Below are 72,089 nucleotides of genomic sequence, written 5' to 3' on the forward strand. Positions count from 1 at the left end.
TTTGGCAGCGATGACTGGGGCGATGGAGGGTGCAAGCTGCAGTGGCCTCCTGGCCAGAGCCCTGGCACTTCATATTTTACAAATTAAGCACTGTTGAGGGGCGATATCTTTTACCTATTGGCTATATTGTAAAATTGTTTGAAACAAAAAAAACAGGGCACATGTTCCATTAAGGTCTTCTTTCAACACAATACTTTTATTTTTACAATATATTCCAAGGCTGATTCTTTATGAATACTTTTTTTCAGCTCTTCCATTGGGACACTCCCTTTCATAGGTGTTACAACTGCCGTATTCCAATCTATATACCCAATTAACATCCCATTAAGAGCCGGAGATCTATGCTTTCCCACCCCAATAACCCTTCAAAAGCTCAGATTTATGAGAACTGGCTTTATTAGTTTTTCTTACCAAATTCAGTAAACGTTTCTGGAATCTTTCCTCCTCGCCCACTTTAAAATTGAAATACTCTTGCACCCAAAAAGCAATATTTTCTAAGCACTATGGAGAAATGGGAAGTGAGTGTTTGGTATCAAGTATTTAGCTGAAGAAGGTAACTATTATTTCCGATGTATTGGCATAAATATTGCTAATGATTTTCTTCTTCTATATCTTTTCAACAGTTGCATCGACTGTACACATTCCACCTGTGAGTGTCCAAAGCCTGTGGCGTCAATAAAGACAATCTTTCAAAATAGTCCAGAATGTCCTTTTTTACAGAAAATCTTTTTTATTATTATATAAAGTCAAATATTATCAAAAATAAATTAAGCCAACTAACAAATACATATAATTAATTAGGCTAAGGATTAGCCCCAACTTTTGGAATACATTACATTACAATGACATCTTAAATGTGCAGGGTGGTAGCAGAAGAATAAAAAGAGAGAAAGAAAGAAAAAAGAAAGCATGAAGAAAGGAAAAAAAAGAAGAGAAAGGAAAAAGAAATAAAAGTGCGTAGCCAGCTGGGTGCTTAACAGCGTATTTGATCAGCAATGACAGTAAAACAGATATCAGAACACAATCCAAGACTTTATCATAGTCTCAGACAGACCCACGATGCTTAGCCAATAATTTAAGCAGATTGGTTTGCAGTAATGGGGTTGATATTGATATTTGGATCCCAACTGCATCTAGCCCACATGCGATCACCTTTTTTGAGAGATTGAGACCCCCTTGATTTAGCCAGCGCCAGTTCCAACTCACATATTTGCCTCATAATTGCCGACCACTTAGCTATCTTAGGAGCCAATGGAGAGATTCAAGCTCTGGCAATGCAGAGCCTGGCCGACACAATGATTAGAGATAGCATTTGTTTTAACCTGAGATCAGCTTCCACTCTATAGCTTAGCATAATCTCCTTATAAGTGAACTGTGTGTTGTGGCCAATGCACAATCTAGAAAGCTGGGTCACACCTGCCCAGAACTCCCACAGGTTAGGCAGCGAACACATGTAAAATATCTGCCGCCATAGAACCACAACTGGGGCACTTGGCCTTATCCTCCCTGCAGTTGCCTGCTCACCTTGTAATTCTATCAGGAGTGTAGTATAACATGCATATAGTTTTGAATTGTTGCAATTTTAAATTAATGGCCAGAATGTCCATGTAAACTAGTAATGGGAGCTAAAGGCCAAATTGGGAATTGCAGGGAATACAGCAAAACTACATTCCAGGTCCCCCTCGCTCCCAGGCTTTTCACAAGCATAAACTTGACGAAATGTCTGGGAGAGGATCCAACCAAAAATAGGGAATTGCCAGTGTGATGAGATGCAGAAACAATGACTCCAGTGGCAATGCCCCATTTATTCGGGTACAGTGAAAGTCTAACTTGGAACTCCATAGTATTCCCTCTTCCCTGAATTATGGATTGAGCCCCCTAATGGCAATTCCAGGAATTGGAATATCACATTGGTATTCCCAACTGTCTTATAATGAGGTCCTAGACATTCAGTGGAAATGGGGTTCTGATTAAACAGGCTATTTCCATTTATGGAATAAAATATGATTGTTCCTGTTACCACAAATGAGATGCTTTCACACTTCTGTACACCTTGCAGAGGTCATTACTGGATGCACTGAACCCTTCTAAATGAGCAGACATTCTTGACGGTGAGTTCTTTTTAGCAGAATATCAAATTAATACATTTACATCTTTTGTAGCGTTCATCTAAAAACTCCACAATCTCTGCTTGTGATCAGAGTAGAAAAGCAAAGAGGAATGTGGTTGGTGGGTATGTGTTTTAGTGTAATGGAAATATGTCCGGATTGTAATATCTAAGTAGGGTAACAATGCTTTTATTTCTTGAAGCACTCATTTTCTTCTCTCGGATTCTACATTTGCAATCAATATCCTTTTTGCCTACATTATCTGGAATATTGAGTTGGGAATATATTGGAAACATAATAGCATTACCGAAATATGGGGGTTCAAAATAACAAGGGAATGCCTTGAAAATATATATGACGTACTTGCAGTTGCCGGTGGGTAGTTATAGTTAGAACCTAATTGCCATAAGAAAAGTTTTTGGGGGCTTGCCTATATCTTTGAAGCAGTTTAACAAATCATCACAACATTTTCCAACAAAAAGTGTGCCCCTTTGTGTTATTTTGCATGGGAAGTTTGAGGGTGATCCGTCAATCAGGGGCCAAGAAAAAGGGGCGTCAAAAAAAGTGTGTTTCCCATATTAATTCCCACAGGGATTTTGAACAAGTTTACAGACCGAACCACTGGAGGGAATTACACCAAATTCTGCAGAAAGCTAGATCTTGATCCAGAAAAAGTGCTTTTTGCTATTTTGTGTAAATCCAGATTTGTATATCTAGGGACACGACCCTTTCACGAATCCTCTTGGTCTCGTGTAGAGATCTGATTGGCTGCCAACACTTCAACCAGGAAGTGTTGGCAGCCATCCTGGGACTCCCCACAGCTGAGTCCCAAAGAAAAATGAAAAAGAAAAAGAGAAAGGGGCAGGCTAGGAATTTCCTGATAGCATAGGCCCGCTGCCGGGGTCCCCGAGAGACCCCACCGTGGCCAAAAAGCACTTTGTTTTAATTTTCACCATGAATATTGTGACGGATTCGTGAATTAGCTGCAACATTTTTTACAAAAACAAGCTCTTCTCTCACACTTATTTACAGAATAGCCCCAGGGTGGGCCAGGTCCTGGGGCATGTAGAATACAAAACAAAAGGAGGGGGCACAGGCCTTCCTCCTAAGGCTCTTTTGAGCACCAGGGATGGCCACCTCCCTGGGGCTTTTTTACATATATTATAAGAGGGCCATGCTGAGCCCCCTCTATGGGCTCATTTGAGCTTCGGGGACAACTACCTCCATGGGGCTTGAAATCTAATAGGGAGGGGGCTGCGTGGACCCCCTCCACTGTCTCTTTAGAGCCCCAGGGACCACCACCTCCCTGGGGCTTAAATCATGAAGGCCCTTCCCTTATGTCCACCATCTATAAATGCATCTCCTGGCGCACTACTCATTGGGTGATGAAGTCCCCTTTGATTCTGAGGGTTCTTGGGGGCCAAGAACCCCTCCTGTTACCACCAGTATGTCTCACTCATCGGGATTGCTGAGAGCTTGTGGGATGCTACACCCCCTTTGTCCACCACTCTGCAAATGCACCTCCTGGTACACTAATGATTGGGGGATGAAGTCCCCTTGGATGTTGAAGGTCCTTGAGGGCCAATAATCCCTCCTGTTACCACCAGTAAGTCTCACATAGCGGGATTGCTGAGACCTCATCGGAGGCCCTGCCCCCTTTCTCCACTCACTGTATGGGTCCATACAGACACTCACACTCCCACTCTCAGACCCATACAGCCACAAACCCTTTCATACACCTACAGAGCTACTCACACACCCACTCACAGACCCTTACAGATACTCACCCACCCACTCACACACCCACATAAGCACTCACCCACCCAGTCATAGACCCATACATCCAGTCACACACCTACTCACCAACCTATGCAGCCACTCACTCACCCACTCTGAAAGGTTACAGGTTACAGTTAGGAAATAACATGTAAAAACCTTCAAAATTCACAAAAAACTAAGATTACAGGGACTTATGAGACAGAGAATAGAATTTATAAAACCTTAGAAATTCACTGAAAGATTTACAGGGAAGTTGTAGCTAGACTCAGATTTCACTCATACAAAACCATTGAAATTCAGCAGTTATAGTTACCTAAGCTAACTATAGCTTACGCCCCCACAATGCACTGCTTATAACTTCACATATTACATCACTCATGACCTGGTCAGTGACATCTCTGATGATATCACTGATGACATCATCCTTTGAGACAGCTAGATATTTATAGGGGAGGGGCGCACACAGCTCCACTTCCCAAGCCACTAACGGGCCCCATGGACCCTATCACCCAGGGCTGATTTTAAACAAAATGTAAGGAGGGTACACAACACCACTCCCAAACCCTGGTAAGACCACAGGACCCCATATTCGGGTCCAGCTCAATCACTGTGTCCCAGGAAGCCCACCCCCAGGACACAGTAGTTTCCTTGCCCGCAAGCGCATTAGCTGAGAAATGTGTCTGCTCCTACCTGGTGGGAGCTTTCAAAATGGTCCAGTTGATTGTATGCAGACTTCTGTTGCACTGCCCGCACTCTTCACTAGTATAGGAAAGGGCGACCACTAGGCCTTTTTTTTTACTGTTGTTGGAGGCTGTACAGAGTCCAGCAGCCCCCCGGCAACATTGAAAAATATAGTAAGTCTCCTGGGTCATTAATTGCATGACCCCAGGAAATCTTTCCATATTTATTAAACCATTCCTAGCAAGAGTTCAATGCCCTTTAGCTGGAATGCAAGGCCCTCTTGTGGTTGTTTTTGCGATTGCATGTTCTGGACCGAAAAAGAAAGATTCAGAGAAATGTTAATAAAAAACAATTAGCATCTGACCATTTATTTTCACATTTTTCTACCCACAAAATGAAATATTACAAACTATGTAATAAGAAAGAGTCACAGACATGTTTTATTAAACCTTCATTAAACATTTTTATAATAATCAGTATTAATAAATATTGATTTGTATGAATTATTGAAATGTACATTTGATTTTTAATATTAGTGATTTTGTAGAAAGATGATAGCTCTGCTTTATATATATTGATATGCTCAACCCTTGACAAAGCCAATAGGCTCACTTTTTATATTTTGGGGTTGAAATCTCTTTGTCAAAGTTAGTAAGTCTGCATGAGTGCGGCCAGGTCCTGTGGGACCAACTTCAAACTGCGCATGCAAGAAGGCTTTGTCTGGCATACGTTGGCTGCTCGCAGTCCAGGCCCTGTGGCCAACACCACGCCGCATATGGGGGTTTTGATGCTCACAGGGCTGGCTTTCTGTGCATGGCCTTTGGCGTGGCAATTCTGGTTGGACTTTTCCTATTTGAGCAGGGTCAAGTCTGATTTGCATATAGCTGTGTCCAAAATGAAGTGGCGTGGTGTGCAAAATAATGGATTGAGATGCAGCCCGAGTGATTACCAGTAGCTGAGATTAATTTAAGCATTCTATCCATCACTATTTTGATTAATTATTGTGTCGCCCCAAGCAGGAAGGGTATGTCCAGATGTGGGACCCATGCACACTTTGTCACTGAAACCAAGTTGTACCCATAACTAGGGTAAAACCGGTCCTGGTTGCTTGTGTTCTGGTTCAGGGAGGGCCTGGCTTGGCAGTTCAGTCTGGGCATTTCTTATTGGAGCATGGTCAAGACTGATTTCCATATAGCTTTGTCCAAACTAAGGTGTTATGGGGTGCAAAATAACAATGGATTGGGATGAGGCCTAAGTGATTACCAGTGAATGAGAATAATACAAGCAGTCCATTCATCACTGTTTTGTATACTTACTTTGGCTATGCAGGGCATGGGGTAGCTTGCATGTGAGGGTAGCCTGCAGGGTTGGCTTTATGTATGGTAATGAAATATTACTACATGTTAAGAAAAATAGAAATTTGCAGAAAGAAAAACAAAGGTTAAAATTACCTTATAGTTTGGTGACATTTTCAGTGACAACATAATGTTTTAAACTTGAAAATCCACTGAAATTCACCAGTTATAGTTTTTCAAGTAGATATAACTTGTGCCCAAAGGTAACTATAACTTGAGCCCTCACCATACACAGCTAATTACCCCACTCATGACTTGTTCTGTAACCTTATTGATAACAACATGTCAACATCATTGATGACAAGACTGTGTATGGTGGGGCGTGAGTCACTTTAACCTTTTTTTCTGTCAGTGAATATAAATACACACACATGTTATCATCTAGGTACATATATGCACAGCACAGTAAACCTATACTTACCTATAAATTTACCTTCTTGACATTGTTGCTCTCAATATTTTGGCAACAACATTATGTTATCACAATGTTCGCTAGTCAATATGTAGTGCCTCTTCCTGCATATCATAGTAGAAAGACCTTTCACCTCTCCCCCTGCAGTCTCATTCCGTACACTTTAACACTCAACAGGGTCCGCTTTCCTACAAGTTCCAACCAGTCTTCCATAAAATGCATCACCATAATTGAAAGTTCCTTTTTTCGCTATAGAAGGATGCCTTATTTTTCTTGTATTATTGGCCGTTCTTTCAAACTAACATCTGCACATCTTATCAAGCTCCTACTCTGTCTTCTAACAAAAGGATAGTCATTCTAATGATGTTACTTTCTTTGCTTACAGTGGATGTGCCAGGCCTCATCTCAACGGTCAAAGATCTAGTCGCTCACCCATAATTATTCCAGGCTATCAATCATCACTTTACTCAGTCCAGCAACCATACCTCACTCAATATTATTTAGAGCAAAGATACTCAAATGTGAAAGAATAATTGACAATTAGATCAAATTGTTTATGAAGAGGATGTTGCATCAAGATTTGTGCCTACCAGACTAATACCCAGTGGCCTATACCATTTTCATTAACATCCATGCCTATCTTGCAGCAACCTCAGTTAGGGATGATACCTGCCTTAAGTATATGGTGGTACCGAAGACCAGTGAAAAGTCACCAGATTGTCACTGAAGTCCTTAACTCACCTCTCTTACTGCAGTCAGCCTCGCACACAAAGACACAAGGACTCTGGGTACTAATCACACCCTATAGATGTCTTTTCAGATAGGAGACATGCTTACGTGCATGTTGCCACGCCAGACTAACCATCTACTTTGGGTCTGGCTTCCCAGCCCTTGATATCATCTGCCATCTTTTTGCTACCCATTGCATCCGCTCCATGGTCATTTCCTCGCAAGCCCATGGCAGTCAATATGACCCCCAGGCATCCATGTCCTTGTTCTCTTAACAGCAAATCATAATTAAAGTCCAGAATGTATAGCCGGTTCTGTTTCCACCAGACCTTGCATCCTTCATCCCCATGTCAGAGAGAGTGTAATCTGTCAATGGCTCCACTAGCCTTCTTAAACCATGCTATCTTTACCACCACCTCTCATCACTGTCTGCTCTGTTTGCCAATGCCATAGCTCACTGTTGTCCTCTCTATTACATTGCTGCCTCCAAAACACAAATCTTAATCAATGCCATCCTCCTTTTGTACATCATTAGGAAGCTATAGGAACTCCTCGTTATATGCCCGACTAGTCTGGAGAGATCACCCCTTATTTCACCTGTTTCACTTGTGCTGACTTCATATTGTCACCACCTCTCTCTCCATTGCACCCCACCAATTACAGAACACCCACCACAATGAAAGACATTGCCCTAGCATCTGACAGCACCATGCCTCTCCTTGTGCCCTCTTCCTTCATCTTAGCTGCTGCCTCCCCATGGACAATTGTCACCCGACACAGCTTCAAATATATAACCAAATAAATAAGTGGCAAATCACCCCCTGCTTGCCTAGAGAAGGAGTGTGGCATCCCGTTAGGATCCTCTGTCCTGGGAACAAGAGGTAGAAACTTGTTTTGCTTTGAATTCAGGTCAGAGTCTTGTTTGCAACCATTCACCATCTTGTTTCTCAAAGTAACTTGAACATACTTTAAAGGATGTATGGGATAAACACAAATAGCAAGTGCCAACTCATTTGGCCATCTCTAGATGCCTATTACAACGATGAAGAATACATTTCAACCTAGATGAGGAATGCATTATGGGTAGTAATTCTCTAATCAGTTTAGACCATTTGTGACTTTCAGTGGTAGCGGCCAAACATATGTAATCACTCATGCCAGAGCACTGAGTCGCTGAATCAAATTTTCCCTGTGAGAGACGTTTTTTAGATTCCTGAGGAATAAAGTGGAATTGATATCATCCAAAGTTAAATTTATGGAGTAGCTCACTTGGCCACACAGGGAGGACCAAAAGTCAATAGATGAGATTAGATATAAGTTTATTTCAGATTCAAAGCCAGACTGATGTATACAAGACTCAGGAATAAATTGTAAAAATACAAGATCACTACTGGTAATCAAAATCGTCTAACAATGTTCAGCCTCGGCAACATAAACTTACAAGAAATTCAGTTATAGCAATGCAGAAAATAAGAAACATAATCAGATGGTCTCTATATGATTTGTGGTCCACTATCCTATGCATTAGTAAATCCAAATTTGCTAAACTGAGAGGCATCATTAGGCAAAACTCTAATCAGATCCAATAAAGCAGGAAAGCTGTCAGGGAAGACCTGGCTTGGTAGTTTGAGCTGGACTGTTCCCATGAGGCACAGGGTCAAGACTGATTTGCATATAGCTGGGTTGGAACTGAGGTGGCGAAGTGAGCTAAAGAATGATGATGGATTCAACCCAGATCTGTGTTTGCTTTGTTTTCCCTAAGTTGGCAGGGTATGCCCAGACATGGGTCCCTTGCTCACTTTGCCACTGGACTCAAGCTAGCCTGGCTGATGAAGGGTGTTACCCAGAAACCGGTCCCAGGATGCTTGTTTCCGGCTCAGGGAAGACCTGGCTTGACAGTTCGGGCTGAGCTGTTCCCATGAGGCACAGGGTCAAGGCTGATTTGCATATAGCTTGCATCATGTGTTCCGATACTTTCCCACCTTCCCAGCATAGGGCTTGGCAATTGGATTTGGTACTCCCGTCTTATGGCCTTAACATCAACATGTCCTTCGATTTCTCTCATCTCCAGATATCATATCAGTGAATATCCTCCCTTCTGTTCTGTACCGCCTCTCGTCCTTCCCAAAAGTTAATCTCCTGAGCCTCCCTATCTCTTACTCACAATGTACCTTTCTTTTACTATGCAATCATACCAACGAACCTGCAGAGGAAAGAAAAAAAACATTGCATCCTAGCAACTTCAATGTTGAAGGTTAATCATTAGAATCCAAATGCTTAGGGTCTTTGGTCAAGGTAACTACGAAAAACATTTTGATTCACATTTAAATGCACGGTTATGGATACATGTACGGTTATAAAATAAATGCAGGATACTATTAAACTAATCCGTGATTATATAAGAGTTAGCAATATTATTCACATCCCACAAATGCAGATATATATCAGAACTGCATTTGGATTACATTATAATGAAAACATTAGCATGCATCCTCATATAAATGCCAAAATTATACAGCAAATGCACCTTCAGTAAATCGGCCTAGTGCACCACTTTATGTTATTGACATTAGAACACGCAAATACAAGGTACCACGTGACCGTAAATATGGCCTTGTCAAAACGTGAAAGGGCGGAGCCAAAGTTACGTTGCTCCACTCACTTCCTTCAAAAGCACCTATTTACCTTCTTTTACCCGGAACGGAAGTCCATATAGAATCGTTGTTTGAGGATTTAAGCAATTCTGTTCCAAGTCATGTTCTAAACGTTAAAAGACTTGCTTTAAGCTCCATACGATGGACTGATATTACCAGGCAAATTAAGAAAACAAAGAATGCCTCATATTCATTGTTAATTAAAACATATTCACAATGAACTGCTATAAGGTAGCTCACTAGATAAGTGCCTTACTGAAAATAATCGTATGATCACCAATTAGTTTTCGTGTACCCCGAACACTAAATTTAAAGAAGTAGCACCATAGGTCCTATAGCATGAAATATTGTCAGACCTAATTATGCCATCAACAGTGAGGTTTTTCTCCCTTATTCCCTGTTACAGCCAACTGTGCATTGGTCCATGGAAGTGTTTAAATCACCATGCCAGTGGTCCATAATAGTCGCCACTGCCACTGTGATGCCTACGTCCACATACTCTGCTCCAACTTCCTTGTCTCTTTTGGATGACTCCAGGAGGGTCGCAGGTCAAATCATCTCTCCAGTTCTCTTAGTTGCAGTACCCGAACCAAATTGTTTCCCATTCCTGAGAGGAGTCCTACCTCGTCAATATGACATTACAAATCATCCCCAGCTGAATGTAACACTACTTTACTACTGTGAACAACTTTATAAATCCTAGATCACTTGGGCAAACTCAGAGCAGCTTTATCACCCACCAGATTTCACCATGTTCCTTGGACGGATAGTCCCAATGAATCATCTATGCTCCACTTGCATGAATGAAACATGTTGTGTGAGAACACACCAAAGCGCTTCTCAATAATGTAGTCAGAAATCATTGTATCCAAGGTGCTCTAAAATATGTAACATCAAACTAAAGAGTCTAGCAGAAGTTCAGGTGTATACACAGGCTTAAAAAAGTGCAGTAGAAAATGTAGTGTATATTCTCCACACACAAAACCAAAGCACAGCAACACAGACTATTGACTGGCCTAAGTATTTAAAATTCTTTTAAAATGCCCACTTGTTCATTGGAACCAGGTTACTAATGCAGCGAATATCTACAGTTAAGATCTGCACAAGAGGTTTGTTGAAGATCCAGGAAAGCAATTTAAATTAAAGAGCCTTTGCAGATGTATCCGGGAAACCCTAGGGTAGCTGTGTGCCCTATAAAATTAAAATAACAATAACTATAGCCCATAACCTCAGAAGGCCAAAGAGAGCATCAAAGCAACATTATCACAAACAACAACATTCCACCAGCCGTTCTCTAATGTAAGAAATTGGGTTGTTAGTTGACTTGGGTGTGAGCCCAGGTCAAGTAACAACCACAATCCCTGGCTGGGTGAACCACTAAAAGCGCTGAATTAAATTGTGCTTAGCCCTGGGAACCTTGGCACAAAAAGCAGTCAGGCTTAACTTAGAGGCAATGTCTAAAGTGTTTATGCAGCACACAAAAAGTAATAGAGTCAAAACACAGCACGAGAAAAATACCACACCAATTTACAAAAATAGACAACATTTTAATGAATGATTTAACACTAAATCGACAAGAATTCAATCAGTAGAACGGAGTTATGAATTTTAAAACTTTTTAATGAAATGATCAAAATAAAAAAATATGGCAGACGGCAATGGAGCATGGGTCGGATACAAGAAGTGGATTGGGCCCGGGCAGCGCTTACCTTCGGACTAAGAAGAAGGTTCAAGAAAAAATGTTCTGAGAAGGTAAAGTTCAGCGGGGCAAAGCTGCAGGCAGTGTCCAAGGAAGGATCGTCATTGTCGGGGAGCCTCTGGATGAAGTTGGGGTGAAGATTTCTACGTTCGGGCTTAGTCACTTTTGTGGAAGTCAAAATCTCCAGAGATACAAGGCTAGTGTCAAGTTAGGCTCCGCAGAATTCAGATGTCGCGAGCAATGGTCCACCTCCTGATATCACCAACACCCCAATGATATAGACAGGGTGTTGAGGGATCAGGCGAGGGAAGGGAAAGGAACAGCTTGGGAATAAAGGACCTGTAACAACAAAAGGAAAAAATGTAAAGAGAGCATTCGAATAGACTACTCTCATTAATTCTCACTAAGTCTATGCTATACCTTTTCCTGGCATACGTTGTCTCCTTTTCTGAGCACACAATCCTGAGTCGTGCGTTGTCCACACCAAGCCTCTAGAACATAGAACTTATAAAAATTAACATTCAGACTACACCAGCATTCATCTGTACAATTACCATCCTGTCGATCCGCATACATACCAATGCACCAGGGATAATCAACACTACCAGGTTTCTAAGGTATGTAGTTGCTGAACTGGTAATCAGACTATGTGTACTGCGCTTCCCCTTTTTCCCTTAAAGTAAATTAAAAACAAATTCCAGAAAAGAAACAAAACAAGTTCCTTAGGCTAGAACACAGTGATGAGAGCGACTGCCACACACCAATTGCCTTGCCTATTATTTGTCACTAATTAGATTACTCCTTTAAACGCGTGGTTCCTTCACCACTGCATTCCGCAATGGATTCTCTGTTCCGAAGTTAAATAACTTCGCAATTGAAAAAACGATCAATCCAAACTCTGAAATCGGTAATGCGCGGTTCCAACACTTACACCGCTGCATTCCGCTCAGTCGGTTCTCAAGATAAGGCTTGTTAACTCCATGAGCGGGAACTGGTCAAAACAAACTCTGAAACGGCAATGCGCGGTTCCACTACTTAGACCGCTGCATTCCGCTCAGTGTTAGCAGAAGGATCACAGAGCCCGACACAGGCTCTTGTCACAAGATTCCGCCGAAATTAGCCTCGAGTATCTGGACCAGCCAGCCCGTCAGCAAGTTACTCACGGTTGCTCCTAAATCCCAGAACAGGTCCAGAGGCAATGCGGAACGGCTCCTCTTCAGCCGCGGGAAGATCTCTCACTCAGCCGAGTAAGAGCGGCACCTCTGAACAGAATTACGCACAAGTGATCATCGCAACGGCATCTGAAGTACTTCCTCCCATCAAGGCATCATGGGAGTTGTGGTCCACAGTTCAAGGTAGGCGCCGCTACAGTCAAAATCTGACAGCTAGAGGCTGTAGCCAAAAACAGTTCCAGAAGATCAAATACCCCTTTGGTGAAGGACCGCTGAACTGGATTTACAGCTGCGGAGAAGAAAGTAGCGGAAACATTTGCAAATTCAGGCCGCCTGGTGAGGAACCTTTGGCGGATCAAACAGCACATTGGTCCTGGTCTTTCCTCCATTCTCAGAGCAGCTTTTAGCCAAAAATGTCCAAAGTCCTAAATTTTGGATTTTGCCTATCTGGGCACCTTTAGCACCACAACCAAGCATCCTGGACTGGTGGGACACCAATTGGAGGTTCAGGACTCACTCAGGCTGTGGGTTCAAGATGGTGGTACTGGTGCAGTTCGGGTTATTCAATTACCCCCTGCTTCCACGGACAGAATGATTTCTCAATCACACGCACATACACATATCACACGCTGGTCTTAACACCAACATTCATTCTCTCAAACTATCCGAGCCTAGGCTTACCACTGTTTTTCTTCCAGGATTGTACTGCTGACATATCAGGCATCTTTGACAGAGACTTTCTGCTACCAACCTGAATTTCGCATTGTACCAGGTCTGCTTAAAGGCCCTTATCATGGCATCCCTCCCTAGGTGCCCTTGGCCATGGTACATCCATGCCATGGTTGACATCATGCTATCAGGCATAGCTGGTCTTCCATCCCTATAGACCCACACATGGTCTTTCTCCCTTGGGGCACAACCTGGTTTTACCCACTGTTTCATTTCTTCATCTCCTGCTGCATCCTGCAATTGCCTCACCTCTTCCCATGTTCCCACAACATTAGTGAACATTAAGGAGCAAGAAAACATTTCCTTTTCTTTACCCCTATTGATGGAGTACTGGTTTCTGGCACAGTACTGAGCCATGTCATTTGCGTATCTGTTCCCAGTAGTGATGTAATCACTACCTTAAATATGAGCAGCACATTTTACAACAGCCAGCTCTTTAGGCAACTGTATTGCTTCAAGCAATTTTCCAACCACTTCTGCATTCTTTATAGGAGTTCCACTAGAGGTCAGGAAACCTCTTTGTAGCCAAAGTTGGCCAAAGTCGTGGACAACTCCAAAGCCATACTGGCTGTCAGTTATCACAGTCACTCTCACATTCCTCCCAATTTTGCAGGCCTTTGTCAGTGCCACTAGTTCTGCTACTTGAGCGGATTTAACTCCTTTCAAGTGTGATGCTTCCACGACTGCTGCAACTGTGCATATTGCATATGCTGCACTCAACAATCCTTCATCCGTTCTCAAACAAGATCCATCCACAAACATCACATAATCACTTTCTGGCAATGGTAAATCTTTTATGTCTGGTCTGGGTTTTGTGCAGTAATCAAGCACATCCAAGCAATCATGATCAACATCATCTCTTACCTCCACTCTCTCCGCATCTGGCAATAGTGTGGCTGGATTCACATTCACACACCTCTCCAGACTTACATTGGTTGCACCTAGAATGACCTTTTCATACTTAGTCAGCCGACTATGTGACATGAACTGTGTTCGGCTACTTGTCAAAAGGACCGCCACATCATGAGGTACAAACACTCTTACTGGATATCCCATCACAATTCCCTCACTTTGCTCTAGACTTCGAAATGTTGCAGCTACTGCTTTCAGACATCCTGGCAGACCCACCGCTACTGGATCTAGCATTGATGAGAAATATGCAACTGGTCTCCTCAGTGTTGGACTTAGCCCTTTTCCCTGAATTTTTTTCGTTTTTTAATGCATGTTAGATCAAATAACCAGTGTTTAGGTGCAGGTGTTCCCTTCTCCCAAGATGGCTGCCACAGGCCCCTGCTACTGCAGAGTGGTCTTTCTAGTAGCACCCTAGCTGCCAGGAGCTGGCTGGAACCCCACAACAATGTTGCGACACCAGCCTTTTTTGTCCCATAGGTAGAATGGGGAAGCTCCTGGAATGTGCTGGAACCTTCTAGAAGGGAGGTGTGTTTTTACTTTTGCCGCCTTGGATAGAGGTCACCTGACCTAGGGCTACTTAACAGAGGGAGGGAACATTTTCTAATCAGTTGGTCAGTTGGGGTAAAGCAGAGCTGGAGAATCCACGCAGGAGTTTTAGGCGGTAGGGCCTAGCCAGGGACTAATGCCTCTGAGAGTGACAGGATTTAGGTGCTGCCACTTAAGTGAGTGAGGGATCCTGTAAAGCCCACTGATCTTGCCCAGCAGTAGGAGGACCCAGGGAACCTCTGCCCAGCCTGACTAAGAAGGAACTAGTCACCAACTCAATCCCTACCCCCCAGGAACAGAACCCCCCCAAGGGCGCCAGAGACATCTGCGCCATAACGACTGAATGCTGAAACTTCATGCCAAAACTGAATGCTGAAACTTCATGCCAAAACTGAATGCTGAAACTTCATGCCAAAACTGAATGCTGAAACTTCATGCCAAAACTGAATGCTGAAACGGCGTGCCAAAATGGATTGCCGGACTGCTGGGGACCAACCAGGTACTAGCGCCGAGACCCCTGCGCTCCCCGACCTGGCCTGTGATCCCCTGCGTCAGTCCCCCATCGAGCGCCGAGCTCGCAGTCCTCCCGCTTAATTTGCCAACCCCCCCCCCCCCCCTGGCGCGGGGACCTGAAGCGTGCTCACCGCCGCGGCCCTGAGGCCTGAAGTGTGCCCCATCATCGAGTCGGGGCCCGCGGAGAAGCCCGGGGCCCCGTCGCTGCCGTCGCAGCTGCTGTCAAAGGCATACGAGGTTGTGACCTGTCCCCCGCCGCTGCGCGCATAGATTGCAGGGCCCGGAGCTGTGCTGGACGCCGCTGCAGAGAGGACCCCCCCTGGACACCGAGATCGAGGTAACCCCCGGGGGCTGGGAGGTAGCGTGGCCGTGTGGAGGCCTGGGACTCACCCCCCTGCTCCCCGGGAGGCTTGGGGAGGATCCGGTGCGCCCCCTGACGATCGGGAGCGGCACCGCACTCGGAGACTCTGATTCCCCTCCGTGGGATCGCCCCTTTTCTTGAGACTGCCGTGTGTCCGAAGTGTTCAATGCTTTATGCATCCGAGTAGCGTGTTATCCTCAAGGTCTGCTCAGAAGTGTTCAATGCTTTATGTATCCGAGTAGCGCTTTATCCTCAAGTTCTGCTCAGAAGTGCTCAATGCTTTATGTGTCCGAGTAGCGCTTTATCCTCAAGTTCTGCTCAGGAGTGTTCAATGCTTTATGTATACGAGTAACGCTTTATCCTCAAGTTCTGCTCAGGAGTGTTCAACGCTTTATGTATCCGAGTAGCGCTTTATCCTCAAGTTCTGCTCAGAAGTGCTCAATGCTTTATGTATCCGAGTAGCGTTTTATCCTCAAGTTCTGCTCAGAAGTGCTCAATGCGTTATGTGTCCGAGTAGCGCTTTATCCTCAAGTTCTGCTCAGGAGTGTTCAATGCTTTATGTATACGAGTAACGCTTTATCCTCAAGATCTGCTCAGAAGTGTTCCATGCTTTATGTATACGAGTAACGCTTTATCCTCAAGTTCTGCTCAGAAGTGTTCCATGCTTTATGTATACGAGTAACGCTTTATCCTTAAGTTCTGCTCAGAAGTGTTCAATGTTCTAGGTGCACGAGTAGCGCTTTATCCTCACGCTCCGCTCCGAAGCACTAGGGAGGCCCGGGGTAGAGTTAGGCGGGCCAGGCCTGCCTTGAAGAGCGGGTCCCAGCCCAATTTCGAAGCGCTAGTTACCGCGCCCATTATCGCGCTAGATACCGCGCGTGGGGCCACAGCAGAGTGAGACGTTAGTGGTGGGAGGGGCGCAGCGCTGGTTAACCGCTGTGTCTACCGCTTCCCCCCAGATTCGCCAGGTATTGCCCCTGGAGCCATGAAGCAGCGCTCTGGAATCTGACGCTGAGGTATACGGGTGTGGCCTACTGCATTATGAAGAAGTAATGGTGAATCTAAAGCTAAGGTATTCAGGTACTGCCTATGTGACCGTAATGAAATGCTGGTGATGCAAATGCTAATGTGTTCAAGTGAGGCCCATTGCCATCTCAGGAACTGTGCTTGCCTATTTGATTAGATAAAGCTGATTAATTTGAATTGATCTTACTGTGTGGCGTCCCTTATTGTGTACGCTTCCTGCTTCAGGGGATGAGTGTGTTGTATGGTCGCTTTACACATAAGCCTTTGGGTGCCCAGCCGCTCGAGTCACGTTACCCCCTTAGGGCTTGGTGACCCAGGTCTTACACTCAGTCTTCCATGTTTTTGTAGTAACACTGAGAGTGCGCATCCGTTTCTCTCACTGCAGTACAATTCAAACTCTTTCCATAGTCTGGCATACCCAGAGCTGGAGCTTCACAAAGTTTTTCCTTTGATTGTCTGAATGCTGCCAATTCTTCTTTGTTCAATTCAAGAGGATCCTTAACCTCGCTTTTCGTCAATTTTACCAAAGGTTTAGCAATCAAGGAAAAGTTACTTATCCACTGGCGACAGTAGCCAACCATCCCTAGAAACATTCTCACTTCTCTCTGAGTCATTGGGGCTCTCATTCCTCTGATAATTCTGATTCTGTCTATTGTCACTTTTCTCAGCCCTTTTTCAATGTCATGTCCTAGGTATTGTACTTCCTTTTTGCAAAATTGCAATTTTGTCGGAGATACCTTTAGTCCTCCATCTGCCAAATGATTTAGCAAAGCTATGGTATCTGTTTCACAGGCTTCACGCGTTTTCGATGCCACCAGTAAATCATCGATATATTGGACCAAAACTGAATTTTCAGGCATCGTAATACTTTCCAGAGATTTCTTTAGCAACTGATTAAATATTGAGGGGCTCTCTGTGTACCCCTGTGGGATTCGGCACCATGCCAAAATACGCTCTCCAAACCGAAATGCAAATATCGGCTGGCTGTCATGATGCAACGGAATGGAAAAGAAAGCATGACACAAATCAATTACGGTGTACCATTCTGCATCATGGGGAATCTGGTACAAAATCACTGATGGATTTGGTACAATGGGACAGCATGACACAACAATTTTGTTAATTTTTCTCAAATCCTGCACTATTCTGAACTTTCCATTAGGCTTCTTCAGTCCCATTATAGGTGAATTACATGGACTGCTCATGATTTCCCTCAACACTCCTTGTTGAATCATTTCCTCAATCAAAGGTATTTCAGGTGTCAGTCTGTATTGTGGAATGTTTGGATAAACTACTCCTTCTTTTAATGTAATTTTTACTGGATCTACATTTCTCATAAGGCCTACATCTTCTCCAGTAAAATCCCAGACTCCTGCTTTCACAGACTGCTTCAATTCTTTGGGTAACTCATCAGGGTTGAATACTGCATAAGTTCCTATAACTTCATGCTCTTGATTAGCTATTGCCATTTTATACAGTACATCCTCATCTGGTGTCTCAAAGGCTATTCCATCTGGGGTACAGAATATAGTGCAATTCATCTTGCACAACAAATCTCTCCCTAACAAATTTACAGGACTGGTATCACACTCCACAAATGGGTGCATGTCTGTGAATTTCCCTATCTTAACCTTTACCGGTTCAGTAAGGTAGGTCCTAATCTGGGTGTTTGACACACCAACTACTTGGATTGTTTCATCCGAGAGAGGAAGATTCTTTACATCTGCTGACCTGACAGTTGATCGTGTAGCTCCAGTGTCTACTAGGAAAGTAATGTTTTCATCATTAATTTTCCCATCTACAAATGGTCCTGTATGATCTATTTCTAGAGTTGCACCAAGCACGCACTCTTTTTCCTCCCTTCGGCACCGTCAATAATTCTCCTCTGAATCACTCTCTTCATTTCGCAGCCAATATTGTGAAACAGTGCTTGCGCATTGCGGTTTGTTTACCTGTTCTTCATCGTAGAATCCCACTTCTTTATTGTATTTTTGGGTATTTCTGCTTTGCGGTAGTGGCGGCTTGGGCACCTGATTCTGTGGATTAACAGCCTTCTGCTGTTGCTGCGGCGGCCACCCACCTCACACTGCACCTGTGGATTCAATGATGGATTTTCATTATTAGTACTTGGTGGATATTTACACTCGGATTTCCAATGCCCTAACCTACCGCAATTGTGGCATGGGAACTTCTTTTTGGCTTCTTCTATATTACCCTTCCCCTTGCCTGGGCCAAATCTCGGTTTGTTTCCTGGGTTATTGGCTTGTTCGACCAACTGAGCTTCCTGTCTCTGTGCGACTTTCACTTGAGCCCACATTGCCTTTTCTTTTAGTTTTCGCTGCTTTGCCTCGATCTCATCACTAAAGTATTTGGCATGTCTCAAGATCTCATCTATTTTCTTACTCTGCCAGTCTACCGTATGCTGCTTTATCATTTCACTAATTTCGGGGCGTAAACCATACACAAATCTGTATACGAATTGATTTAGATCCTTTTCTCCCAGATTTTCATCTCCGCTAAACTTCTTGAAAGCTAATATTAGCCTTTCATAGTAAGCATGAACTGATTCTTTCACTTCCTGATGCGTTCGATCTATTTTAACCCAGTCTGTTTCTTTGGGAGGCACTTTGTTTTTCAAAAATACCATAACCTGTTCGTATTTCTTCATAACCTCGGGGTCTGGTGCTCCTGTTTTTGGGTCTCTCGGGTATTCTTTAGTTGGCCAATCTATGACTATCTTGCATTCTGCCCATAAGTCTGCTGGCACTATTATATCAAATAGGCTATTTAGATCGATCCACAGTACTTTTGACAGCTTAACAAATCTGTCCACCTGTCTGTACCACTCGACGGGCTTTTCCCGTAATCGAGGGAAGTCATTTGTAAATTACAAAATGTCCTGTCTTGTCCACGGGACATGCACATATCCCCCTCCTGGAATCTCTCTCATGGGAAACTCTGTCACTACCTTTTCCTTTTCTCTCACAGGAAATGCTGGGAAAGTTCTGTCTGAGGTATCATCCCGCTTCCTATACCACCTGCTTTTCCATTTGTCCACATCTCCCCATTTCCTTAACACTGTGATTATATCCTTAACCTGGCCTATTCGTCCTACAGGGTTCAGATTTTCAATATCCTTTTCCGTGAAATCCACTCGGTAAGGCTTTTGTAAAGCTTTTACCTTATCCATGTCAATTCCCATTTCACTTGCTATTTCTTCTAGCCTGTCATGTAAATTCTTTGCTCTCCAAGTGACACTCTTGCACAAAAACAACAGTTCTTCATCCTGGTAATTTTTCAGCTTTTCCATGGGGATTGTCCCTACTATTAATTCCTCTAACACCATACGTAATTTTGCCACATCAATAGTTTGGGGTTCTTTCTCTTTTCCCTGCAGACTCTTCAACCATTCACTCAATTCATCTGCAGTTATACCCACTGATTTTTCCACGTTGCCTGGTTCTGTCATTTTTTGTGGTTCTAATATTGATCCTCCTACTATTCTGTCTCTTTCTACAAAATCAGGACTATTAAACGGGTTATTTGACATATTTAATCCACCTTCACTCATGGTGTGTCTCCAAAGATTCTCCCTCGCTTTCATTTGGGGCTGTTCCGCTTGTCTACTGCTTACATACGGAACTGTTAGACCATGCTCACTTTCTTTCTGCTTCTCAAAAATGGGCATTACTGGACCTATGGTTACAGGGACTGTAACTGCTTCTAGATTCTTTGTCAGTTCTCTTATTTTCTCTGTCAATTCTAACGTGGTTTTTGCAAATTCTTTTGAATTTTCACTTTCAGCCTTGTTTTCCATCTCTCTTTCCCTAAGGGAGTTTCCCCTCTTCAGCTCTGGTGTCGTAACCTCTGTCTTAATAATTCATAGGGTTTCCCTTACTGGAGTATCTGGGGTTGATATTTCTGATTCTTTTCGGTACGGAGGTGGGTTTTTGTAAAACATATCATCGAGGACATCGTCCTCCGATTCATTTGCTCCATACCTTCTAGTTTCTACATTGTTTTTCTTTTCTACACATTTCCTTCCTTCATTTTCTCCTGCAGCTCTAAAGGGAAACAGTCCTTCAGTCATACTAGCGTCTCGCCACCTTCTCATTCGATCACAATGAGTTTCGCGATCATTTGGCCGTCCAAACATGTACCTGTACCTACTCCCATTTCTATGTTTTTCTCGCTCATGCATCTCATTTTCCCATTCAGTCAATGCCTCGAATTGTGTAGGTCTCGGACGGGGGTCTAATCCCATCATCCTTTCACGTAGGTTCCTCAAAATTGCCAAATTTAATGAACCATGTTCCGGAAATGCTAAAACTCCGTCATCCCTTGTGTATTTTACCCAATTGTCTAACCAAATGCAAGTATGGTACCCATATTTCGCAACCATAGAGGATGCGGGTGTCTTTGTGGGAGGAATTAACTGTCCTTCCCTCGTCACAATCTCTTTGTCTTTCATGAACCACCCCTTGATTTTACTAAATAGGGATTTCTTCTTCTTTTCGGCTGAATGATAATACATCTTCCTCTCTTTCGTGAACCCCTAGGGTTTTCGTCAACTATACGGTCTTTAGTCCAATAGCAGCGCAACTCTCACTTACGCACCAATCCTGGAGCGTCTACGTCACTGTTACAATCCACAAATCCCAGCGCGACTCACACTAACGCACCAATCCTGGAGCGTCTACGTCACCCTGTACTCCTTCCAATCCTTGCGCGGAACACACTAACGCACCAATCAGGGTGTTTCTGCTGTTTTGACCCACTGTCCAATGCCAGCGCAGTCTTTCTGACGTTGGCAGTCGCTGCAACAGCTCCTGCTCCTGTCTCCTGTCTCCAGTCTACCCCTCCTTTACAAGACTACTCGGTAGACTTTGTTTCAATTTTACGATACTGTTAGTCACAACATACAAACATCTCCATTGTCTGCTTCGCTAACCACAGAATAGCAATAGACCTTTCTCACGAGAATTCTGCCTTTCCCGAGAGCAGTGCTTACCTCTGCCCTACTACAGAATCATTACTTCCGTTGATAAAGTAGCACATCCCTCTACTTCACCCTTCTATCAAGCATTAATTAACTGTTTTCTCCGGAATTAAGACACATAGTTGGAGATGCAATGCTCCTGAGAAATAAACCCAGAGTTCCGCAATTAACCTGAATGCTATTTCATTCACACACTTCCACACAAGAAAATGTAGCTCATTCACACAAAATCCTGTCTTTCCCGAGAACAGCGAACAGTCTGTCCTACTACAGAATTAAAACATACGTTAACAAAGCAGCGCTTACCTCTGCTTTGTCCTTCACCCAAGCTCAGAGAACACCTGCTACCTTTTCAGTGATAAGCGTTATCGGTATGCAAATTAGTTTCCTGGTACTTAAAGACCAAAATTTCACAGGTACCCTTCGCTATCATACGCACTTCTCTCACATAGAAAATGTCTCTAATGGCAACACACGACGATGTCACCGAATCGAACCCAGACAATGCGACGCGCAACTTCAATTGTCACACGTTTTTCCCCATGTACCTACGGGCAACCACAATCCCGTCTTTCCCGAGAGCAGCGCTTACCTCTGCCCTACTACGGAACTGTCACCGACTTCTTACATCCCAGAAGCCATACAGACTACATAAAACTCAATACAACTTCAACATATAGTGTTAGTATACATATCAATACCAATCAATAATCAATAAGCTATGTACAGGCAAAATCATCAAACCAAACAATAAAAACCATCATCTTGCTACCAGAAATACTGGTGCAGTTCGGGTTAATCAATTACCCCCTGCTTCCACGGACAGAATGATTTCTCAATCACACTCACATACACACATCACACGCTGGTGGGGCCAAAAACACCAACATTGATTCTCTCAAACTATCCGTGCCTACAAAGGGACATCAATCCCGAACCACAACTATTCTTTTTGATAGAGGAAAACCACTTCTTCTGTATATCCCTAACACTTCCTCCATCAAGAGGTCGACTGAATCATTTAGTTGTTTATTAGTTCAATGACACTTTAACTCTCAACTAATCAATAGACATTTCAATGAAATAATCACCCGACACATTAATTCAAATAATGTTTTTTTCTTTATTTAAATTATATGCAGGTTAAATCCTAATAATGCAATATCATCTTTCGTCATATTTACCTATTCTGGCTAATTGTCGTTTCCCAAGTCAGAACCGGTCCTCAGTAAATTCATCAGAGTTCTTGGTCTATCCTGTAGAGTCACCGTCCTCTCCGTCAGCATAACATCAGGATACTGGAAATGACGTTCAAGAAGTGGCGTTTTTCCCTCTCTAGTCTACTAATATTTATACTAAAATTTACATATTATCTGTTACATTTCACATTTTCTCGTCCGATGATTGGTTGAAATCAAATATATCTCAGTAGTACATTAGGAAACATTTTCAAAATCTCTCATGGGGAAAAAGTCTCCAAGCATATGTATGGGAACGAATGTTCGTGGTCCTAAATGTAACAGTTCGTTGAAACAGGTTGGGTTCGATAGTTCATTTTCCTTCTTTTGCAACATTTGCTTCACGTTCAGGGGCATTGGCACCTCGCCCAGAGTCGTCTTCCTGGGCATGGTCTGACAGGTCACACAAAGGACACAAATGAAGTCAGTGCAGGCGCCTTTCTCCATTGTTCATATGGTGAAGTAATGTACTTTAGTTAGGCTTCAGTCGGCGGCCATCTTTTGGTAGGCCAGAATTGTCAACTTAAGCAAAGAAAACACAAAATCGTAATTAATACATGGAAATGATTATAACAGTGTTATTCCCTTGCTAATACCCTTATGTGTGTGCATTTATCTAGCCATATGCGTCATTCAAAGCAGTTAATGCTGGTTTATTTAAGCGCAAAACACAATAACATTACTCAAGCAACATTTGTGGTTTTAATATGCATACAGACTTAGTTCACTTATTATTTTAGCCATGCAAATGCTTTCCCACGTGTATTCTCCTTGTTAATAAGGTTGGTTTAGTACTTCACATCACACTATTAATTTATTATAATTAGTTCATTAGGTATTTTAATATAAACATATAGAAATGGATTGGGTATATAAAAAAAACATTTTACCCGCTCCATCAGTACTATTTTATGTCCCTGTGGCACTGAACAGGAGGCCTGCAAATTAGCCCTTGGAGTGACTCTGGTAGTCCTGGCTTCAGGTAAAGATGAAGGCGCTCAAACAGCAGAGCTGGCCTCTGAGGGTTCAAGGCAGGCTCCAGGCAGCAAATCAGTCCTTCAAGGTGCAGCAAAACAGTATTTTGGAGTACACAGCAGGCCAAAGAAGCAGGCAATCCTCTGAGAGTGTTTCCGCAGGTACAGAAAGTGAACTGAAGAGTGCGTCTGAGGGCCCTATTATTATTCCTGGTGCCTCCTTTGAAGCTTCAAGCTGGCTGCAGAGACAATATGTGAGTGACAAGTCCTTTATGTGAAGGCAGAGCACTGCCTATTCAGTTGCCTAGTCAGTTGCACGTGGGGCTGTGCCCAGCTCCACCCCCACCCTGCTAGTGGATGGCTCATTTAGGCACACCTAATCCCTCTATTGTGTGACTGTTTGGGAGGAATTCACAAAGTCTAACTGTCAGTTACAGCCAGTCATGTGACCTATGACAGGCTGCAGGTGTTATGGCTGTGGTGGGAGTTACGCAGAGGGAGGCTTGAAGGCACACTCTTCCCTTCCTTTTCTATCTCTGTGTGTCTGGGAAGCATGTGAGTAACGGACTACACCTCCCAGCATCCACTGGGGCTCTTCCGGAATACAGCAGGAGCGGTCAGCTGATGCCCTGAGGACTGATATAGTCCGGCTGGCCTGCTGCTCCTTGCTAGTCATTTCTGCTCATGTCGTATTCCCGCAACCTGCCTTTTTGGTTCACGGACTTGGATTCCGCTATTGCTGAAGCGGTTTATCGGTGTTGCATTGTCCGGCGCCTCGTCTTCGTGGCTTTCTATGCCGCGTTTCCTGAAAGGAGGCACTTGCCTCGTCTTCGCAGCTTTCCCTGCAGCGTTTCCTGCCTGGATGCACTTGCCCCGACTTCGCTGCTTTTCCTGCCGTGTGTCCGGAAAGGAGGCACTCCACTGTGTGCTCATTTCTATCCTTTTTATGCAATCACGGACACTGCAGGGTGACACGAGATACCTTGGTGGCCTCCTCTTCCCTATCAAAGGACCAGATCCATTCATCCTCCCACCAGCAAGTTCTCTTTATTATTTTATCCAATTTCCCTTTTCACCGGCAAACTCCTCATGGTGCAGTGATTTCATGCTGCTGTTCCTTAAGTGATGGTGCGGAAGGGAACTGAGAAAACTATCTGCTCTCCGTCATCCCCACTGGGCGTTCACAGCAGGTCAGTGGCTTTTCTGTCTTAGTATCCGACAGCAGGCACCAATAGGCTAAGGGCATGAAAATGCCCACCTCCTAAAAAGTGGCATTTTCAAAATATGAATTTAAAATCCAACTTTACCATTAAATTGCATTTTTCAATACAATTTCATAGATACCAAACATGAATTGCTTACCTATTCCCAATCAAACGTTGGCACTTACTAATGTAATAAGGCAACCCGATGTTATAATATGAGACAGATAGGGCTCACTAATTTGCCCATAAATTGAATGTAATCCAGAGCCCAGTAGTAATACCAACTTTCATAGAACTGTCACATTGTCTTTCATAGTAGCGTGCTCAGAAAACTGGTAGTAATGTTGATTTCTCTTGGTGAGTATAGTCGCCGTGCAACCCCAATCCATCATTCTAAAAGTAATTCTGGAGGACAATAGCAGAGAATCAAAGAGGACCACATGCCCAGCCCGTCAGCAACCAATCATCACTAGCATCAGTTACGTCAATTGCTCTAAAACCTAGCTCGTGTGTATCTTGATGGCTATTTTGGGGTAAAATATCTCCTGATTTGTATAATCCCCTAAGATTAATATATTGGCTTTTTCATCCAAAAACCCATTAAGAGTTATGAATTTTAAATTGGAAAATGCCACCCTGCATCTACTCAAAATATAAAAACATCTACCTACCCTAAACCCACCTCAAAATCAACACCATGAGGCCCCAGCAAGGTGTCCCTAAAAGTCTATTTTATATATAAATTATAACTTGTTTGCTACACTTTTTGTGGCACTTTCAAAGAAACTTCTAATAGTTTTTGCCCAAAGTCTTCCATATACTATGTATAAAATTCAGCAATGATGCCATCTGGGCACATTCAAGTTTTATTGTTTTTTTTTAAAGAGTATTCATATATTAATGTAACAGTTACAAGAACCTACAACTACAAGTGCATAAAGTGCATAAGTGCTTTTGGGCATGTATAAATATTTACCTGCACGCACTCAACATGGCTCCAGTGCAAGAGCCCCGAATAATAATTTTTTTATTTTTTTTGCAGATTTATATAGCCCGAACTTGACCCGAAGGTATTGGAGCGCTTTACACGAGCACCGTATTTACATTACACATTTAGGCATGGGGAGATTAAGTGATTTGCCCAGAATCACAGGATGTGGACGCGACCCCGAGGCTCGAACCCTGGTTTCCAGCACCAAAGTTGGCAGTCTAGCCGATGGACCACATCCCCTCCCAATTACCACTCACCTCCCCGCAATTCACATATTTAAGGACGGCTGATTTTGCAAAGTGTGACAGACCATACATCCGACAAAGGTAGGATGCATGAGGCTACAGTAAGCTTTTCTACAAAGCTGCAGCTCTGTCACTCAAGACCCAGAGTCATAGACACTGGTTTTGGGGTATCTATCTAGGCCCCAGGGGAGATACATATGCAAGTGGGCCCAGATATACCTGTATCTCAAATGGACAGGCATCTGCTGCTAGTACACCTCCAGTCAGTGGAGTAGCTAGGGGGGGTGTCGGTGAACGCTAGGAAAGTTTTCTTTTTTTAAATTCTCCCTCATCATCTGTCACCTCCCCACTCGTCATCCGTCGCCAGCACCCCCCAAACCTCCCCCCACCACCCCTGCTCCAGCCATCACTGGGCGCAAATTCAGTGATCGCCCCGGGCGACATTAGGTCTAGCTACGCCACTGTCTACAGTTTCTCATTACAGTAATAGATATCAGGGAGTGCGTCTTTAGTCTTAGGAGGGGGAACTTTCCCCAGTGGACAGCAATTCTTCCTTTGGCCAACAGTAGCGAGAGGGCAGTAAATTTCCTAATGAACAGTGGGACATTGCGTAAATACCCCAGTAGTGTTTGTATGAAGCCTCTGCCTTAGGTATGCCAGATTACTCGAAATAATTCACACTGTTTTGTTATGAAAGAGAAAGTTGTGCACTCTCAATTTTGACACAGAGACATGGTTTGATGCGACGTCCAGTGGCATACTTGTCTGCTACATTGGACCCTGTAGCCTCAGCTTTACCTGGTTGTTTAAAAGTAGTAGCTGCAACCTGTATGAGTCTGGGACAAAGCAAATCAATTGTGATGGGACATCCTGTAAAGGTGCATGTTCCACATTCAGTTGAGATTCTTTTAACAAGAACTCAAACTCGATATCTTACTCCTAGTCGGATGACTAAGTATGAAAGAATCATATTGGGTGCTAAAAACGTGACAATAGTCAGGTGTACTGTACTTAATCCTGCCACCTTCTTACCAGATGTATATGGAGAAGAGGTGAAAGATGAAGTCAAGCACGACTGGATGTGACTGAACGGTGTACCAAACCCCGTCCAGACATACAAGAAGAGCCTTTGAAGAATGCTGAACATGAGCTATTTGTAGATGGCTCATGCATGCGCCATGAGGAGGGAGGACTAAATGCTGCTTACGCTGTGTGTAAATTAGCTGGAATAGTCGAAGCATCGTATTTACCAGAAGTCAAATCTGCACAAGTAGCCGAATTAATAGCTTTGATTAAAGTTTGCAAAATTGGGAATTGGAAAGTATCCATTTTTAATGATAGCCTGTATGGTTACGGTGTTGTGCATGATTTTGGGAAGCTTTGGATGCAGATGGATTTCTTGACTTCTTCAGGATCCCCAATTAAAAATGGAAAATTCGTAAAAGAACTGCTTGAAGCAATACAATTGTCAAAAGAAGTGGCAGTGGTCAAGTGTGCCGCACATCAGTCCGGAGATAGCTATGTGACAGCCGGTGATAGGTATGCTGACCAGGTTGCCCAATACTGTGCCAGAAATAAATTGGCGGTAAACAAGAAAAATTAAACAAGTGGAGTTAGCTGCCAACTTATGCTACTCTCAGGATTGGAAACATGGGAAGAAGTAAGACAACTACAAGATGAGGTGGAAGTGAGAGGAGAAGAATGGGTAAAAGTAGGGTGCCAAAAGAGGTAAGAAGATGATGTGTGGGCTTACCTAGATGGCAGGCCAGTAATGCCAGACTATATGTTTTCACAATTGGCTAGGATGTATCATGGAGACACCCATATAGGCCGGGATGCTATGGTCAGACTCTTTAGGCAGGATTGGTTTAATCCAAAATTCAGGAATATCGCAGAGAGTCTATGCCAGAGATGCTTAATCTGTCAACAAATGAATCCAGGCATAAAAACAATGGTTAGTATGGAAAGAATTGGAAAAGCAGAAGGTCCATTTATAAGGCTACAAATAGATTTCATACAATTACCACCTTGTAGAGGTTTGAAGTTCGTACTTGTCATAGTTTGTTTATTCTCACGGTGGGTGGAGGCATACCCTACTAGAAGAAATTACAGTATAACAGTTGCCAAACTATTGTTGAGAGAACTGATTCCACGGTTCGTTTTTCCAGTAACTTTGGAATCAGATAGAGGGCTACATTTTAAAAATGAAATAATTCGACTAATCTGTGAAGCATTTAAAATTGAACAAAAACTGCACTGTGCATATCGCCCAGAGGCTTCTGGAGTGGTAGAACAAATGAATGGCACTATAATAACAACACTGGCAAAGGTGTGTGCATCCACCCCACTGGAGTGGCCTGATGCTTTACCTCTTGTTCTGATGGGACTCAGAAGCAGTCCTGATAAGAATACTGGATTGAGTCTCCATGAAATACTTATGGGAAGAGCAATGAGGCAAGCATGCATATCAGGACACAAACTGTTGAATATATCTGATGATTTGGTATTGGACTATTGCAAAGAACTGGCTGACCTAGTGCGTTCTATCTCTCACCAGGTTGGAGAGGACGCAGTTGCCAGGCAGCTGGATCAAGCACATGATCTGAATCCCGGTGACTGGGTGTTGGTGAAGAATCACACTCGAGAGTCATGATTAGCACCCAGGTGGGAAAAAACACATCAGGTTATATTGGTTACAACAACAGCAGTGAAATGTGCAGGCTTGCCTAACTGGATTCATGCAAGCCATACTAAGAGAGTACCAGCACCTGACGAGGAAGGACCCCAACTGACTCAAGCAGTTGAGGCTGCAGAAGGTTGTGCAGCTGAAGGATCTAGAGTATCAGTGCCTGAAGTAGCTGACCAAGAACAACCAAGCATAAGTCAGGATGACTGGATACCAGTGGTTGACATACCTGAAGTAATTGTGAGAACAAGAAGCCAAACCGGTTAGAGAGACAGGAGAATAGAGAGGACCAGATAGGTATAGAAGAACAAGCTCAGGAAAGTGAAAATACAACTGTTGGAGAACCTGAGCAGGATCAGACAAGGTAGATGAAACCATTCATGAGTCTGAGGAGGGGCAGATAGGTCTAGAAGAACACTTTCAGGCTGCAGGAAACCAAAGTGCAGAAAGACTTGAGCAGGACCAGTTAGGAGAAGAAGAACAAGTTCAGGTAGAAGAAGAGAAAATCCAAATGAAACCTGAACAGGGTCAGGTCAGGAAAGAGGAACGCGTCCAGGCAGAAAATGACATTACAGAAATAAGCCCTGGACAAGGACAGACGGAGAGGAATTCTGAAAGTGAAAATAACCAGATTGTGCCACAACTTAATGAAAATAAAAGAACACTCGAAGAAAGTGACAGTGTAGTGCAAGCCAAAAAGGTCAGAAGGGGTGATAACTGGCCAGCGGTGTTAAAGGTTAACCCCTTCCCCGCTCATGACGGAACCGTTCCGTCATGAGCCACGGTTGCAGTGTGCTCATGACGGAACGGTTCCGTCATGACACGACCGTTGGCGGCCGCTCCGCCTACGCGGCGCTGTTTCCCCGCCTGTGCGGGGGGACAACGCAAATGGGCGGAGTCATGACGGAACCGTTCCGTCATGAGCACAGCTCAACCGTGGCTCATGACGGAGCGGCTCCGTCATGAGCACAGGCCCACCGCGCTGCCCCCCTGCCCCCCCCCCAGCGCTGCAGCGGAATGTCCGCAGCAGCGAAGGGGTTAAAGTATCATTTCAAAACAATAAATGAAGTGCCTGAGCAGGTAAACGAAATTACTAGTCAGTCTGGGACATCTACTGATAAGCCCAAACGAAGAAGTCAAAGATTAAAAGTATTGAACAATAAGTTCAAAGGTCCTGAATGGACATATGTAATTCTTGAAGAATTAGAGAATCTAGATTTAAATGAAGAAAGTGATGAAGAAATAAATGCAGAACAGATTGTCGAAGAAGTGAGACCAACCTGAAAATTCCCCAAGAATTTATATCTCATAAATAATTCAAAATAAAGAAGAGAAATCTTCTTAGCCCAAAATGGCTGATGATAGGGCTGCTGGAAAACCAAAGCGAAATTGTGTAAAAAGATGTTGTAGACTATGCATATGTAGTATATTTTTGGTACTTATAATTTGGTTAGTAGTAACAGTAGCCATCCCTTATTTGATGATTTCAAAAGAGAGGAATAACACAAACACACATGAAAGGGTAGCTAACATTAAAGGAGATATAGTAGCATTAGAAGCACCAGATGAGTCTAAGACTAAAAGAGACAGAGTAGATTTAGGAGCACCAGGTGAGTTAGATTTACACCACACTGTGACAAATAATTACACTGCTTTAAATGTATTTACAAAGTTATTAGTGCACTACGTGGAAACTATGGATGTTAGTGATTGTTATGTGCGTATGAAATTACCTGCATCAGTAGCAGAAGATGTAACATATCACCATATTTCATTAACCTATGGTATTTCTTGTAGTATTTTGGCAAGTTTGTTTAATAGAACAGGAAAGTTACAATATTACTATTCTAATGTAGATGTGATTTTTTCTGAGGTTCCTATGCGAAAGAGCTTGAGCCCAGTTCTTAGTTCTAAGGATGCAAAGTTTATAGGAGAATATTTTCTAACTATGAAAACAATAGATATAGGTGAAGCACACAAGCGCAATTTAACATGTAAATTACACAAAGAAGAAAAGATATTTTTGAATTTAGTTGAGCAAAGGAGACAGGACTTCCAAAGAAGGGCTTCTGAACCAAAACTTCAAATACCTCAATGGGCTGACAAAGAAGAAATGTATACAACTGGCAAGACCCATGCTGCTATGTCCTTGGACTTTGAAAAGAAAGGGAAGATCTGCCTCCATAGATTAAAGACTGAATATAACAATGCATTTATTGGTTCCAGTGAATGTGAACATCATTTCTTAGTTATTGAGGGAAGTGGACTAAAAGGTGGAACAGATCCAGTATTTCCTGGAGTTTATTACGTGTGTGGCAATAAAGCCTATTTCAGGCTGCCTGTTTATTGGTACGGGAGTTGCTATTTTGGAATAGTATTCCCAAAGGTGTACCATGTGAAAAGAATCACTGGAAGCAATGAAGACACAAAGGAACTAACACGTACAAAGAGAGCTAGTTTTTCAGAAATATTAGGTGATATATTTAGTGCATTGATACCATCAGTGGGAGTAATTCTGAATTCACGAAAAATGTGTCAGCTGTCTACAGTAGTTGATCGATTATCAACTGACACTGTTGGAGGATTTTTGATGATCAGCACAGAAATGGTTACAATTAGATCTATGGTTTTGCAAAATCGACTTGCTCTTGATATATTATTGGCAAAAGAGGGCGGAGTCTGTAAAATGCTGAAAGCACAACATTGTTGCACTTACATTCCAGACAAAAGTGTTCAAATTGGAGGATATATTAATAATATTACGAAATTGGAGGAAGATTTGAACCCACTGGAATTTGACAGTGTATAGAAAAAAATAACAAATAGTATCACTGCCATAGGGAGCTGGTTTTCCAACATAGGTAAGAGCATTATAGGCCAAATAATACTGACAATATTTAGAATAACACTGTTAGTCTTAGCAATAATTATATGACTCAAATGTTGTAAGAAAAGAAAGAGATATGAAGTGACCGGAAAAGGGAAGAAAAGAAAGTACGATGAGATACAATTAGAAGAAATGAAAGGAGATCTATATAAGAAGATGAGGAGTTTACAGTACAGTAACGAAAAAGAAGGAAATAAAAAAGATTGAAGAAGGAATTGAGATGTGTTAATGTTGGCATCTGGTTAGGTGGTGAGAAATTATTGATGCCCTAAAATGCCATCAGAGAGGGGATTGATGGAGCAAGGACTCGTATAAAAGAGACTTGCTCGGATGCAATCCTCTCAAAATAACTTGCAATACAGTAATAAATATGTTTGTAAATACTAACATGCATTACAGTTCATACATTTAAGCTTAGGGGAAGCTTGCATATGTGTCGTACTAGCAAGTAACTGAGTGTGACTTAGAATGGCTGCTAACGCAGAATTCTGTACTGCACATACGTCAACTACATCTACGTAGTGATGACGAATCATTGCTTGGAGGGAAATCCCCACAGCTGCGCATTCGTTTCTAAGATGCCCATTTGAAACTCACATGTTCAAGCGCATGCTTTTGCTGAAACTAAACCATGCAATTTTATTAAAATGCTAATGAGAAAGATTTTTTATATGTAAATGGGATTAGAGAAGAGATAGGTGGTATACAGTGAAATCATTTTATTTTGATTTCTAACATGTTTCTTTGACTCTTTCTATTTAGTTCATATTTGAGCCTCAGAGCAATACTAAAGTCTATCCACCATTTGACACCCTACACACGCGCACTCGTATCCCGCCAGGAACCATGATGATGTTCTTGAACCTCAGCCAAGGCCATAATTGCAACATGTCCTGAGAAAGCAGTGGACATCCTGAATGATGAATGAGAAAATTATTAAATGTATTCCTTTTTTTTATAAAGATGTGAAATGCGGGTGGGAAATAAATTAAGGGGTGGGAATGCTGAACAATAGACAAAAGAAAATTATTAAAACTTAGCATGGTGTGATGATCATCCCCCCTTGCTTGTCCAATAAGAATTAGGAGTTTTATAAATTGGAGACATTTAGGGGTGGTGTTTACCGTTAGAAGGGTATAATTGGGGTAGTTTTAGTTAGTTGGAGGCAGAGCTTGTTGCTGAGATGCAGAGAGACCAGGATTCTGACCGAGAACGGAGCAAATATTGAAGAAGACTCGAATTGCAGACTTAGAGCCTAAACCCTATTTGATTAAAAGAACATCGCGGAAGAATCGAGGAGGGAAAGGTAAAGATCTAGAAGAAGATTGTGGCAGAATCGAGGAGGAAGATTGTGTAAGAGAGGGGTCCGACGCAGGCGTCGGATCTAGAAGAGGCCATCTATCCTGTCCCTGAATCCTGTCTTGAACCTTTGTCACCCGATCTGTCCCAGGGGACCCTTTCCAGCTCCTTGGCCAAGGGGTTGGTTTCCACACCATCCTAGGTAACTATAATTCTGTGTAGTATGTCACTGTACTGCTCTCTCTGTTTCTCCCTATTCAGGTACTGTCATTGTAATAACATTGTTTAACAGTTTTTCTGACTTAAATTTGATTTCCTTCCTTGGAGAAAACAGTGTACGAATTGTATTTGGGTTCTTGGCTCACATGAATTTAACTAGATAAACATTTAAAACTCTCCCGAGTCTGTGGTTATTTAAAGAGACTTTATTCTATGTCAATTTCTGCCTACAATAGTTAACTAAAAGGTCCATTGACCAGAGGAAAGTACAATTGGTCGGAAAGGTTTAGTAAAGGAATTATAAGGTAAATTCATCTTACAGGTATTAGTACAACAAATTGACCCCAGCGGTACTTTTCTAGCTCATGTGAATGTGTGTTTAATGGGCCCAGGTGAGTATGTGGTTTGTGAATATCTCTAGCTGGTAACCCGCTGGATCACTTGTCAACAACAAGCGTTGTGCTGCCCGACAGACAGCTGACACCGGAACCAGACCGCACTGCATAAAAAATCTTGAAAAGTGAGCACTCGTGTATGGGCTGACGTCTTTTTATAGACTCAGCCATTATCCAAGATGGCCGCCACCCAAGGCTTCTGGGACTTGTAGTCCCCGTCAAGAAAAGGAGAGAAAAAACACACACGCTATAACAGAAAACAAAGAGATAACATGTACCATCCTGTAGCCTTATGTTTCCCCTGAACTCCATTGAGTTGCATATCAAGACCCCATTTGCCTATTACAACCCCACCACCAGCGTGCCAGTTTGCAAGAGGAATGGATCTTCCCACATGGTACATCCTGCACCTGGCGCCTAGTGTAACTCAAACGTGGGGTCCTAACGGACACCCCTGAATCTGGGGACCGGGGAGTAAAGGGGGTAGTTGGGTCAGGGCTCTGGGGAGCAGACTGGGTGGTTGGGGCAAGCCCTAGACTGCGCACCACCACGTTAACAGGGAGGTTTTGTCTTGCAAGGAGTTGGAGATTGTGGGTTCAGCTGTCAGCAGCCCGTAAGGTTGACATGGAAGATGATGGCTACGACTGTGCATGTGGGTATCTGAAGGGTGAGTTGAGCAGGACTTCATATTTTATTCTGTTTGTTTTTTTCAAAGGTCCCTGGGAGTCCTAACTTTCTATCATTAACCTTCTCTTGAGAACTTAAGTCCATCTACTGGAACTTTGGATAGGAAGGGTACCGTAGCACAAAAAAGGGAGTTGGGAAGGTATTATGTCACACATCCCTCTGTTGTGTTGCTGTATCAAGTTATATATCTCCAAGCTCCTTCACTGGGCATAGAAGTCAGGCCAGCACAATCATTATCAATATCATAATCAAACAAAGTCTTTCATTAGAGTATACTGTACCGGACAAAGGTGTTGGGCCAGCACAATCATTATGAATATCATAATCAAACAAACTCTAAAACTATCCAAGCGATAAAGTGCTTCTTGGGCATGATCTCTCTGCTACACCTGATCTTCCATGTAAGGGTTCTTTTAATTTGCCAGGTGACTGTGTTCAGTTCTCCAAGGAATTTCCAGCGCTACAAAGAACGTTATGTTCTATTATAAAGTTAATGGGGAAAATTTCCCCTAGCTCAGACCATATTACGGGTGTTTTATTTTTTGCTCTAGTTTCCCTAATTGGTGGCTCTGATAGCACCAAAATGTTTAAGGCTTTTCTTTTCCCAAGAAGTGCAGGCCTCAACTTGGTATCTTTGGAGGTCAATGGAATTGCATCTATATGATCACTATTTGCAAAACCTTTCGGCTTTTATCAGTGGCAAAAGTTTCAGATATTGTTTTGGCAATCATTGCATTTTGCGCATTAAATTGACTCTTCCTCTCCAGGTCTCCTCAAAATAAAATTTGTGGTGCTGTAGTCATGTTGAGTTAAAAAATAAAGCAGCATTATACACTGGAAATGTTAATTCCTCGTGCTGAACACTTCACCAGGACTAGTTGGTAGCACTGCATAGATTTAGAAAATGTGGATGTAATGGCCACTGTGTCCTAAAATCCAGAATATGTATCCTTTTTCATGGATGAACAAACCAGTGTATCTAAATGCCAATGCCCCGCCAGCCGATTGCTGCTGGAGCCTCTGCGGATAATCTGGTTGAATTAGAGAGTCCTTGAAGTCCGCAAATAATCGATGCAATGCTACCAACTAGTCCCAATGAAGACCCCATGAGAATAATCTGTAGGGATCGAAACGTCGATGCTTAGGACATGTAGACTAGTATGTACTATTATTCACCCAAACTGAACTCTATGTATGAGCCAGGATTGAAATTAATTTGCAAAACTGGTCTACACTGTAGTTTATTTTTGGATCTTTTCCCTAATCTACCTCAGTGCACTCTTTTTTACAGATGCCAAGTTCGCTGCACCATCCACTGGAGCACTCAAAACTAAAAGGTTGGACTGCAAAGACTGACAATAGTAAATTCTTGAATTGTATTGCAGCATTGACGTAGTACTTCATACCCTTGGTGAGGTGACAAAGCCATCCATGGACTCGCTCACCAATTTTTTCAATCCACATACTAATCCATTCATCTATAGACTCAAACAATCACGATTTTATTCAACTAATAACTCATTCTTTCATGCACCCACTTGCACCCACTCATCCACCTACGGAATCATTATCTTTTTTTTTAATAATTTTTTTATTAGAAACCGTTATTACACAATAAAATACAGACAAGGGCCTACAACCGCCAAGGCCGGCCGCTATAGAGCCCGAGGGCCCGCAATGCGACGCCACACATTCAAATGACCCATAGGCAAAGCTCCCGGCAATTCGTAAGCACATATAACAGGCCGTGGCCATAGGCCAGGAGCAATCGGAAAAAACTGTTTCATTTTCTATTAAATACAAAACACACTCAAGGCAATGAGAGTCCGAAATAGCAGCGTGCTCTTCCCAGGACGGGGAACAACGTACAGTGTCCAAAGCAGTTCTTGTTTGGAAGCGGTAATGGGGGGCAACGGGAAGACAAAGCATGGAACACACCTCACACAATCCCGCAGAATGTGTGGCTAGGGGGACAAAGCAATATCGACCTCTAATGGCAGAGGCGGGGTGCAGATACGTCCACAATATAAATTCCATGGACCCCATACCTTAGTCCATTTCCCTGGCTTGCCTCTCGCCACATACACCGTCTTTTCCCTAAACATACACCAGTCCATATTCTCCTTCCATACCTCGGTCGTGGGCGGCCTCGGGGAGCCCCACAGCTGTGCAATGTTACGCTTAGCCACCATGTACCCCAAAGTCACCCACTGCGTCTGTGCCGCATTATAATCATTCGGTTCCCAGACATTCAACAAACACCTCCTAGCCTCTGGCAACAGAGCAACGTGCGTGACCTCCTCCATTACGGTGTGGATACCGTTCCAAAACCGCACAACCTCCGAACATTCCCATAAGATATGAAGAAAGGTAAACCGGCAGGCCACATCCACGCTTACACAGTCCATCCCTCGAGTAACCCATACACAGCAAACCGGGCCCCGTGACATACACTCTATGAAGGATCTTCAGCTGTACGAATCGTAAGCGGGCCGGGATCGCCACTTCTTTCGGGGAGGCCACCGCCGATACCCAGTCCTCATCGTCCAGTTTCAAGCCATCGCCCATCCATGCCTCCCACAGACGGAGAAGCAAGTCCGCGCGATCATTAATGAGTTTCTTATAAATCAGAGAAATAGTGCTGTCGGGCACGTAGCCATCCAACACTCTATCCTCCAGTGGGGAATACTCGGGGATAGCAGCAACGTCCGGAAAAACCGAACACAGCGCATGGTAGACTTGCGCATACCGGAAGTACTCTCTATCATTTAATTTGTATTCAGTTTTAAGCATTTCAAACGTTTTGAAAGACCCCTTCGCCCAAAGATCACCCACCTTACATATACCAATCATATCCCATTTCTCAAAGCCTTTCGATCTCCACAAACAGCCCAGCCGCCCGGAGGCATACAACGGCGTCGCCCGAGTCAAGCGATCCCTCCACCCCATCGCAGCACTCGCCGCGTGCCACACACGTACCGCGACCCGCGTGGGTCCCGTCAACCGCGTGTCCGGGGTCACCGAGTACAGCGCCCTATTATAATCCCCACCCGGGAGCAGAAATGTATCCATCTCGAAGGCCGGATTCAAGGCAGGACCGTATATCCCATGGTTCACTGCCGCCAACTGAGACGCCCAATAGTATCGTTTAATATCGGGGAGGGTGACCCCCCCATCGTACCAAGGGAGCGTCAACTTGGCAAGAGCGATCCGCGGCCGCCCGTCCCAAAACAGTTGGCGCTGAAGACCCTCCACCTCCCGGAAATAACGGGCTGGCACGACATCTAGAGTATTTTGCAAAGCATACAAGAAGCGAGGTAGCGACATCATTTTAAACAATGCCGCCCGTCCGAGCGGCGAAAGCAGAAGTCGTCGCCACCTCGCGACGTCGGCCTTCAATCGCTGGAGGGGAGGGAGAAGGTTTCGCTCATAGCGGACCGCGGGATCCAGAGAGATAAAGATTCCCAAATATTTGAACCCCAGTGTAGCAATCTGGATGGGGCAATCCTGTGGCAGGAGGGGGGCCTCGCCCGAGAGGACGTAAACACACGACTTGACCCAGTTGATAACCAGGCCAGAGTTGCGACCAAAGGAATTCAGTACGCCCACCAATACGATTAGCGACTGTCGGGGAGAGGTGAGATACAGAAGGATGTCATCCGCGTAGAGGGAGACACGGTCTTCAAACTCCGGCGTCCATCTAATGCCTCGCAGCGACGGCTCCCAACGCAACCAGGCGGCGAGAGGCTCCAAAGAAAGTGCAAAGAGAAGGGGTGACAACGGACATCCCTGCCGCGTACCTCTCCCCAGTGCGAAGGGAGCCAACACCCTACCACTCACCACCACCTGAGCCAGTGGGTCAGCATATAGTAATTTTACCCAACCAATAAACTCAGGGCCGAATCCAAATTTCGCCAACACGGCCCAAATATACGGCCACTCCAAAGTGTCGAACGCCATAGTAACATCTAAAGATGCCAAGATGGCCGGCTCACGTATAGACCCCGCTCGAGCAAGCACGCCGTGCAACCGCCTCAAATTCAGAGCGGTATTCCGATGGGGTATGAAACCAGACTGATCCTGATGAATCAAGTCGCCCACGACCCGAACCAGTCGATTAGCCAGTACCTTAGCCAGAATTTTGGGTTCTGCGTTCAACAGCGAAATGGGCCTATAGGAGGCGCAGCGATCTCGCGGCTTCCCCTCTCTGTGTATCACAACTATGTTGGCGAGGCGTTGGTCAGGGGGGAGGAAGCCCGCCGCACGTGCCGCGAAAAACATGTCCCTAAGATACGGCGCTATCGTATCGGGACGCAACTTATATAGTTCGATGGGAAGACCATTAGGACCCATAGCCTTACCCGATGCGATCGAGCGAATGGCCAGAGCGATCTCATCTGACGAGAACTTCACCTCCATCAACACTGCATCGGCCTCCCTATAGGGTTGGCAATGCAATGTCTCTAAGCAACAGATGAGAGTCCCACTCCGAACGCACAGAAACCGGAGAGTATACCCCGCGGAAATAATCCGCGAAGCAGTCAACGATCTTCACCGGGTCAGTCACACGCACTCCATCCATTCTCTCCACAACGGGCACCACCCTGCTCGCTCTCTCCTTCTTATCCAACCAAGCGATCAACTTTCCGGCCTTATCCCCCACATCATACAGTCGTCCTTGCTGCTCTCTACTCATCCCTTTAGCGGCTTCCGTGACTAGCGCTCTATAATCTGATTGTTTGAGGCTGAAAACGTGCAATTTCTCATCAGTAACTCCCCGCTCCAAGTCCTCCTCCATTTCAGCTATTTCAGTTTCCAGGCGAACCACCTCTGCTCTCTCGCACCTCTTAGCATGGGAGATAAGGGACAAGGCCTGCCCCCTGATCACCACTTTATAAGCCTCCCATAGGGAGACGGCCGACGACACCGACCCCACATTATCATTGAAGTAGTGATCAGTGGACTTGACCAGTTCCGCGCGGATCTTAGGGTTACGTATATACCAGGGGCTAATGGGTGCCACTCTCCCCTCTGCCCCAGGGACAACCTTCAATTGCAACCATATAGGGGAATGGTCAGAAATACCTCGGGCTAAATGACGCACCTCCCCAATCATACCAGCTTGGATCGCCGGCATAAGCATTAATCAAGTCTCGAGAGACTCCCATGGGCCCCCGAGTGAAAGGTATATTGTGCCTGTCCCGGGTGCATCAATCTCCAGCAATCTACAAGTCCCAAAGTGTCCAAAAAGCCACCCAACCAGGCCTGAGCCCTAGGGAGATCCCTGGGGGGGTGACGGTCCTCCAACCCGGAGACAACAGCATTAAAGTCACCCCCCAACACCAGAACCCCCCCAGGGAGTCCCAGGACCAAACGCCCTAAATCAGCAAATGTAGCCGTCTGTAACCCCGGAGGCACATACACAGCAACGAGCGAAACAGTCCTACCCTCCCATCTCCCCACCAGTGCCACATAGCGCCCCCTATCATCGTGAAGCACCTCGTCCACCTCCAAGGGGAGAGAGGCCCTAACCAAAATGCCCACTCCCCTAGAGCCAGAAGTGAAACCAGAGTGAGCGGCAAGGCGATAGCCCCTCCTATTTAGGGCATGGAAGGAGTTCCCAATCAAATGTGTCTCCTGCAGGAAAACAATGTCGGGCGAGATCCGTTTCAAAAACTGCAACACCACCCCGCGCTTGATCCTGTCCCCCAGTCCATTCACATTCCACGAAAGGATTCTCAATCCCCTACCCCCATCCCACTCCCGTGCATGATACCCACCTCCTAGAAAGCACAAACCGGATAAGTCAGCAGAGAACTTCACATTGCCTTGCGAAACAAACAAACAATCCCCAACAACCCCCCTCCCCCACAATCCCCAAACCACAACTCCCCCCTCCCTGCACCCCTGCATGAGCCCGAACAGCCCCCCCAACTCGCAGTGTGCCTGTCGCCCTAACATATACCACAAAAAGAACCCCAGAAGGAGGAAAGGACCCCAATAAGCTCCCCACAACCCCCGGGCATTTGGAGGGCATATTGTGCCAAACTAGGGTCCAGTTGAGCCAAGGTACAAAGCGTCACCAGTCCAGTCCATCACCAGGAGCCAAGTTCTAGTCCTGCTCCATCAAATCCTGTCCGCTCTCCGCCGTCCGACTGTCTCGATCCTGTCCCCGAGGCAGGGCATCCAACCAGTCTCCAACCGCCTCCGACCGGTTGAAAAAGTGTGAGCGACCCCGGAACTCAACCCGCAGCCTAGCCGGGAATAACATCGCATATTTCAGCTCCATGTCCCTCAAGCACCGTTTGACGCCCAAAAATCCCAGCCGTTGTTTTTGGACCGCTTGCGTGAAGTCCGGGTAAAAGCTGACATTAGAGTTCTCAAACTTCAGCGGCCCGGCCACCCTCGACGCCTGAAGGATAGCATCCCTATCCCGAAAGTTAAAGAGCCGGGCGATTATAGGCCGCGGGGGAGCACCCACTTTGGGCGCACCACCCGGAATCCTGTGGGCCCGCTCCACCGCAAAGAACTTGCTCAGTCCCTTGGGCGCGAGACGATTGGTCACCAGATCCTCCACAAAAAGATTCGTAGCAGATTCCTCCGATCTTTCCGGCACTCCAATGATACGAACATTGTTCCGTCGAGCCCTGCTTTCGGAGTCCTCAAGTCGACGGTCCGTCAGGTCACTGGCTAGCCGCAACCTACGGACCTCCGTCTGCAGGGCGGCCACGTCCACAGTTAAGCTTGACGCCGCTTGACTCAAGGAGTCGACCCGCTCGTTAGTTTTGGACAGGTCTGCCCTGACCAAATTCACATCGATCAGGACCGCGTCCAATTTATGAGCCAGGGTATCAAACTGCTGACCCACAGCGGTCTTCATCTCCTCAATGGCGCCCATAACGTCCAGCAAAGTCAATTCTGACGATGGGTCTGAGACCTCTTTAGACCGCTCAGGCGATTTATGCGAGCCACTAGGTGATCCCTTTGCCTGCGCATATCGATCCATATTATTGACCTGGGTATAGGCACCCCTCCGGGTTGACTTGGGTTTCGACTTGTCTCCGTCTAGTCTCGCCGCCATCGTCCGGAGGCCACCAAGGTTGGCACCCGCCCGCACCAGGAAAAAGGGACCAGGTAGGTAATTCAATTGAACACAGCCGTCGCCGACAGTAAGCCCATGTATAGTCCGAGAGTCAGGCCAGACACTCCGCCGTCCGCACCCCTCTGAAACACCAAAGTCTCTCAGCCGATATCAGAAAACAAGCTTTAAAACGAAAGTGAAAGTGCGGGGTCCGTGACAGGTCAAGCCCAGCCAGCCGCTGTTGTTCACTTCGTACCCGGGCACTTCACCAGCTCGAGATCGGGACCAAGGCAAGAGCAGGCCGCAAACTTTGGGGTGCAACCATTCCGGCTCCCGGCGTCCGATCTGAATTTGGAAAACGGGTGGCACCTCAGCGCAAGTTTATCTGCAAAAGCCCGTCGAATAAACCAGGATTAAGTCAGGATAGACGTGGGAGGTTGCGGAGGCCCTCGAGAGCCGTAAGCCTACGCGGCCATCTTGGTTGCGCGCTAGGCTCCTCCTCCCGGAATCATTATCAATAAAGAAGCATTTTTATTGTAACAGCACCAGCCATATTGGCTTTGTCAATGCTTGTTCATGGTGATTCCTCCTATGATTCAGATTGGTACTCGGTGCGGCTTCATCCCCTTCTTTGTTGATAGCTGCAAGGATGTCAATCACTACTGCCCTGGTTGTAATCCCCTGGTCTCCAAGCATAAACGTGTATGGGATGAAATAATAAACCTCACACTCAAAGTTAAATAAATAACTTCAAATGTTCACATTAGGTAGTGGAATGTCAGTAGTATGTATTGTTTGTGTTATTACATGGCTGAGCTCTGTGACATAGGCCCTCGTATGAGTGGCAATATTCTAAATGGAGCTTTAACTCTGGATGGAATTCTGTCCCTCGTCATTATGAGTGACCGATGTTCCCCTTGTCTGAAAATATTCTGCAAACTATGAACCCAATAATTCCAAGCCTGGAGACCCTTGACCCAGTTTCAGCAGGTGCAGATGGGCACCCATTTAAAGGCTGCAGGGTTGGGCTGAGGGTAGGAGTAAAGATAGTCATGTAGCATTATAGGGGATCATACAATGCCTCCCTCCCCAGTTAGAGCCAACAAAACTTGGACCTCCTTATCACATCTCTCCTCCATTCCCTGTAGGAAGGACATCCCTAGGACAAAAAGCAGAGTGTGGTGTTGAGTCACGCCACCGTACTCCACACTGCCCAGCCCTACGACAACCTACCCTGCCCTCATCCCCAGCCTCTACTGGCTCTCCGCTGACATTTTCCATCTGCTATGAGCTGATAGTTGCAAAGGGAATAAGGACGTCATTTATGAGTCCCCTTGCGCCGCCGGGAATGTCACTTTTTGTGACGTTTCGTTGCACAGTAGCCTGCTCCATATTTACGTGGCAGCACTTAGCCACTTTTATGGCTTAATGCTGCCTCGTAAATATGAATCTCTTTAATGCAGTTTTCTGCGTTAAAGGGGCGTGCAATGGTTGTTGCTTGGGGTGTTCCCAGCAACATCCATGGCTTTTTAACACTGCCCCAGAATTAAGAGAAATCGTATATCTGAGGCAGCGCCAAAATATCTTTATTTCTCCTCGTTTTTCTCATTCTGTAGCACACATGGAAAGAAGAAAAAGCCTCTTTTGATTGTTTCTGTGCAGGAAGGTTTCCCTTCCTGCATGGAAATAATCATCCCTGCAACGCAGGCAACCTTGCACCATGGTGCAAGAGTTAGCGCACGGCAGCCCATTGTGTGCCGGTGCAGGGAAAAAGGATAGATCTGATAGATACAGCACATTCCTGCCCTCTTCTTTTACCATAGAGCAGCGTAGCAATTAGGCCTGTGGCGCTGCCTAAGAGTTAAAGCATCATAAATGAGGCCCTTGGTATATAACATATGAGACAGAAGTTTGTTGTGCCTTCCTGAGATGGTGGTTTTGCTCTGCATTTTTCCTTTAGCCTTTTGGTGATACAAGCAACAATGCAGGGTAGTATCATAGCCGGTAATATTGGGCTTCAGTTAGATCGTCCATGCGTATAGCTCGTGTGATCTCGGCATACCTGTTGTATCAATAATTTCCCTTGTGTATGCGCTTGTGTGTGGGGGCAGGGTTGGATTGGCAGGGGTGAGCAATCTGCCGGTGCCTGAGGAGCCTGTGGAGGAGGGCAGCTTGTCGGTCGATTTTTTTTAGTCTGTGGATCAGTGCTTTAAATGGGCCGGTACTCACCGGTACTGAGTACCGGCACTTCTTAAATTTATCGCTCAGAGTACCGGCACTTCTCTACTGCCCTAGAGAGTACTGGTACTCGTGAAAAGGTAGGCTCATTTGCTGTGCTAGTGTGCAGGAGTGGTACGTGTCTCCGGCAGGCAAGGCGCCGCTTCTGTAGCCCCGATCTGAGCCCCAGCTGAGCTATTCAGCAGGGCTTGTTTGAATAATCTCCGGTGCTCACTATCACGCTGTGCTTGACAGAGCATGGTAGAGATTCATTTTACCTGCTAGTGTGCGCATGTGATTTTCAAAGCGCAGCACTTCAGGTAGTGAAAAGTCAGTGCAGGGTAATATTTTAAACAGAGAAATGTTATCAGGGGCAAGGGCGGATTCTCACACTTCCCATACTTTCTCTCGATTGGAGGGTTAATGCCCAGACAATGCGATCGAAGAGGCCCCTGCAGCGCTTATCTAACTGCTTTTTGCTCTGAGGCACCTACCTTCCTGACTCTCTGAAGAAGAAACAGGCTAGCGATCCCGTGCCAGCAGCTCTTCTCGGTGGATCGTTCTGACAGCTATAAAGAGATTCAGGTCAATCAGATATTAATTTAATAATCTCCTGCTGCTGACATTTAAAATGTTTGTTACGAAAATGATTAGGGGTCTCCAGCACGGTATAGGGCCTTGCAAATAGAGTTGTCTGTCTGTGCTGAAAATGCGCTACGTTTTGTCTAAACTAGCAGTTTTGATGATTTATTAGTAGTTCAAAGTGTTTAAGATCCCTACTTGACGGTGACACTTCGAAGCAACAGCCTTTCTTTTCCCAGCACAGTTAGACTTGCTAAGTCAGAGATAAGTCATGTGATTATTGTTCCCGCTGGAGAGAGGTCAGAGTTTTCTGTACTGACAGATTTCAGTTTCACCATTAAGTAGAGGGTTAATGTGCCTCCTTCAAAAAAAGCATATTGTATTGTACTGTATTGTATGTGGATAGCTCAGTGAGTTGCTGTTTTTGTCACAGAGATCCCTTTGTTACGTGTGGTTTGGCCGCACCTGAAGCTGAGGTTGGGGTGGAGGGTGCTGATTTTTTTTAGAAATTAAATAATAGCTTCAAAAGCACCTGCTGCAGAGTTTGACTTCCTTGTTGCACAAATGAGTGTGATTTCTGATATTTTTCTATTTCCATTGACTTCATTCCATGATTTTGGTCGCAAGAAAGTGCCACTCTAAGTGATATACATCTAGTTGTTGCCTGACTCTCGTAAATCTACTGAATCTATGAAAATGTCACACATAAGCAATCTGAAACATTAGCAGCTATACTCAAATGGGTGTCATTTCTGATATTTATATGATTACTTCGTCTTCATTGCTTAATTTTGCTAGCGAGAAAGTGTCACTCATAGTCGTTGAAATGTCACTCATAATTGCAATGAAAATATGAAAATGTCACACATAGCAATCTGAAAACTTGGCAGCTATGGGGTCCATTCAGGCCCTGTGCTGTCAACCACATTCACACTATCCTCTGCATTTGCGCAAACACAGGAATCATGGCAGTCCCCAGGCAGTGGCAATTAAAAAAGCCATGGTGAAGACTATAACATGGCTTTTAACATACCGGAGTCTTTTGTGTGTCTGCTTATGTTTGTGTGTTTTCCTGCATTTGTAGGCCTGTTTTTTGTAAGAAAAAAGCGAGAGAGAGAGAGAGAATCAAGACACTCTCAGGAGGTATTTTAAAGAAAATGGGTGGCACTTTGTGTGTACATAACTACTCGGCGACAAAGGTTCATAAATAATGTAGTAGGGAGGGTTGGTGGGTGAGTGAGTGAGTGGATGGATGAGTGAGCAAGGGTGGATGTATAGATGGATGAATGGATGGATGAGTGAATGGATGGATGGATTGATGGATGGATGGATGGATGGATGGATGGATGGATGGATGGATGGATGGATGGATGGATGGATGAGTGAATGGATGGATGGTGAAAGAGGGTGGATGATTGTATAAAAGGGCGGATGATGGGTGGATAAGTGAAAGATTGGATGGATGAATGAAAGGGAGGGAGGATGGATGAAAGGGTGGATGGTATAAAGGGGTGAAAGGGTAAAACTGAATGATGAGTGAAAGACTGAATAGACAATAGAATGTAAAGTTTAAATGGGGGACATAAGCAGGTAAATGGTAGGATGAAAGGATGAATGGATAGATCGAAGAAAGAGACAATAGATATCTTCTGGGGAGGGTCGTGATAATTTGCTTCATTTTCTTTGTGCCATAAGAGCTTTGGTTCGAAGTGGGGGTATTTTCAGTTTCTTCCTACTCACATGCCCAAAAATATATAGTATTGTGCCAAACAACAGCAACTAACAGTATGGCATTAACAAGGTGCAACTATTGCAAAAAAAGGAAATGTTAGCATATTATCGCATTTCTCTTTCATTTTGTGTAATGAGTTAACCTGCTTTGTTTATATAAACACATTTATCATGTGTTTTGGTGTGTGCTGCAACGATAATAGAAGTTAAGTTTCATCATGTCTTGCCCTTAGCCCCGCCCCTAGCCCCGCCCACTCACCACACCCCTAGCTCATTTTAATGAGTACCTGCACTTATTTTTCCCCATTTAAAGCACTGCTGTGGATCAAGCAACTCCATATATCTAGGCTGATTTTTCCGAGCTTTTTCCAGCATCAGATGAGAGGTAAGTTGAGAAGGCCACATATTAGGCCCATTAACTGTTATTTGCAGAATGACAATAGGGCATCAGGAGGACACACCACCTTCCATCCCGGCCCCAGAAGGTGTCAGTGAGCCTTTGAGAGAAGTGTGTCTTTTGAGCAGTGCGATTATCAAGTCGTCAGTGTGGGCAGGAGGCTCTTGTCCCCCACAGCAGGTCAGAACGACCAGACAGACAAGCTCAGGTGCCTGCTGCCAGTTTTCTCGAAAGGAATCAGAGGGGGAAAAAAAAGAAAACACAAAAGTTTTAACCCCTTCGGTGCTCATGACGGAATGGTTCCGTCATGACCCACGGTTGAGCTGTGCTCATGACGGAACCATTCCGTCATGACCACACCCGCGCAAGATTCCGTCAGCACAGCGGCGGAATCTGCGCAGCATCGAAGGGGTTAAATAACTTTGCAATTTAAAAACAAATCTGACTAGAAACGGATGCCTTTTTCGGCATGAATGGTTGCGAACTGCATTTGTGGGCTACTGTTTTTTTGGGTGCCGGGCCAATTTTTCATCCCAATCCGACCCTTTGGAGGGGGGGGGGGGGGTGTTTAGTGGTCAGGAAATAGGTTTTTCTGTATGTGGACGATTTCTCTACCTTTCTATATCAACCTAGCGTGGGAAATGCTTTGCACATTGGGGATTTTTTCACTTTTTTGTGTGAGTTGTACACTCGTTTGTTAAGGGACAAGAAAAAGTGTCTGGCGTGTGATTCCTTACTCTTGTCTAAGTATGTGTAATTATGCACAACCTTAAGAAGCAGGTCAAGGGAGTGATGCCACTGGCTATCTACAACATATGAGAATAAACAGCGCCTGAATGGTAAAGCTGCTTTATTAATATATGACAAGAGACATTATCATTAATTTTGACTTGTGTTGTGAGAAGATCTTTGGAGGTAAAGCAGGTTACTCAATCAGATCTCTTGGCTTCTGTCTGCTGATTTCCTATTAATATCCTGTTATGTTTGTTCCTCTGACTGCCGAATAAGGCAAAAGTGTGTACAAGGGGTCACTAGATTATCACCTGTTTCCAGAATTTAGTGAAACCGGCTGAAAGAAGCACTACATGAAAAATGGGTTACTATTACCGACTCCCTCTGACTTTTAGGAAAGTTTGTCATGGGAGAACTCTAGGCTGGTATTACATGAGGACAAAGGGAAAGAAATGTCCATCTGCGGTAATCTTGAGAGGACAAAGGGAAAGAAATATCCATCTGCGGTAATCTGGAGTGGATAAAGGGAAAGAAATGTCCATCTGCGGTAATCTGGAGAATTGACTGACTGGGGGCTCTGATTCACAAAACATTTTCTATAAGTAGCTGTGTTTTACCCCTGTCGAGGGTAAATTGTAACTGAATATAAAGGCCGGATTCACAAAACAATATCTAAGACTAGTTGTGTCTTACTTAGGGCTTGAGTTTAATGTACACATTCCTTTCCAAGAGTAAGACATGTTTGTGGTCCTGAATCACAAAAGTTTTTTTTTCCCCCCAAGAGGAAACATGTTTCACGACTGGAAATAAATGAGTGAAATTGATGGGCATCTCCAGGGCCACTGGAATTATGCGACTGGGGAGCACAAATAATGCAGCAGGGTTGCCTAAATTATACGGGAAGAAAAGGCAAGTTATGCGGCAGAACGTGGCACATTTTTGGATAGTATTACTTTATTATTTTACAGATGGTAATACTGTCTGTGCAACGATTTCACCTCATTAGTACTAGTTTAACCAGCAAATACAGACATACGCAACCGAAAGAGGATCAATTAATCTTCGCGATGGGTCTTTAATTGCGCACAAAAACATGTTGCAACGTTTGTAGTAACTTGGGATTTGTAGGAGCTAGAAACATTTTTGGTTCAAATCTGCAGATTATGCAACGGGTGATGGTTTATGTGGCAAATGCGGCAAATCCATAATTATTTGAAAAAGCTGCAGTATCGCCAAATGCTAGTGGCCCTGGCCATGTCACACAGTAATGTCTGGTGCTATTGGGACCGTGGGTCTTTCTCCAGGACCCCCTTGGATGAAATAAGCTGATTCTCACAGTAGGGGAGTCGCAGCAATCATGTTTTCTGCCCTACTCTCTAACTTGGTGAAACTGTCCCAACACTTGCGTGCTGAAGATCGAACCCAAATCTCAAACGCAAAGGGTCAGTTCTTAACCCCTTCAGTGCCCGCCCCTTTCCCCGCCCTGTGCTGGCGCTTTCATTAGCGGGCGGGGTTTATGACGAGCTGGTCTCGTCATGGGCACAGCGCAACCGCGGCCCATGACGCGACCAGCTCGTCATGGGCACCGAAGGGGTTAATGAAAGGTGCGGCAACCTTAAATTTTGAAGTGCAAACATGAAATCAGCCCTATTATTACTATTTGTTTTTGGTTTTAGCTGGTTAGACTTCTCATCCGAACTGTGTGTGGGCAAGATATGGAATATTATCTCTTTTAGCTATGTTTTCAGATGTTCCTAAAGTTGGTGAAAGCTTTGAAGAAATGAAATCGAATGAACGATCAATATACTAAAACCACAGTAATCACAACTCATGCATGAAAGTGGTGAAAAAAACCTGTACCTACATGCCACACTTAATCTGAGATCCTCTACTGCATGGGTACTCACAAACTTTCTCTCGGGGCCAAATTTACAGTGTGGTTTGTGGCCGAGGGCCGCACTGGTGGGGGCGGGGTCAGTGGAGGAAGGGGGTGGGGCTAGAGCCACAAAAAAACTGTGACCATGAGGTTGAACACAGGTCCCTGCAGCGGACGCCTCCAGACCTGGCATACACACATTCTGTCTCTCTCTGTCTCTCTCTCACTCTGTCTCTCTCTCTCCCTCCCTCTCTCTCTCTGTCTCCCTCCCTCTCTCTCTCTGTCTCTCTCCCTTCCTCTCTCACTCTGTCTGTCTCTCTCTCTCTCTCTCTCTCTCTCTCTCACTCTCTCCTTCTCTCCTTCCCTCTTTCTCACTCTGTCTCACTCTCTCCTTCCCTCTCTCTCACTCTGTCCCACTCTCTCCTTCCCTCTCTCTCACTCTCTCCTTCCCTCTCTCACTCTCTCTCCTTCCCTCTCTCTCACTCTCTCTCCCTCTGTCTGTCTCCCTCTGTCTCTCTCCCTCTGTCTCTCTCCCTCTGTCTGTCTCCCCCTGTCTCCCTCTGTCTGTCTCCCTCCGTCTGTCTGTCTCCCTCCGTCTGTCGGTCTCCCTCTGTCTGTCTGTCTGTCTGTCTCCCTCTGTCTGTCTGTCTGTCTCCCTCTGTCTGTCTGTCGCCCTCCCTCTGTCGCCCTCCCTCTGTCGTCCTCCCTCCCTCCTTTTCCCTCTCTCTCTGTCGCCCTCCCTCTCTCCTTTTCCCTCTCTCTCTGTCGCCCTCCCTCCCTCCTTTTCCCCCTCTCTCTGTCGCTCTCCCTTCCTCCTTTTCCCTCTCCCTTCCTCCTTTTCCCTCTCCCTTCCTCCTTTTCCCTCTCCCTCCTTTTCCCTCTCCCTTCTTCCCTTCCTCCTTTTCCCTCTCTCTTCTTCTCTTCCTCCACTTCCTCCTTTTCACTCTCCCTCCTTCCCTCCCTCCTTTTCCCTCTCTCTTCTTCCCTTCCTCCTTTTCCCTCTCTCTTCTTCTCTTCCTCCTTTTCCCTCTCTCTCCTTCCCTTCCTCCTTTTCCCTCTCTCTGTCATCTCACCCTGCGTGTGTGTCAGCTGGCTGAGACAGCTTCCCGGACACACCAACAGCCGCACCCCAGCACTTCACAGGTCTTTAAAAGACCATTTGCATGTTAATTGTTGTATTTCACCTCTTCTTAGGCCCCGCAGCTCCACTCTGACTATCCCTGGAACCGCCCGGCCCCTACAGAGCAGAGTCAGAGTCACGCTGGTGCAACCGGCAGTGTTTAGGAACGCTCATTATAATTTTTTTTTTTTTTTTAACACGAGTACGATGTCTGCAAGGTCCGCGGGCCGCCAAGGAAGGCTTGCTGGGCCGCAGGTGGCCCGCGGGCCTTACTATGAGTACCCGTGCTCTACTGCTTTAGCTGTTCCAACAATTGCATTTTACAATAAGGGGATTATTGGACTACAATTTTATTTGAAAAAAATGAATGCTATAAATAGTGTCCACTAAAAAAGTTTCAGATTATTGACGTATCGCACTGTTGACGTCAACTGACAAACGCTTACAATTTCTTCACGACTTGTTGTGTGCTTTTAAAGGGCAAGTGCCTGCACTTCTTTCATTTGAAAGGAGGGAGGGGTAACACCAATTCTATGTCAGGACCGGAGGTTCCGATTATGCTTCTCATTTCTTTACTAGGAAATGCTCAGTAGCCAATCAGCGTACAGTAAAAAACTAAAGATACTACAATACCCATGAACACTCTGGGTATCACCTGACCACCATAGAGAATCCCCTATAAAGGGACCATAAGAGAATACTACATCCTCTTTTTTTGCTGCTCCGCAGCCAGTTAAGTGCTTTACTATATTGTTCTTGTGTTTTGCATTTCTCCACTTTGTTGCACTGTATTTGCTTCGCGCCGTTACCTTTCTTTGTCTTGGCGCACTGTTTCGGGCTCTGCCCGCTGTGGTGCTGTTCCAGGTTTCGGCATTGTGCCGTTTGCGCTCGTCACGCTCCCCGGTTGCATTCTTTCCTCATTGCCGCTTCCTTCGATCGTTGTTTCGTTTCCATGTGTTCGCCTCCCCGGTTCGGGCGCGGAGCGCCCGCGCTTTTGATTTACTTTGTGGAGCGGGACAGAGGGGCTGAAAGGCTACGCACATCGGTTGTGTAGTCCTTTCCTTACTTTGATTCAGGCGGCCGTTACCGCGCATGCGCGGCAGCCATTTTGTTTGTTTACTATCGCACGCATATTTACAAAATTCAGCACGGGAGCAGCGCTTCATTTCCTCTTTGCCGACAGCCTGTTTCTAGCCCCGGTTTTTACGTCCTGCTGCTAAAAATCCTCAGTAGGGCTGTATAATACAGCATAGGCTTTGCCTAGAGTGGCTTCTTTATTGGCAAGCCCTCCCTCCACACTTAATTAATTAATGTATTCAGGTTACTTTGTACCTGTTGTGTTGGCTTGCCTTCGGGGTTTTTGCCACTCCCCCTTTATACTTGCCTTTGTCATTTTTGATAACAAGTGATTGTTACTTCCTCTTGTGGGCATTATTACTGCTTGGTGTTACTATGGCTGATTATTATGAGGAAGATGACTATTATTATGATGAAGGAGCCTCTGGCTCCATGGAGCAGGATTTGGTTGAGGCTCTTGACGTGGGTGTTCAACAGTCAGTGAATAAGATGCTGGTTCGCGCTATTGCACCCTTAAAACGTCATCTGTCCAATTATGCTGTGCAGCAGGGCTGGCTGCCTAAGTCTTCAAAGTCTTCTTCGAAGTCTTCTAAAATTGCGAATCCTCATAAGTCTGGCTTTGTGAAGCTTGCCAAGGCTCTCTCTTCTGAGCATTCCTATGGCCAGCCTTCTAAGGAGGCTCTGGCCTCTCCTGCTCGCCAGACAGACGATGGTGACACATCATATACTTCGTCCTCAGATCATGACGTTTCTTCCCCTCCTCCTTCTAAGAAGACTCGTAAGGAGCATTTTTGCTGCTGTGTCGTCGCATCCCCAACTCCTTACTTTTGAACCTTAAGACATTGTGCACCCTAATTCTTCCTCTTGGCTTCCCTCTCTGGAATTGGCGGAGTATGTCCAGACTCATATTCGTCAACCATTTGACAAGGACGTGCGAACCCGTCTTCGGTCGGAATGTCCTCGGCCTGATTTAGTGGACAAATTGGCTGACACTCCTGAGGTGGATCCTACTATGGTTACATATCTTAAAAAATATGCTAAGGATCCTAAAAGAGGAATTGATAGAGCATGGCGCTCATGTCAAGACAAATTATTGGACTTACTGGGTCCTCTCACAAAAATCTTGGACTTAGGCTTTTGGGCCAAGGAGTCTTCCACCGCCGTTGACCCGGATGACTTGATTGGGTGGTCTCAGAGGGCCATTTGCCAATTGGGAAACGCCAATTGTGCCATGTCCTGTGAGTGTAGACGCTCTATCCTGTTGAAATTGGACCCTAAATTGGCAGAGCTTTCCACTTCTGAGTCTGGCCCTTTGGCTCAGGGTTTGTTGTTTGGTCATCCTTTGCTTAAGGAGTTAACTAAATTTGTGGCCACTTTTAGTGGGCTTGACAAGGCTCAATCCTCCATTAGATGGGCTTTTCGCCCGGTTTTTGGACGGGCCGGACGAAATAGGGGACGATTGTTTGGCCGTGGGTTTAACCAGGATTCCGGCTACAACAACAATAAGTCTTCCTTCTATCCTTCCCGCAAAGGACAAAACCAATTCCGGAAGGGACGCTATGGCGGTACTCAAGGAGGACATCACGATTCCTCCACTTCAGGTGAGCTTGATCTCGGCTTCAGAGGTCATGTTGGGGGGCAGAATTCAGTTTTTTCTTCCAAATTGGCTTCTGATCTCGAGCGATGCTTGGGTGTTGGAGACTGTCAAAGGTTACAAAAGGGTTCAGTTGCCCAAGTCAAGCCCATCCTCCTTCTCCCCTGTTTTTTTCCCTTCACGATCAGGCGGTAATTTCCGCGGAAATAAATTCTCTTCTGAAAAAAGGGGCTATTGTCCTGACTTCTCGTCATCCTCAGGGTTTTTCCAGCAACTTTTTTCTGGTCCAGAAAAAAGGGGGCGGTTCCCGGTTAGTTTTCAACCTCAGGGATTTCAACGGCTGGGTTGTATACCGCCACTTCAAGATGGAGGGCAGCCATCTTCTGAGGGATCTTCTTCAGGAAGGGGACTGGATGGTCCATCTCGATCTGAAGGATGCGTATTTGTCGATTCCCATTTACGGTCCTTATCGCCGGTTTCTGCAATTCCAATGGCAGGGAGCCTGGTTCGAGTACAAAGTCCTCCCTTTCGGCCTATCATCAGCACCTTGGTGCTTCACAAAACGTCTGAGGCCTGTTGTAGAATATCTGCGAGCCCGGGGTGTTCGTCTGATAATTTATCTGGACGACATTCTCATCATGGCTCATTGTCCTCGTCTGTTAATGATCCATTTGGAGTGGTCAATAGATCTATTACAGTCACTCGGATTTCTGGTGCATCCTCAGAAGTCTGTTTTCCTTCCCTCTCAATCGATGGAATTCCTGGGTTTTCTCGTCAATTCCCTCTCTTACCAACTCCTCTTGCCCAATCAGAAGATCAGATCTATCAAGAGAGAGTTGAGATTGATTTTACACAAACAGCTTGTGTCGTTGAGATCTGTAGCTCGGATTGTCGGTCTGTTCGCTTCCTCGATTCAAGCAATCTTTCCGGGTCCTCTCCATTACCGAGCACTTCAGCGGCTCAAAATCCGTCATCTCCAGAAAGGCCTCCGGTATTCGGATCAGATTCCTCTTTCAGAGGAAGCGAGGTGGGAGATGTTGTCGTGGTTAGAACACATGGAGTCTTGGAATGGGCGAGCCCTGTTCGGAGTGTCTCGGAGGTGGTGATAGAATCCGATGCCAGTCAGTGGGGATGGGGTGCCCGTTGCGGTCAGATGTCCACGGGAGGCCGGTGGTCTCAGGAAGAATTGTCTCTCCATATAAATTGTCTGGAGCTTCTGGCAGGGTCTTTTGCGATACGTTGCCTGTCTCCACGCATGACGAACTGTTGCATGCTCCTCTGCATGGACAATGTGTCAGCGGTTTGGTATGTAAAAAAGTTAGGGGGGACACGCTCCAAGATTCAGGCAGAAATCGCCAAGGATTTTTGGCCCTTTTGTCTTCAGAGAAACATCACAGTGATTGCAGAGTATCTTCCGGGTCACAGCAATCTGTTTGCAGACTGGAATTCTCGTCATCTCCGGGACTTCAGCGATTGGAGGCCTTACCCTCGGGTTTTCAGATCCCTGTCTCGGTTGTGGGGTCAATGCCAGATCGATCTATTTGCCTCTCGCCTCAACACCCAACTTCCAATGTTTTTCAGTTGGCGTCCGAATCCGGAGGCTCTGGCCACGGATGCATTTCTGCAGGCCTGGCCGTCCCATCTGTCTTATGCCTTTTCCCCCGTTTGTAATGATCCCCAGGGTTTTAGCATGCACAAAGTTTTATCAGTCGGAGTTGATTCTGATCACTCCTCTGTGGAGGGCTCAGGCTTGGTTCCCAGTTCTTCTGGAGATGAGTTGTGCAGTGCCGCTCCTTCTTCCCCAGCTGTGGAATCTGTTATTGGACCTTCTCAACACTCCCCATCCACTGAAAGTCGGGTCAACTCCTTCTGGTTGCATGGTGGGTTTTGGGGAACGCTGGCAAGTCCCAGGCCTTTCGCGAGACGCTACCAGATTTATCAGCGAAGCATGGTCTCCCAACACACACAAACATTATGCTGCAGCATGGAAACGTTGGTGTAGTTGGTGCGATCAACGGGAGGTGGATCCCTCTTCAGCAGATGTTTCTTTGATTGTGAATTTTCTGGCATCTATTGCTTCTTCCGGTCTCGCATATAGGACTGTTAATAATTTTCGATCTGCCATTTCTGCAGGCCATGTAACTGATGGAGCGGGTAGTACAAAATGTTGTATACCGCCCCCCCCCCCCCATTCTGCATGAATATACTAGTTGAATAATATATTAATTATAATATTACTAAATGAGTTTGCAAGTGTATTAATCAACCTTATTAATATACGAGATATACGTGGGATTTTGCATTTTTGCATGGCTAAATAATCGTTACTACTAAAATCCGTACGCATACTAACTGTAGTATATGTATTAAATAGAATACGGCATGTTATACGTTGCTTTTGTGATGTCTTTGTATTGTTGCCCCAGATGACAACAAATGGGCGAATATGAACGCTTTAAATGTCGCTATACGCTAGATAAATACATATACATAGAGGGATTAGTAAGGGGTTAACATTAGATTCATTACTCCTATATATTAATTACTGTTTGTGTTTGTTTTGCTTAAGTTATCCTTTGGGCCTAAAATACAAAATGGCTGCCGACGCGACACGACGTGATGGCCACTGTTCCACGAGGTTTGGAGTGAAGTGCGCCTGTGCGACATTTTGTTCCTGTGGCCTCGTCATGACCCGTGCCTTAAAGTTCCCGAGCAAGGCCACGGTGGGATTCCAGCCAAACTGTTAAACAATGGACTCTTGACAAAGACGAGGACGGACTAAATTTATGATGTCATCTTGTACTGTACCATGTTCCCAAAGACTCTGCCGGACGATCTCAACTGACCAATCAGAATTGCCCAAATTTTGTAAATTGTTGCATCTTAACCTTACTTTTATTATAAAAATGGTGGTAGAATAGAGAGATTGCGCATACTTTCCCCTCCCTTTTGCTGACGGAGACGACGGTGATGCTACGCGACAGTGACTGCTGCGCTCCTGAATCTTTGACGGACTAAATGCTGCCCATCATCTGAAGAACTGAGATCTTATCTGAACCTATGGGCATAGGTAAATACTTGCACGTCTCTGGACCTTTCCCATCCTTTGGGTCTGTAGCGTGCTGAGCGAAGAACTCTGATTTCCTATTGACCAATTGACCGCCAATTTGACTACGCTATGCGAATGACTTAGAGGACGCCCAATAGCCAGATTAGGTAAATATGGTGTTCTGTGATTTATATGAAATTTGATATAAAACTTGCTAAATGCTGATCTAAAACCTTTCAATAATTATTAGATAAACAGATATTGATTAAAAAGAAATGCGTTAGTGTGATTTATTGAGGAAGGTAAGATCAAAATCTTGAAATAAGTTTTAGCTGGTTCTAAATCACCATCAACCAATCCAACTAATTTGATCCATTGATCAGGTAGGAGGAGTGCCTTGATGTTTAAGATTGAGATCTGTAGGCGAAAGAATATTAATGTATAGATATGTAATATAATATTTCTTCCTATAGGTTATAAGGTATTCCCCTACATGTTAAGCGCTTGAACCATTAATTCCTCCTGAGCTTGCAGACCGGTGTGGAAGTTATGTGTGAGTGTTGGTGTTATGGGCCTCACCAATGACTGCCTGTGTAAAAGAGTTAGTGTGATGCTGGGTCTGTGACGAAGGGAGGATATTGATACGGGTCTCGCCCTCACTTAGGGTTTTGGCGCTGCAACAGTTTTTCTGGTAGCAGAGTTATGGTTTTATTGTTTTGGTTTGGTGATAATTGCTTGTAAATTGCTTATTGCTTATTGATTGGTATTGGTTTATGTTTTAACACACTATGTTTAGTCGCGTCGAGTTCTATGTTGTTTGCACGGGTTCTGGGATGTAGGAAGTCGGAAGTTTGTAACAATTCCATAGTAGGGCAGAGGTAAGCCCTGTTCTCGGGAAAGACGGAGTTGTTGTTGCCCTGTAGGTACACATGGAAAACGTGTGACGATTGAAGTTGCACGACGCATTGTCTGGGTTCGGTTCGGTAACATCGTCGTGTGTTGCCAATAGAAATATTTCCTGTATGAGAGGAGTGCATGGTAGCGAAGGTTATCTGTGAGATTTTGGTCTTAGGTATGAAGAGTCCAAAAGGTACTCTGATTACGCTTATCACTGGAAAGGTAATAGGTGTTCCCTAAGCTTGCTAGAAGAATAAAGTAGAGGGAAGTGCTACTTTGTTAACGGGTGTTATAATTCTGTACTAGGTCAGACTGTTCGCTGCTCTCGGGAAAGACAGAATTCTGTGTGAATGTACTACATTTTCTGTGTGAAAGTGCGTGAATGAAAAGGCATTCCGGTTAATTGTGAAACTCTGGTTGTATTTCTCAGGAGCATTGCGTTTCCAACTAGGTGTCTTAATTCTGAAGAATCGGTTAGCTGATGCTTGTTAGAAGGGTAAGGTAGAGGGATTTGCTACTTTATCAACGGAAGTAACGATTCTGTAGTAGGGCAGAGGCAAGCGCTGCTCTCGGGAAAGACGGAATTCTTGTAAGAAAGGTCTTTTGACTATCCTTGGTTACCGGAACAGACAATGGTGGTGTTTTTTATGTCGTTACTAACAGATTTGTGAGTTAAAGAATGTGAAAAGCTTACCGAGAAATTTTGTAAAGGAGGGGTCAACAGGAGCAGGAGTGAGAGCCGCGACAGCGAGCAAGGCAGATGACAGAAAAGCCGCGCTGGGATTGGCTAGCAGTAAGAAATTTAGACGCTCCTGATTGGTGCGTTAGTGTACACCACACTGGGATTGGAGAATTACAGGGTGAAGTCAACGCTCCGGATTGGTGCGTTAGTGTGAGTCGCGCTGGGATTGGAGAATTGCAGAAGTGACATAGACGCTCCGGATTGGTGCGTTAGTGTAAGTCGCGCTACGATTGGTTAAAAAAGCAACAGGATAGTCGTAGGAGATAACTAGTGATACACAGTATAGACAAAATGATGTATTACGATCCACCAGAGAAAGAGAAAAAGTCCTGGTTTGGAAAAATTAAGAATTTATTTTAAAAAGACAAGCCGATTGTGACTAGGGAAGGACAGTTGCTTCCCCCACCGAAAACACCTGCACCCTTTATGGTTGCGAAATATGGATATCATTCTTGCATTTGGATGGACAATTGGGCGAAATACACCAAAGACGACGGAGTCTTGGCATTTCCAGAGCATGGTTCGTTCAATTTAGCGGTTTTGAGAAATTTGAGAGAGAGAATGATGAATCTAGAACCTAGACCTAGACCAACACAGTTTGAAGCATTGACGGAATGGGAAGATGAAATGCATGACAGAGAGAGACAGAGGAGTGGTGGAAGATATAGGTACATGTTTGGTAGATCTTACGGACATGAGAATCATGATGACAGAATGAGGCGATGGCGAAATGCGAGTATGACTGATGGGTTATTCCCTGTGAGACATGTTGAAGAAACTGGTAGTAGAAAAATGTACGGAAAAGAGACACAATATAGAATCAGGAAGGTATGGAATGAATGAATCAGAGGATGATGTTCTTGATGACATGTTTTATAAAAACCCACCCCTGTATCAACCAGAATCTGACATGTTAACTCCAAGTGCCCCAATGAGAGAGACTTTGCGAATCATTAAGACTGAACCAGCACCCCAAGAGTTAGAAAAGAGTAATTCTTTCCAAGCAAAAGAGAGAAATCAGGATGATAAAATGAGTGGTGAAAATTCTGCAGAATTAGCAAAAACCACTTTGGAAATAACTGAAAAGATCAGGGAATAAACTAAAAATTTAGAAGCCGTTACTGTTCCCGTAACCATAGGCCCTGTGATGCCTATTTTTGACAAACAGAAGGATAGTGAACATTGCCTAACGGTCCCTTATAACAGTAATAGACAGATTGAGAAGCCAAAGCAAAATTCAGACGAAAACCCATGGAGACAAACAGTGAGTATGATAGAGCTAAATATTCCTAAAAACCTGACTGTAAACCCAAATGTAGTAGAAAAACATACAATGACTATAGAATCTATATCAGAGACTCCGAAAGATTTAGGACAGGGTAATAAGGAAAAACCTGTAGGCCCCACGTCGGAAGAATTAAGTGAATGGCTGAGGAGTCTGCAAAGAAAAGATAGAGAATCACAATCGATAGACGTGGCCAAACTAAGAATGGTCTTGGAAGGATTAATAGTAGGGACCATCCCCACAGAAAAGTTACAAACATATCAGGATGAAGAATTGCTATTTCTGTGTAAAAGTATAACTTGGAGAGTAAAGAATCTGCACGAAAGATTAGAGGAAGTAGCAAATGAAATGGGTATAGATATTGAAAAGGTAAAAGCTTTACAAAAACCATATTGAGTAGATTTCACTGAGAAAGATATTGAAAATTTAAACACCACAGGACGAATAAGTCAGATTAAGGACATATTTATTTTGTTGCGAAAATGGGAAGATGTGGATAAATGGAGGAGCAGGTGGTACCGGAAACGAGATGATGCCTCAGAAAAGTCCTTTGCAGCTTTCCCTGTAAGAGAAAAGGAAAAGATAGTAACAGAATGCCCTATGAGAGAAATTCCAGGTGGGGGCTATGTACATGTCCCCTAGACTAGGCAAGATATTCTGTCAGTTACGAATGATTTCCCTCGACTACGCAAAAAGCCCGTCGAGTGGTACCGACAAGTGGACAGATTTGTAAAACTATCGAAAGTTCTGTGGATTGATCTAAATAGTCTATTTGACATAATAGTTCCAGCAGATCTATGGACAGAGTGCAAGCTAATGGTAAATTGGCCTACACAAGAGTACCCTAGAGATCCTATGACAGGAGCCCCTGACCCTGAAGTTATGAAGAAATATGAACAGGTTATCGCTTTCCTAAAAAATAAAGTGCCTCCCAAAGAAACTGATTGGGTAAAAATCGACCGAACTCATCAAGAGACTAAGGAGTTGGTACATGCTTACTATGAGAGGTTAATCCTTGCCTTTAAGCAATTTAGTGGTGACGATAATTTAAGTGAGAGGGATGAGTCATTTTGTATACAGATTTGTATATGGTCTACGTCCAGAAATTAGTGAGATGATTAAGCAGCGTACTGTGGATTGGTAGAATAACAAAATAGATGAAGTATTAAGATATGCAAATAATTTTAGTGATGAGATTGAAGCTAAGCAACATAAATTAAAAGAAAAAGCCATGTGGGCACAAGTAAAGGTAGCAGAAAGACAGGAAGCTCAGCTAATTGAACAAGCAAGTAATTAATACAGGACAAAAAACAAAATTTAACCCGGGAAAAGGAAAAGGACATTTTAATATAGAAGAAGCTAAAAAGAAATTCCCATGTCATAATTGCGGAAGAGTAGGGCATTGGAAATCCGAGTGTAAATTTCCCCCAAGTACTAATAATGAAAATGCATCATTGAATCCACAGGTGCAGAATGAGGTGAGTGGTCAACCGCAGTGACAGCAGCAGGTTGTTACCCAACAGAATCAACAAACCGCCTTTTCCGCAGAGTGTAAACTCACAGAAATACAGTAATGAGACAGGATTCTACAGCGAAGAACAGGTAACTAAGCTGCCGCGCGCTAGCGCTGTCTCGCAGTATTGGCTACAACGCGATGAGAGTGAGTCAGAAGAAGGTTATTGACGGTGCCAAAGGGAGGAAGAAGAGTGCGTACTTGGCGCAACTCTAGAAGTAGACCAGACAGGCCCATTTGTGGACAGAAAGGTAAATAATGAAAATATTACTTTCCTAGTAGATACTGGTGCTACTCGATCAACTGTTAGGTCAGCTGATGTTAAAAATCTTCCTCTCTCGGACGAGACAATCCAAGTAGTGGGCGTATCTAACAGGCAGATTAAAACGTATCTCACATAACCAGTAAAAATTAGTATAGGGAAATTTTCTGAAATGCACCGCTTTGTTGTGTGCGATTCAAGTCCTGTAAATTTGTTAGGTAGAGATTTGTTGTGCAAAATGAACTGCACTATATTCTGTACCCCTGATGGTATAGCATTTGAGACCCCTGATGAAGACGTGCTATATAAAATGACTATAGCAAACATGGATAATGAGGTTACTGAAGCCTATGCTGTATTTAACCTTGACAAACTACCAAAATAATTGGAGCAGACCGTAAAAGCCGAAGTTTGGGATTTCACAGGAGAAGATGTAGGACTAATGAGAAATGTAGATCCCGTAAAAATAACAGTGAAAGAAGGGATAAGCTACCCAAATGCTCCTCAATATAAATTGACACCTGAGATAATTGAAGGAGTTACTCCCATAATTGAGAAAATGGTAAAACAAGGTATTTTGAGAGAAATAATGAGTAGTCCATGTAACTCACCAATAATGGGACTGAAAAAGCCTAATGGGAAGTTCAGGATAGTACAAGATTTGAGAAAGATAAACAAAATTGTTGTGTCATGTTGTCCCGTTGTACCAAATCCATCTGTGATTTTATATCAGATTCCCCATGATGCAGAATGGTATACCGTAATTGACCTATGCCACGCTTTCTTTTCCATTCCATTGCACCATGATAGCCAATAAATGTTTGTGTTTCGTTTTGGCGAACGTATTTTGGCTTGGTGCTGAATCCCACAGGGGTATACAGAAAGCCCCTCAATATTTAATCAGATACTGAAAAAGTCTTTAGAAAGTTTAGAAATGCCCGAGAATTCAGTACTAGTTTAGTATATCGATGACCTGCTTGTGGCATCGAAAACACGAGAAGCCTGTGTCATGGACACCATAGCCATGCTGAATCATTTGGCCGATGGAGGACGTAAAGTGTCACCATCAAAACTACAATTTTGTCAAAAAGAAGTTCACTATTTGGGCCATAACATTGAGAAAGGACTGAGAGAGGTAACGATAGACAGAATCAGGATCATAAAAGGAATGAGAGCCCCAATGACGCAAAGAGAGGTGAGAATGTTTCTTGGAATGGTGGGGCATTGTCGTCAGTGGATAAGCAACTTTTCCCTGATTGAGAAGCCTTTGGTACACTTGACGAGAAGTGATGTGAGAGATCCCATTGAGTTGAATAAAGAAGAATTAGCAGCGCAATTGAGAGATGGGTTGTGTGAAGCCCCAGCACTAGGCATGCCTGACTATGACAAAGAATTTGAGTTGTACTGCAGTGAGAGGAATGGATGTGCACTCTCTGTATTGAAACAGAAACATGGAAAACTGAGAAGACCAATTGCATATTTTTCATCTATGCTAGACCCGGTAGCTGTAGCTTTACCTGGGTGTTTGAAAGCAGTGGCTGCTACTTGTAGGAGTTTGGAACAGAGTGAAGGAATTGTGATGGGATATCCTGTGAAAGTGTTTGTACCTCATGATGTGGCAATCGTTTTAACAAGGAGTCGGCTGACTAAATATGAGAAGGTCATCTTAGGTGAAACTAATGTGAGCCTTGTGAGATGTGTGAATGTGAATCCTTCAACGCTATTGCCTGACGCTGAGAATGTTGAAGTACGGGATGAAGTGGATCATGATTGCCTGGATGTACTCGATTTTTGTACCAAACCACGTCCTCATATAAAAGACGTGCCATTGCCAGAAAGTGACTTTGTGATGTTTGTGGACAGATCCTGCTTGAGAACAGATGATGGAATGCTGTGTGCAGCATATGCAGTATGCACAGTTGCAGCAGTGATGGAAGCATCCTACCTGAAGGGAATAAAATCAGCCCAGGTAGCTGAACTAGTTGCTTTGACCAGAGCATGCAAGATAGGAAAGAATGTGAGAGTGACTGTGATAACTGATAGTCAGTATGGGATTGGTGTTGTGCATGATTTTGGCCAGATATGGCTGCAGAAAGGATTTTTGACTTCGAGTGGAAGTCCCATAAAGAATGCTGAAGTGGTTGGGAAGTTGCTTGACGCGATACAGCTGCCTAAGCAATTAGCCGTTGTAAAGTGTGCTGCACATAGCCAATCAAACGATTACACTGCAGTCGGCAACAAATATGCCAACGATATGGCTCAATACTGTGCACAAAATAAAAATTCCGTAAATCGGGCAAAAGAGAAGGAAGTGTCTCACCTAGGCATGCGCGCTGCCTAGGTGAGACCTAAAAAGGCATTGTGTGCTTGCTGCATAACTCGAGTTTTTCACAGAGCCAAATGGAGGAGAAAGATTTAGTATAAAAGGTACATTAAGAAGAGGGAGTAAGAGAGATAGACCTGAAGCAGGCTTGCTGCAAACTTGAAAAACCATTTAGTAATAAAGAACCATGGTTATTCTGGAAAATGGTTGCTGGCACATAAATAAATAGCCCTGGCACAAGATCAGGTACGGTCCAAATCCTTCAATATGTCCAAGCAGATCGTTTCTTCAGGCTATACAAGGAGTACCCTGACATGATACTCTGACATGACTGTTTTCCACTAGAGGGTAGAGAGAGAGGGTTGACAATATTCAGCTTTGATTATAATTAGGGCTCCCGGTTTTCCGTATTTACGGATTTATACATATAAATACAGACGGAAATCGATATTTCCTTTGTCTGTATTTATCTTTATAAACGGTAAAATACGAGCAAATGTTGCCGCGCTGCCGTGCCGTTTCTTTGCCACGCCCCCTGCTTCCAGGAAATGCCTTCCAGTCCCTTTCGATCTTCCAATCAGGGTCCTTTTGGTGCCCTTGTGTGGGCCTATGGGCTCAGGATCTTGCAGTGACGACCGGCCTCTTCAGCCAATCCTGGTCTGGTGTAAGCGTCACTGTGTGGGCGTGCCATTCCTACTCGCCAGGTAAAGTGTATTGCGACGACGATGGCGGAATGGTAGTGTTTTTTTCTCTGCTTCATTTGTTCTGTTTTCCATGAGCTTGTTTTGTCCCCTCTCCCACCTTTCTTTTTGTTGTTTCTCTTTATTTTCTCCTGTCGCTCTGTTTTCCATTCTTCTCTTTCCCCGTTAATCGCTTTCTTTTTCTTCCTCTCGGCGGCTCCTTGAGTTACTCACTCTTCCTTGTCGTGTCCCTCCCCCCCCTTCTCTTTTTAGCGCTCTTTCACCCTCACCCTGAGGGCAGCCCTGCCTTCCTCTGCTTGCTTGCTTGCAGTGCGTACTGTCAGTGATCTCTCCACCCCCCCTCTTCAACTGGCCCCCTTCTGGACTCAGTCCTTGCCCGACAAATAAAGCGCACGCATCCGCTAGAAGTGCTGGGAGGGAGAGGCAGAGTGGACTCGCTATCCGAGGCAGTGCAGGGGCAGAGAGGACTCATCCATCGGGCAGTGCTACGCAGAGTGAGGCACTGTCGAGAATTTCTCATTCATCTCATATTAGTGAGATGCTCTTGTCATTTTTATAAAATGGTTGTAAAGTAGTACAGTACTCTCGTGGAGATACTGTCAATCTCTGCCATCGCCTATGGAAGTCTGCGGGGAGTTTGCAACACTTTTAGAGAGTTCTGGTGACTTTCAGTGTCTCTGAGATAAAGAAAGAAAGGTCTTTCGAAGAATCGTTGCTCACATGAAACAAGGAGAGATTTTGACAATGGGGAGGGTAGGGGGAGATGAAGGGGGTGGTTAACGGGGGAGGAGGGGTGCATACCGGGATGATTTGAAACTGGCACAATGAAGCGGCCAGTGTTGGTTGCTTAACAGCGCTTTTTGGGTCCAGATAGCAGACACGGGGGAGGGGGTGGGCATTAAGAGTACAACAGACGGAAATGAGACCGTGGGAAGGAGGGAAAAAGCAAGATAGGAGAAGAGGGGAGGAGAGAACCCATGAGGGATAAGGAAGAAATGGAGAGAGAGATTGGAAGTGTATCAAAGAAAGCTAAATTAGGATAAAAACATTGGGGTGTGGCATAGGACTGCTGAATGTATTGTGTTGACCAATAACAACCGGGCGCAGGTGTGCCTTGTCAATGTAAATAAATGTGGAAAAATACTAGCTGTAGCGTCGCGTTTTGCTTGTGGCAAAAATAAATATGGATAAATACAGAGAAAAAGCCCAAAAAATAAATATGGATAAATACAGACGGAAATGGCCAAAAAATAAATACCATAAAACCGGGAGCCCTAATTATAATGAGGTAAACCTAGATTTTGACACGTGGGCAGAGGAGCACCCTTGCATGGGCATCCGCAGAAATTTTTCCGGAGGGGGCAAAATGTTAACGTCGCCCCTGTTTTTCTGACTGCTTTCTCCATTATCCTGCTTTTGTCCCGTTTTTTACTGCTTCCTCCTTCCATTTTTCTGAGTATTTTCTAATTCTTTTGCCTTATTTTTACTGCTGTTTCCTTCCTTTCCTCTCCCCCCATTTTTCTGACTGCTTTCTCCTGCATTTGCCATATTTTTTACTGCTTTTTCCTTAGTCTCCCCCATTGTTCTGACAGTATTTTCCTGCTTTTGCCTTGTTATTTTTACTGCTTTTTCCTTCCTCGCCCCCCCCCCCCCCCATTTTTCTGACTCTTTCTGCCCTGATTTTTACCTTCATCTCCTAAAAGACTCCTTTTGTTTGCCACCACGTTTCAGAAATTAAACAAAACCAGGCAGGGTTTGCTGTAAAACATACAGGCGGTCAAAAAGCCCTAAAACTTCAAGTTTTAAATCAATCTATTGTTAGATCTGAACACGAAGCGCAGGACTGAGAGGCTGCCTCTCTCTGAACTCTCTCTCCGTCTGACTGGAGAGGAGCCTGCGCAGTGTGCACTTGCTGGGGGCTAAGCAGGGCGGGGGCATGGCGGAGTTGGACCATGATTGGTCCAGCTCTCGATTTGCATCATGGCAGGCAATTAGGCGATGTGGTAATCCGGTATCATTGGTAGCGCTCAGCTACCCAATGATAGTGCTGCCTGCCTCGCCTGCCTGCAATGCCGCCTGAGCCTCCTGGTGGTTGTCCCATATGATTGGTAGCTGAGCGCTATGCTAAATGTCATTGGTAGTACCAAATTGTTCAGCTACCAATGACATGAGTCATGGGAAGAAATAATAACTAAAAAAGAGAAAGCAGATCAAACATCCTGGCAGTAATGACGCCCGAGTTACTTCAAACTGCAAAAAATTTGGACAAATAAAAAGTCGCAGGAGCACAGTTCATTTCAATTTCACGTCAGTGTCACTGAGTCACGGTGGTAGGGAAGTGAAAATATACCTTAGAAGCATCGGCCGGAATTGGGGTTTTGATGTTGTCCTTTAAAAGTCTCCTGTTAGTCTCCTAAACAATATCACAGCCCGAGCACTTTAAACACCCATCAATGTTTTAGTAGATTCCCTTAAATGTGCACCAGTGGCAGAAATTCAGGGAAACTTTCAAAATCGTATACTTATGCAAGTTAGCTTTTATTTCTGCCAAATAAACTTTGGCCACGTAAAATGTACTGTTTCCCCAGGTGCATTCATAAAAGCTTTGCTTTATTATTATCAGTTTAGCGACGCAAAATGTTTTCAGTGGTTGAAATATAACAAAAGATTAATAGCCGTGCTACCGGCGGAGTCGAGATGGAGTCCAGTTCAGATGCTTCTCCGCTTCTTTTTTATATAGCGCTGCATACTTCACTTTTGCAGTTTCTAAGCGGTGTACAGAACAGATGTGACATTGACATTAACAAAACAAACAAGGCATTTCAGGCAAGACAAAAAATTGAGCTTTTTTAGATTATTCAGTGTGAAAAGCTTTTTCAAAACAGCGAATGCACTTTCTTTCTACAGCCTGCTCCTTCGGGTTACAGTGAACCGAAGGAGCAGGCTGTATCACGTGCATTGTCACGCCGCCTCGATTACCGACAGTTTTCATTCGGATGGTCATTCGTTCTGGCATCATCCAGTGGCCGCTCACCGAACGGATTCACCTCACGTGACTTCAACCTGTTTTAATGCTGCCCGGCTCAGACTCTCGAGCCTCCGCAGCTGCCCCCGTCATTGTACGGCTCTCGTTCTCAACTGAGTACAGGCAATTTCGTTCACAATCAGGCATGTACACATCTTAGTCCTGATGATGATCCTGTTATTCCCTTAAAAGGATCGAAACGTCGTCGACCCCTTTAAATAGCATGCACATTATCCCATTGTGTTAAGAAAGTGCATTCGCTGTTTTGAAAAAGCTTTTCACACTGAATAATCTAAAAAAGCTCCATTTTTTGTCTTGCCTGAAATGCCTTGTTTGTTTTGTTAATGTCAATGTTTACTCTGGACACAGGACTGTGTCCCACACGTATTGTAAATTGTAAATTGTATATGTATTTTCAATTTGAATAATTAAATCGGTTGTCCGGCTGGACTTCCAGAATATAGTATCGATTCTGAACTATATTTATCTGTACATCATTCTATTCATTTGAGGATCATTGTTGCTTGTATTATGTCACATTTTATGTCCGTTAATTTACCGATCTCGGACGGAAGGTCTAGGTGCCCTGGCAGATTTCACCTACCGCATTTGTCAGCTGCGAGAGTTAGGCTGAGTAAGCACAAGAGAAACGAACAGGTGCCTTGAGTAGCAAGTGCGACTGTAGAAAGAGAAAAAGGGTGCTTTAACTTCAAATCCACGAAGGAGCTGTGTGAGTGGCTGTAAAAAGTAGTGGCAATATTTAAGATAAAAATTAAAGTAATGGGGCTCCGTTCCCATTAGTCTCTGTTCACTTCCACCTTAGCCCATCTATCTTCTATAAAGGTTCTCCTACAAAACTAACTACGTACAAACGAGCAAGCCAATTTCTAGAAATGTTCTTAGCACTCTAAAAATTAACAGACTATACGATGAAAACGGAAACTACTCACTTTGGGCCGTTCCGAGTTCATCTGTTTATTTTTCACTGACAATTCGGCTGTGTTGTTTCAGACAACGGGGAATCGCCTGGGATAGCTGTGTTTCCATCCACACGAGCAGGGAGTGAACCTAAACAGGGCCTGTGTGACAGGGTCTTTCTCTACTTCGCTTCACAAAACTTTCTGATGGGGTCGACTCAAGAGATCTCTTTGACAGTGACGTCAGAGTGGTCCATTGTATACACCTCAATAAAAAAGCCTTCAAATTCAGACTACCAGCGCACATGTGCCATTATATGCCTGGAGGAAGTCACCATAAATCTGCCTAATTGCATAGAAAAGGGTCGGTCCTAGGATATGTGGGGCCCCGGGCAGAATAGGAACATGTGAGGCCCCTAAGCGGATACAATGCGGGATCAGATCGGGCCGGCTAAGAAAGTTATTTTTTTTCCTTTAAATTAAAATTACCCCCCGCCCCCACAGTTAACAGCTAACAACCATTGACAAAACGCAGCCGACTCATGCCAGCCGCGACTGGGTTTTGTCAATGGTTGTTATCAGTTTAAGCTAAATGAGTAACTACAATAAATGATTTTACTTTCACCTTGTTGTTTTGACCAATAAGTAGCTCCTTCGCACACACTTGCATAGAATCACAACTGCAATGCAGGACCATTGCTCTTTGTGCTCAGCAGAGAGGCCATATTTTAAATGGTCATGTAAACTGAACACCTTTTTGACCCACAGACAGGCAAAGTGTGAAAGTTGTACTGCCTGCAGCCTCAAATCCAAAGTGCTCAACTACAGCCTGTTATAAACACCTGGAGGAGAAACAGTACAAAGGGTGTATGATCCAAGTGTATTATGCTGTGAAATAAAATACACAAACACACATGCTGGAAATAGCTAGCATTCTTGGGGAATGTAAGACTCAGTAAAGCATGGGAAATATAAAGAGGAACAAAATTACTGCCATGATTACCCTAACAGCAGGACCACTGGAATGATGTGGCAGGAGAGGGTTAAATTATGTGGCAAGAAAAGGCAAATTATGCGGCATAACCTGGCACATTTTGAAATAGTATTACTTCATTTTTTTGTCATTTTTAAACTTGGTAACACTGTTTGGGCACTGGTTGCGCCCCATTAGTACCAATTTGACACCCAAATTTAGCAGTGGAAAACAGAAAGTTGACTATTCCAGCTTTTCAAAGGTCCTTCCCACATGCGGCAAGACATGTCACTGCATTTTTAGTAACTTTTGAACCTTTTGAGATAGAAAGCAATTTTTTTGTTAAAATCTGTAGATTATGCAGCATCTGATGGATTATGTGGCAAATGCGTCAAATGCATAATTATGCAGAAATTGCCGCCACCGCACAATCGCATAATTCCAGTGGCCCTACCTAACATGCAGCATCAGACTGGGACAGAAAATAGGCCTCTGTACCCAAAAAAAGGGGCCCCCCTTAGGGAGTTAGTTAGCTAGAAAAGTGTCCCATGTTTGCAAACTAGCGCAGTTTTCAACTTGTAAACACATGCTGTATAAGATTTTTGTAAGGTATGGAAGACTACACTGATTTGAGTTTGATGCAGGCAATGTTTGCTTTATTATCATAAAAATCAACAGTAAAAATCGGCTAACTTGACGATAAAGCAGGTCAACAACTAGCCAAAAAAACGGCCTACATACTGATCTGAGAGCAGGGCTTTAAGCGGGTTGAAAAAACCTGTCATTGCCTCCAGATAAATATTACAAGTAAAATGACACCTAGAACAAGCCAGTACTATTGGCTTTGTCAGTGGTTATTAGTTGCATAACATGAATAAGAAACATCTACGGCTTCCTTGTATATAATATTGAAAATGCTCCAGTTCTGACATGATGAGACTGTGAAAGAACTATAACTGAAGTTGCATTAAAAGTAGCCATGGGTAGCACTGCTGCAGAGTTAAGATTGTTTTTTTCCCTCTGAGGGTGAGGGCAAAAATGGAGAGCAAGCCCATCTCATCACCCGCTTTTCAGAACTTTCATTTATTGTGCAGACACTGGATCAATGTTTTTGCAGGCAAAGTTAAGGACATGAATATAGGGCCCCTTTTCAATGTCCATTTTAATTTACTACCGGGTCTAAGACTTGAGTGATCCAGCAGACTTTAAACCCTGCTCCATCGACTTTGGCCTGCGGATTCTGCTCCTCTGCGTGCACCTCTTGTCTCAATGCCGCACACACACCTATCTGCTCCCCCCCCACTGGATTCCATTTGTCTTGCCCTTTTTATTCATCACTCTGCTCTCTTTCCACTTGACCTCGGTGAACAGTTTCCATTGTGATGCGCCGCCATCGCCACTCTTTCCTTTGCTGTGCCCCTGCAGGATATTCTGTCTTTTATTCGTACAGGGGCAGGGCCACTTCACAGGCATGGGCACTCAAATTACCTGTCTGATTGCTGTCATCAACATGCAGATGCAGCCATTAGGCCCACAAAGACGGGCCAGCAGGGGAGATTGATACATAAAAGAAAACATATAAACTCTCAGGTGGCCCCCTGGGCCTAGAACTTCTGATGTCTTTAAAAGGTGCGAGGCCCCACAGCTGCGAGCAGGTGCGGGGCCCTGGGCAGCTGCCCACGCTGCCCATGCCTAGCGCCAGCCCTGGCATAGAATACCGGTGAAGTGCCACCCTGAGCTCCTGGGGTATCATACGGAGTAGCCTGACAATCAAGTGCCCAGGTTGTGTCATTCAAAGGACACTTAATGTTGTTATATGACCCTGTAAAGTGCCAACCCACATATAACCAACATTTCGGATGGCTGCACCAGTACGGCCTGCACCGGACCAGAAATCCGGGGGGGGGGGCAAGCGCCCCTCCTTGCCCCCCCCCCCCCCCCTCTGCGGATGCCCATGCACCCTTGTGCTAGAATTAGGTGTAAAATTGAGAGCAAGGTCACTTTTAAACTTTGATTTAAATTCAAAATCCTTTTAACAATAGGAATCGACCTAGGCAATTTAAAAATACGTGATTTTGATAGCCTCGTCTATACTAACTTGAGAGATTTTTGCATGGGTATGTAGAAGGAATCATTCACTGCGTGCTCTTTACCCATGAGCAACTATGAGGGCCTATCAGACTGAGGATTATCTGGGCAACGTTCGGGCAAGTAGTGCCTGGATCGCAGGAAGCAGGAAGCACAAAGCGCGCTGTACTGCCAAGTAACCGACCCTGATTTTCAAGGGCACCAAGGTCAAATAGTCAAGGTATATTTGAAGGGTCTATGTAGGGTAGATTATCAGCTCAATGTAGCACAATTATCATAAACAACAATTATATTGACCAGTTAGTACCATAAAGTGCTACTTGTGTTAACTTCAGTTGCTTCATAACAATATTCTACAGATCCTACAGTAGGCAATATATATTTTTTTTTTAAAACAGGATGCGGAAAGCAATTCATTGATTCTGTTGGCCTAATGTACTAAAATGATGGTTGCAAAAAGCGTTCACAAACCGGGCACGGACCTTTTGAGATCAATTTTTAATTTTGCGATGCATCCTTGACTCTTAGGTCACATCATAAAATCTCCAGTCCCAACTGTCACAGAAGGACCTGTAAAGAATACTAAATAGGCAGGTCACTTCTCACAACCCCTGTGTTTAACTGCAAAAACAGGATGGCGGCCTTCAAGGAACAGAAAACTACCATCCCTGTGTCTACGTTTCCCAAAGGGAAACTTGTGTTTCTCAAAGCTGGCTGCGTTCTAGTTTATGAACACATTGGGCAGAGCAGCTTCTCTGGCTCACTGCCTTGCCTCCCTGATGTCACCCGATATGATTCTTAAAGGGGAAACGGTAAATGAGCTTCCTCTTTGAGAATCAGTTACCACTTCCTATGAGGAGTCAGTAACTGCTCATTGAGTTTACAAACCATTGATACACATGATACCAAATCGCAATTAAGGTGGACGCCCTTTTCACCCCCTCCTAATTGTGATTCAGTGTGGACCGGTACACCCGTTTTGCGAGTTGGAAATGTTTTTCTGACTTACAAAATGGGTTTAATACAAGCCAAAAAGCCATTTTTGCAGTCTTAAACCCTGTGATTTTTCAAATTGCAAAGTTTGCAACCACAAAGTGTCTTGGACCAGCAGGCCCTCAATGCATTAATTAAGATAGCAACATTGTAGTGCTGTACAGCGTAGGCACTGTTTCTGGTCATGTTGAATGCCCAGGTAATTGTTATGAGCAGTCTTACACATTTCAGGTGCACACAGTGGTGCTGTACTTTTCCTGGGGTGCCCACTTGTTTCATTGGTTTGATGTCGTTCCAGGGCAAACATATTTGGCCTAAAGGCGCATCATGAGCCACCCTGAGTCACAAACAAAAGAATATGCACTCATATTCTAATGGGAAGCCATAGGAGTCAATTACATTCCCTCTACTTC

Source organism: Triturus cristatus, chromosome 10, assembly GCF_964204655.1.
Source record: "Triturus cristatus chromosome 10, aTriCri1.1, whole genome shotgun sequence".
NCBI lineage: Eukaryota > Metazoa > Chordata > Amphibia > Caudata > Salamandridae > Triturus > Triturus cristatus.